This window comes from Mustela nigripes, chromosome 1 (assembly GCF_022355385.1).
Source record: "Mustela nigripes isolate SB6536 chromosome 1, MUSNIG.SB6536, whole genome shotgun sequence".
NCBI classification, from domain to species: Eukaryota; Metazoa; Chordata; class Mammalia; order Carnivora; family Mustelidae; genus Mustela; species Mustela nigripes.
In genome coordinates, this window is record NC_081557.1 from 18,155,831 (window position 1) to 18,218,826 (window position 62,996).

The 62,996-nt window shown below is 48.0% G+C and overlaps 2 protein-coding genes and 1 long non-coding RNA gene across 6 annotated transcripts in view; 2 read left to right on the plus strand and 1 right to left on the minus strand.

Moving 5' to 3' along the window:
• Window positions 1-27,574, minus strand: part of PRR5L (proline rich 5 like) — a 144,161-nt gene extending 116,587 nt beyond the window's left edge. Inside the window, exon 1 of the mRNA XM_059405566.1 lies at window positions 27,391-27,574. The gene's annotated coding sequence lies outside the window, so the exon portion shown is untranslated. The remainder of the gene's footprint in view (window positions 1-27,390) is intronic.
• Window positions 27,575-32,575: 5,001 nt separating this feature from the next.
• On the plus strand, window positions 32,576-44,926 carry COMMD9 (COMM domain containing 9). Of its 2 annotated transcripts, XM_059405611.1 has the most exons (6): window positions 32,576-32,654; window positions 39,544-39,669; window positions 41,402-41,541; window positions 42,598-42,632; window positions 42,996-43,099; window positions 44,111-44,926. In XM_059405611.1, exons 1-6 carry the CDS (start codon window positions 32,604-32,606, stop codon window positions 44,249-44,251), a joined length of 597 nt encoding a protein of 198 aa, XP_059261594.1. In that variant the 5' UTR covers window positions 32,576-32,603; the 3' UTR covers window positions 44,252-44,926. The 2 variants fall into 2 exon arrangements, with proteins under 2 accessions (XP_059261594.1, XP_059261602.1); XM_059405619.1 differs by lacking the exon at window positions 39,544-39,669 and having other exon boundaries at window positions 32,602-32,654.
• A 1,985-nt stretch (window positions 44,927-46,911) lies between these two features.
• On the plus strand, window positions 46,912-51,324 carry LOC132021365 (uncharacterized). Of its 3 annotated transcripts, none has more exons than XR_009405314.1 (3): window positions 46,912-48,688; window positions 49,085-49,192; window positions 49,658-51,324. It is a non-coding gene; the product is annotated as an uncharacterized LOC132021365 (long non-coding RNA). The 3 variants fall into 3 exon arrangements; XR_009405313.1 differs by having other exon boundaries at window positions 46,915-48,688; window positions 49,547-51,324; XR_009405316.1 differs by having other exon boundaries at window positions 46,915-48,688; window positions 49,676-51,324.
• The last annotated feature ends 11,672 nt before the right edge of the window (window positions 51,325-62,996 follow it).

Here is a 62,996-nt window from a genome sequence, read left to right on the forward strand (position 1 = left end):
CATGTTTTACCTTTACAATTTTAGGGAAGTAACTAAAAGCAATCGACAGCACCAAAACTCAAAGAATTTCTTTTGAAAAATTGCATAATAAGAACAGTAAAAAGAAAAACAACAGGAGGAACTTATTAGCAGGAACCTATTTCTAAAAACCAAATAAAACGGTTATAAGCAATTAGAATTATTAAAATAAAATAAGCAAATATAACAAATAATAAAACTATATTAAATGTAAATTATAATAAATAAAATAAATTACACTTTCCAGATTATCTATTATGTACTAAGCATACTGTATGCAGTATCTCAATGAATCTACACAACAATCTCATGAAGGTCATATAAGAATCCCCATTTTACAGAAAACAACACAAAGTTTCCAAAAGTTTAAATAATCTGCTCAATGTTATAGCAAGAAAAAGGCTATGCAAGGATTGAGTCCTGCTAATCTATAACTCCAAACCCCAACTCTAAAAGGACACACATACCACTTCTCTAAGCATAATCCTAATCCTCACACCCTTTCCAGGGTAGAGTCAATAACAAATGAGGAAATTCGTACTCACATAAATTCAGTAATATGAAGGAGCTCCTGCAGCTAGTGACTATGCAAACAGGTGAACCACAGGGCAAGGAGTATTAAATCTTAGAGGCCAACAAGCCAGGTAATTGGTACATGAAGGAACAACCAAAACTTGGCACTCAAAGGGGCCTTAAAGATCCACATTTCATCACCTTCTTTTTGTACTTAAATTAAGGCCCAGAGAAGTTTCGTATCTCGCCCAAGGCAACACAGCATGTTAGTGACAGAAGTACAACTAGGACCTGGGTCTTCTGTCAAGGAGAGTTTTTTTGTAGCACACAAAACTGCCTGTGATGAGCTTCATGTATGGGGTGCTTGCTGGGTATACTTGATTTTGGAATCTTTTCCTGTCTCTCTCTCTCTCTCTCTTTTTAAAGATTTTTATTTATTTGAGAGGAAGAGAGATAGAGAGAGAGTGAGCAGGGGGAGGGACAGAGGGAGAGGGAGAAGCGGACTCCCTGCTCACCAGGGAGCCCTATGTGGGATTCCATCCCAGGACCCTGGGATCATGACCTGAGCCGAAGGCAGATGTTTAACCGACTGAGCCACCCAAGAGCCCCCTTTTCCTGTCTTAATGGAGTAGATCAACCCCCAGTTCTGGTTGTTCTGATAATAGCCCCCTAATTTTCCCTACAGAAACACCTCCTTCTCTGCTGCATGTGGCCTTGGAAGGATAGGTAAACTGCCTTCCTGTGATCATGTGACCTGAACAATGGGAATCTTTCTTCTGGGAATTTGAATTTTGCTATACTCTTTTGATAATAAATTTGTTTTTCCTTAAGGAGTTCAGAGTCAATTTCTAGTGTCCACAACCCATGAACCTGGGTCAGTTAAGGTTTTTTGAGTTACATTAATTAGAAAACCTAACCCAAATATGCTTAAGCAAAGAAGGGGATTTTGTGACTTAGATGAGAGATCTGCAAACTTTCGATCTTGGGCCAAATTCTGCCCACCACCTGCCTTTGTAATAGTTTAATTGGGACACAGCTATGCCCACTGGTTTGTTGTTGTCTTTGGCTTTTATGCTGCAACACCAACGATGAATAGCTATGACCAAAACAAAGCCCCAAACCCTTATTGTCCACCCTCTTCCAGGAAAAGTCTGCAAATCCCTGACTTAGAAGTGAATCAGGTGTAGCTTGATCCAGGGGCTCAATGAAATTTTCAAAACCCAGGCCTTCCATCGCAACGTCCAGCTGCTTTCCTCCACGTGAGAGCAGGATTCTCGGACTGGCTCTCCCCTTATGGTTACAGGCCACCAGCTTCATCCCTTCCACACCCAAATAAAAGTCTTCAAGCAGACACTCATCAGCCGGTATCAGCCTTTCACTGTCTTCAGAGACATGATTGGTTTAAGTTAATCAGGGTTCATCCCCTGGAGCTGAGAGTGGGGGTAAACCAGGATCTGGGGGAATGTGCCCTGATGTGCTACACTAGCTGAGTTCCCTAGTGTAAATTCTCCTACCGTGGCTGACTTCGAGCTCTCGTATGTCCCAGAATGCAACGCTGGAAAGAGCGGGTAGCACACTGTTATGTATTTTCCACCATAGATACAATAGACTCCTGTTCTCAAGGGCAGAGATAATAAAAAATGTAGCAAAATAATTAGGAAGTGATAAACTTGGAGTGTTTATTACTTTTGCTCTTTGTATGCTATTTAACTGCATGTTTATGTAATTTAAGTTTTACTAATGGCCACGTTTGACAACTGGCTGATCCTTAACAGTCAGCTCTAATTCACCAGCTCAGACCCAGCACTGGGCTACACGCACCCAAACCATAATGAGGACTTCTTCTACTAGAATAAAAATAAATCGGTAATCGATGGTAAGTAAGACAAATGAACAAAACCCCACACAATTATTCACTATGGAACACTAACTGATAAACCAGGTAAAATGGGAAATAGTATGGGGGTTTAAGGAAACAAAGTATTTATACCAGTAGGAAAAACATTTGTGGTGCTAAGCAGAAGATGCTAGAGATCTGTGTGTTTATACAGGCTGCCCATTATCCCTCAAGGACCTCCATAAAGCAATGGTTTACACTGACTTCAGGTGAGTCCCCAAGGTAGGTAAAGTAACACATTACATCATACCAATGGCTGATTCTGACAGCTCCATAGAAAGAAATCAGGCCACTTAGGAGGGCCAGACTCCAAGGAAACTTAAAAGCACAATACCATGGAAAAACAGATAAGTATTAATGCTGTTTCCATGGGACACAATTCGTTAATTGCACAAGTGGTCTCTGGAAGCATGTTTTTAAAAATATTTTATTTATTTACTTGACAAACAGAGATCACAAGTAGGCATAGTGGCAGGCAGAGAGATAGAGGGGAAAGCAGGTTGCCCACGGAGCAGAGAGCCCGATGCGGGGCTCCATCCTAGGACCCTGAGACCATGACCCAAGCCAAAGGCAGAGGCTTAACCCACTGAGCCACCCAAGTGCCCCTGGAAGCATTATTAATAAGAAAAGTAGGGGCGCCTGGGTGGCTCAGTGGGTTAAGCCTCTGCCTTCGGCTCAGGTCATGATCTCAGGGTCCTGGGATGGAGCCCCGAACAGGGCTCTCTGCCCAGCAGGGAGCCTGCTTCCCCACTCTCTCTGTGCCTGCCTCTCTTGGGATCTCTCTCTCTGTGTCAAAAAAATAAATAAAATCTTTAAAAAAAGAAAAGTAATAAATGTCTTAAGTATAATGCTTGACAGCTTTCAAAGGACAGTTCTATGCACTGCCTGATTTTGGCCCCATGCTCACTCTCTGGAGTGATCTCTACTTTATAAAAGAGAAAATAAGAAATGTGAAGTGGTTATAGCTGGAAACTGAGCTATGCTGGTCATTCTAGTCTTTTAATTCCAAACTCTTTCTACTCTACAAGCTGTAATCCCTCAAATAACATGCTTTTGCTATGGCATGTGTCCACACACATGCAGGTCAAAGGTTAAGCAGCAAGTCACTACCAAAAAAACCCCATATACTAACTACTTCTATTTAAGTTTTACTTTCACAGGCTAATGAGTCTCGTAATGTATTTTGTACTAACTAGCTATGTTAGTGCACAGAAAGGTGTTGGTAAATTTGGCTCCACTAAGCGGTAGATTTCAACACCCTTCGTTGTGGATAAAATAGTGGTTTGGAATTCAGATTTCAGGAACATGGTCCTGGATCTCAACCCCACCAGCTACCTGGGAATGATGGGCAAGGTGCTAACCTCTCTGCAGCTTCTTTTCCTTATCTGTAAAGTGGGATAATAATGGCGCTTAACTCATAAGGTTATTTGAAGATTAAGTGAAATAATACATGAAAGGTGCGTAGGGACACCTGGGTGGGTGATTCCATTAAGCACCTGCCTTGGGCTCAGGTCATGATCTCAGGGTCCCAGGATCTAGACCCCTGTCCGGCTCCCTGTTCAGTGGAGAGCCTACTTCTCCCTCTCCCTCTGCTGCTCCCCCTACTTGTGTGCTATTTCTCTCTTTCTGTCAAATAAATAAATAAAATCTTAAAAAAAAAATGCTTAGAACAGTGGCTGGCCCGTGGAAAGCCCCAATAGATGTTGGTGATTGGTACTTTCATCATAATCAGCACAATGATCCTGATCATTATTAATGATGGCCCAACAGGAATTTTACACTGTAGGAATATTAGCTTCACAAGTCAAATTTTAAGTAGAAACTCTGCACTTGGGAGTTGTTTATTCCTGCGAGGATCTTTTATTAGTAAAAACCCCGTACATTCATACCCACGTGTTTTGTCTTATACTGTTCAAAGCCTTTCGGAAAATATTCTCTCCTTTTTCTTCTCCAACAAGAGGACTGGAATCCTTTTCACGCTGGACTGATATGGAATCTGAGACTCAGAAACCCAATTATTAAGCAGAGAGATAGAGGGGGAAGCAGGTTGCCCACGGTTTCTGAGACTCAGAAACCCAATTATTAAGCTTCGGAGTCACGATCCAGCCAGGTCTCACGACTCGGGCAGCAATTTCAGGAAGGTGCGCTTTGTTTGCTTTTTGGTTCCTAAGTCACAGGTCACGAAGCTTTCCCGATGCTCCAACCTCCCTTGCTAGGTCTAACGGGCCCTCCCCCTCCCTGGCACCAGCTTCCTTCTGGTTACTGGCGAATTCACTTGTCCCGGGGGCTCAACCGGGCAGCTTGGGCGGGACCAGGTCCACACCCAACAACAGGCTGGAGCCTGTCTAATAAAGAGAGCCCGTGATTGGGTGAGGCGAGGGCACGTGACCCGGTGTGGGCCAATGAGAGGTTGTGAATCCCAGGTCTGCGGTGGAGACCTTAGACAACCTTCCTTGTCTTTCGGTGTTAGGTGTAGGGTGAGGGCTCCAGCTGCTGTAGCTGTTTTGCTCTTGCGACGAGGGAGTGAGGAGGGTACCCCGGGGTGGGAGTGACCATGCATAACAGCAACGGATGAAGTCAGCAGTGGTGAACGCAGAGCAAAATTATGGAGAAAATCCAAGCCCCCGGTGATGTCCCTGGAGTGGCTGGATAAAGCCACGCTCCAGGCCCAGCATCCACTCTAGACTCTGCCGATCTGAGAGTCAGCATTTCCCTTTTACCGTTGAAGCCTTCAGGTTGGATTTCAGTCACTTAGTAGCAATCGAGAGTTCTTTGGGATAGACAGGGGCTCCCAATACGGTCTACACGGAACCCTCAAAGACAAGGAAGGATTTATTTTAGGCTGGACTAATTGTATAATCTTGACATGGGATATATATTCTACACGGTGCTGGCTTCCACTTCTAAAGTTCCTTTACAACTTTTATGTTATACAGCACCTATTCAAAAGTTAATAACCCATTTTATTTCCCATCAGGGAAAAAAAAATGGTGGGTATGAAGTGCCTCCAGTATAAAGAAAGGGCGTGGGGAGAAAGAAAGAAAAAGAAAAGAAAAGTCATTACTATGTGATTTGTTCTTTTAGGACCTCCTACTAAAAAATTTGGGAAAATTTAAGAAAACCCTGAACACCTTTTGTTTTATTTGAGTCTCTGATGTTTGCTACCAAATTTCTGTCTTTTCCTTTCATCTCTCTTCCCTCCCATCTATCCTGGGACACCCCCCCATCTCAATTTCTTTTCAGTTTTCCAGATATCCAGGACATTCCCCAGGCTACACTGCAGGGATGCCCAAACTCTCACCCCTGACATCCTGCCCTAGTTCAGGCTTCCCATTCCCCTTGTACATCATGGTTCGGAGCTGACAGTAGTCCTTGCATCTATATCCATCCTTCTCAAGTGTGTTGAAGATGAAACCAAATGAATACCAACTGGCTGAGTCTCATGGATTCATTAAATCTCAGGATTAAAAAGAAATTAGTTCATCCAATGGTTCTAACTGGTGTGCCTTGATCAGCCGTGTGAAGTAACAAGCAAGGGCAAATAAATAGTACCCAGTAATTTACTTAAGTCATTGAACCTTAAGACATCACAACAAAGGTCGATAAATAGCCAACTATATTAAAATCAGAGATTTCTGTTTGTCAGAAAACAGCTGACATTCTCAGATCCAGACTACAGAAAGAACTGCAACAAATCAATAAGAAGACTAGGCCCTCCAACAGGCACTTCACAAAAGAGGATATTCAAATGACTAATGTCAAGTGCACAAACACATTACTTACTGGAGGACACCAGTGAAAACCACCAGAAACCAGAATCATAAACAATGGGAGCTCTTATAACAAGGCTCATGGAAATATAAATAAATATAGCCATTTGGGAAAATTATTTCACATCAACTAAGCAGTTTGATGTCTAGTAAAACTGAGCATGTATAACCTGCGACCCAACAGTTCCAGTCCTGGGCATATCATGGGACTAATAAAATAACTGAACATAGACCAAACTCAGGGGGTGGGGGTTGTATTCTAAAGTTTGTATGAAAGGTGGGGGGAAAATCCCCCAAAGGCAAAATTACTCTCAAAGCTTCCTTAAGTTGCTCGTAGAAGACAATATTCAGACCCACTATGTCTGCCATTTCATGTGTGCTAAACTTTATAAAACATGGTTCATTTAATTCCCATCACTCCATGACACAAGTTCTAACACTCCCAATTTTACAGATGGGCTCAGAGGGGTAAAATAACTTGCCCAAGGTCACACAGCAAAATAAGGACAGTGCCAAGGTTTAAACCCGATCCCAGTCCGTCCCCACATTCTGACCCATACTGTACCACCTTTCTAGGTGGCTGCCTTCCTTAGGATAGGCAAGCCCTGTAAAGGAGGGGAAGAGAAGTTTCCCTCCACCCCAACTTTCCACACCCCTATGTCATCCATCAACCCAGATGCTAGCCTGCCTCAGGAAAGTGTTGGTTTGGATTGTCTTCTCCAGTTCCCCACTGGGAGTCTTACCCTAGACCAGGAGTCCAGAAATACAACCTATGGGCTCAATCCAGCCCATCATCTTTCTTTCTTTCTCCTTTCCTTCCTTCCTTCCTCCCTCCATCCCTTCCTTCCTTTCCAAGATTTTATTTATTTATTTTAGAAAGAGAGAGAATGCAAGAGAGGGGAGGAGCAGAGGGGGTGGGACAAGCAGATTCCATGCTGAACACAGAGCCCAAAGCAGGGCTCGATCTCATGACCCTGAGATCATGACCTGAGCAGAAACCAAGAGTGGAGGCTTTAACAACTGAACCACCCAGGCTCCCCCACCTGTTTCTTTATGGTTTTATTGAAATACAGCCAGATCCATGAGTCTACGTATAGACTATGGCTATTTCTGACATACAATGGCAGAGTTGAGTCATTGCAACCCTATGGCCTCATGTGTGTTTATTATCCGGCCCTTTTCAGAAAAAGTTTACTGACTCCTGGCCTACCCTAATCCACTTTCCTTGTAGTCAAACCCCTCCAAGGACCAGGATGAGGTTGTTTTCATCATCTCTTGGTTCCAAACAACAAGTTTCCTGGTCACCCAGGCCCTATCCCAAAGGAGAGACATCAGGATGCTCTGAGGGTCCCCAAAGTTGCTTTCTGCTCCAAAATCCCCCACCCCTCTTCCTCTGGTAGCTAATCCTGGAAGGACTTCTCTGGGAGCAAGGAAACTACAGTCATCTGTGTGAACTGCATTTATGTCTAATTACCCCACAGATTTTGCATCTCCTTTACAACATCACATTAAGTTTGTTGCAAGCCTTATTTGATCTCAGCACTAAACTCTGCTCATGCATATTCCATCTTCATAACTAGTTGCTCATGGAATATGGCCAATTGCTCACAGTTTACACAAAATCAAAGGGAACACTGGTCAGAAGTGCTGAGCTATTAGCTTGTACCTCAAATTAATTCTTGACGTGTAGCTGATGAAAGGAAGCTACTACAGAGCTAACAGACCACAAAGAATTTAAGATTTCCAAAATGAAATATCAAGAGAGAGCCATTAGTAAGTTTATGAATTGTGTAGTGATTTAAAATTTCTAAAGCCGAAGCTATCAGCTTAAATTAATCAATTTCTGTCTTGACTACAGCAGTCAGTAAAATAGCATTGGGATTTCCTAAATGCATCTGAACTTTGCAAATTTGAATTTTATACCCAAAAAAGAGGCAAATACATTTCCCTATCCTAGCAGTTCAGTTCAAGGCATAAGCTTTTAATAATAATAGCTACAGTCTTCTAAACTTTCACATTGGACCAAGGCTCTGTTTTTATATGCATTATCTCATTTAATCCTCCCCACAGCCAAATAAATAGGTACTATTATTATCCCCATTTTACAATGGAGGAGGCTAATGTTCAGAGTGATTAAGTAACCTGCAAAAGTTCCCAGCATCATCTAAATAGACCTAAGTATTCATTCTTTTATGTCCCATAGTGCCTTGTACACATCTCATAAAAAGTTATGGATGCCCGTTTTTCTGCTGGGAGAAATCCTATTTATGTTTCGTGAGAGATGAGGCTATTATTTACTCAAAAAGCATAGATTGCATTGCTGTGCAATACCGGGAAGTGCTCTGGGTTTCACTTTGGGTCCACAACAGCCCCTCCAGGCCTAGCCTCACCTTCGTTTTTCAGATGAGCAACGTGGGGGCTCAGAGGGGTTGAGTAACTTGCCCACCAACACAGAGTTAGTAAATAACAGAACAGTAGGGACTCAATCTGAGTCTGGGCTTTGGGATGTCTGCAAAGTGCTTCGATGCACCATCTTGATACGTCAACTGAATCAAGGTGGAGATGTTGGCCATCGTGTGTTTGATAGGGTAAGTGCGCGCTGGACCTGGGACAGGGTCAGACAGCCCTGCTTACTACAGAGAGCAAGGAATTTACAGTTCCCAAGAGGCAGAGAGAGAACATTGGAGGCTGGTGTGGGGAAAAGGGCAACAAGGGAAACCACCCAAGTGCAGCCAAGTTTTAGAGGGAAGAAATCCTAAAGGAGGTGTGAAAGTCATTTGCGGTGGTGTGCACACACACGTGTGTGTGGGACTGTGCACTGCGATATCCCTCCAATCAGCACCTCCTCACACCTCATGGGGATGCTATTAGTAAAATTCGCCTTGCTCACTGACTTGTAAGGAGGCTCTTCTAAGGTAACTCGGTGAGGCACCGAGATCTGGAATGCTGCAAGGCCAAGACAGAGACCACTCCTGTGGACGCAAACACCCAAGTCCAAGGGACTCACTGACATCCATCTAGAAGTCATTTATGGGGAGCTTTTTATAGTTCCTTTTTGCCAACTACATGATTCAAATGAATGGAGTGTTCTTTAGTGGGGTGGGGTGGGGGCGACTCATCACAGGGTGTCCGAGACCACAACTTTATATCACTTACCATGAAACAGCCACTTGATCTATATTAACTCATTTACCCTCACTGCAGCCCTATGAAGGGGACGCTATTATGATTGCCATTTTGCAGAAAAGAAATCGAAGCACAGAGAAGTGACTGGATCAAAACCACTCAGCTGCTGGTAGGCAGTACAGCTGGGACTTGAACTCAGGCAGACCATTTTCATAGCTCATGGTCTGGACCCCTAACACTAAACCGTCCAGCACATGCTCCCTGAAGGTTGGGCACTGAGGAGAATGGCTGCAATGGTGGGGTGCTAACATCCGGTGTCTGGTTGCTGAGTTGGCAGTGTCCGTACTCTCTCTAGTATTCTTCCTCCATGTAGAGTTAATTGGCATTGTACATATGGTCAGTGGCCCTTGGCTGCTGCTGGGCCCCTTTACTGATGTGTTTGACTTTGTCCTACAGGAAAGACACTGGGGCTGAGGTGCGACTGACATGCCAGATATCTGGTCCCCAAGTCCCGCTGCTCTGAGCACAGCTTACTCTGCCCAGTTACATCCAAGGGCAGACTTGTCTGTCATCGGCTCACCTGCTGCTTCAACAAGAGACAGTATTGAGCAACGCAACAAAGCAAAGCTTATCTCTGACCAGAACATGGGGACCAGGACAAAACTATCTTCGATGTATTAAATGGTTTTAAAACTTGAAACACACTTAACTTTTTGAACCTTGGACATTGCGTGGCTTAAAACTTCTTTTACAAGATGGAGTAAAAAACAACAGAATTAATCAAGGGAGCTCTCTAATGACACCTGTTTACTTTTTCTTCACCACAACTAAGATCAGATCATCACCAGCAGAGTTCCAAGTGAATTTCTCACTCAGGGTGTCATCAGGTCCATGGCTCCTTTCCATGAGACAGGAAAAAGGCTGAGAACTAAGAACCTGGTGCCATTGGGTGGAGGGAGGAGGGAAGAGGGAGGAGGGTGCGGGGTTCTCCTATTAGAGGAACCATTAACTTTTAGAGTCATTTCCACAATAACATTAAGCCATTTACTTTGCAATTATGCAGGGGATAAACATTGATAGGGTGTTCTGTGAGCACAGCTGCATGCCAACATCTGGCATCACCTCTGGAATCCTAGAGGACACATCTGTCAGCAGAGTTGCTCCTCCGGTGAGACCCACCCCAGGACCTTAGATGCTGGAAGGGCATCTAAGGCAGGCAGATGCTACATGAGCCAGCAATGTCAGGAAGGGTCAGCTGCCCTGCCCAGGCAAGAAACTAGACTCTGTTCTGTCTTCCGTGAAGAGTCGAGATCTGTGCTACCAACCACAGCAATAAATGATGAAACTGGCAAAAATGAATACCAGATTCTCTGGAGCATCTCTAATGGGCCAGGTGCTGTCCCATGTACTCTTGTGTGACTCTTCATGATGGTGAGGTAGGTGCTAGTATTTCTCTTGTTTTCCACGTGAGGAGAAGATGAATTAGACACTCACACCTACACATCTGGTTAGTGGTGGAGTCAGGAGCATAGTTTTAGTTTGCTGCCGGGTGCTGTGCTCTTAACCATCACCCCATACTGCCTCCCAAGTGGGTAGCAGCCAAGAGCTGTGCCAACAGGTTATTCAGAATCCTGGTGCACTCAGACCCCGGCAGTTATATTTCTGGGCACCTCCTCCATGTAAGGTACACCCAGTGAACGGAGATGGGAGCACAGCAATGGCACAGGCAGCAGGTGCACATGGTAATACTCTGCCTTCATGAAGTTCTTCACTTGTACCTTCTCATATTTTCCCACCCACCACTCTTTCCGTCTCCTTTCCTGAAATCATGACAAGAGATAACCGGGTGACTTTTGAGGAGGGGCAATAACTATTTTAATCCATCCCATCTATGTCTCCTCCCACGCCTGAGTCATTTTCTAGGTGTCTAGCCATATAGGTAATGATTTACGTGTTTCCCCAAAATGGTATTCCATGAAAAGTCTCCCTCCCACCCAGGCCCCTACCTACCATGTGCCCACTGCCAAGCTCTACCTATTAGTATTTTCTTGTGATTCCCTCTAAACGTTAGGTTCACCTAGGATGCTACACACTTATGTTGCCCGCCCTCTTTCCTTCCCATTCTTTGTAGGGCTCTTCCCCTGTCAATACCCAGAGCATCTTCATCCCTTTTTTTTTTAGCTGCATAGTATTCCATTTTCTGGTCATTCCATATTTATTTACCCTTCCACCTATTAATGAACATTCAAGATTGTCTCCAATGGTTTGCTAGTCATCAATTGGTACTTTGCTTCCTTGTGTCTGTATATCAGTTGGTTCGAATTCAGGAAGGAGACAGATTGATGGTTATCCCCAAATCCCAACGCTATCCACCACTGCACTCTAACAGAACAAAGAAGAAAACCACACTCAGCAAAAGCCCCACCGTAAGAAGATCTTTCTACACCAGGAGAGGCTGCCATGTCTATATTTTTCCAAATATTCCATTTCTCTTTACCCCAAAGAAAAAGTGACATCTTGAACTAGGTGATCTATACAGAGAGCATTTTTTAAAACTACAACTTCAAGGGGTTCATTAAGATAATAGACAATTCAACCCAGCCTTGCCTACCAATTCAAGTGAAGGCCAAGTTTGGGGCCTTTGCCTCCCTGACACAGCCCATGAGGGGCTAAGAGATAGTCCTCTCCACTAAGACCTTCGCTTCCCCAGACCTCCCCCATCTGAGCCCGAGATGCATGCCTGCAGTTGGACAATGAAGTGCTGGACTTGTCACCAAGGGATGTTGCGTGTTTCTTTTTCTATTCCTTTATAGTTGTTTTGGGGGGGGGTGTTTGTTTTTGTTTTGTTTTGGTTTGTTTGTTTTGTTTTTTTGCTAAAAACAGCTGTGCCAAGCAGCCCCTCCTTAGAATGGGACCAGCCCTCAAAAATGAGAATTAGGACAATTTGGATGCTCTTTGATTAGTCCTAACATCTCTGCCTTCCCTAAACTCAGTCAGTGTGTTCTCAAACTATCTCCCCCGTCTCCCCCAACCTGCAGTTGTTGGTGTTGGTGGCTCTCTCACATTCCCATGGGTGGTAACATTTCAGGACGTGTGGGTCTGATTTTCCATGACCAGAATCTGCATCTTTTGCCTAAGGGCTCTGTCTGGCTACCAGGGTCTGTTTTATTCATGCATGAGACAGGCTGCAAGGGGTCAGTGATTAATAAGACCACCATGCCTGCCTGGCAGCGTTCAACCCATTACTCCCTCAAGCTGGTATACGTAAATATGCCAGCTCCCTTGCCACTCAGGGGAGATAAGTCTAAGGATTGCATTCTATGTGTTTTTTTCCCCCAATACCCACCCCCCCCCCAGCAGGTTTAAGCTCATTGTGGTAACTTGCTTGATAATGTGCCATTTACCAGCCTTCCCTTGGTGACTTCCTCCCTCCCTGCTAGTGCTTCCTTCATTTTCCAAATGAACTGCTGGTTCTGGAATCCTTGTCTCCAGGTCTTCTTGGTACCAGAAGTTTTCTTAAGAAGCAGTATCTAAGGATGGGACTCTGGAAGATGGAAGGTGGCAACAAAGACCGGTTGCTGATGGCAAGTGAGGTGTTGTCAGTAGCATCACATGAACCAAGACTATAGGAGGTGAATTGGGATGGGTCATAGGTGAAAAACAATGGGGTATCCAGGGGCACCTGGGTGGCTCAGTCAAACATCTGCCTTTGGCTCAGGTCGTGATCCCACAGTCCTGGGATTGAGCCCCACATCGGGCTCTCTGCTCAGTGGGGGAGTCTGCTTCTCCCTTTACCCTTCCCGCTTGCTCATGGTCTCTCTCACTCTCTTTCTCTCTCAAATAAATAAAATCTTTTTAAAAAATGCATATCCAGCATTGGAGAGATGCGGGATCAAGGATAATTGTAAGGACTGCAGGGCTGCTTGGTTGCTCAGAAGTGAAGTAGAATAGGAGCACTGAAAGAGAATGACAGGCTCCAACCACCCAGCTAGCAGCCCAAGTTATGGCTAAGAAGCCAGATAGCCCCTCTTAAAGCCCTTGAAAACAGCCTCATGTCCTACAGTCAGACAGCAGATATGCCTAACGTCAAGCACAGGATCTAATCATGTGAACAGCAAAGTTGCGAAGCCTGATGAAGTCATAACCCCAGAATAGGAGAAGCCTGATGAGTTCATAGCCCCAGCAAGTCTCCTATGACCAAGTGGAAGTCCTGATAGGGCGGCGAGACTGGGATGGACCACGTATTCCAGGTTTGCCTTTCCTGCCTTCAGTGCCTCGGTTAGCACTACTGTCTGAGGGCTCACAGAAGGTCTGATTTGTTAGAACATGGGGTCTGCATAGCATTGCCTCACCAAAGGACTCATTTTTAGCCAAGAAGGGATGATAACCACAAAATCTACTGGTCCCACTTCATATCACATCGCTCAGAAGCTGTTTGTCTAAGGTAAGATTAGAATGACTTCATAAAAATGCAGGTAAGATAAGATGCAACTTTGGTTGGATGCAGGTAAGAGGACACTTTGTGGAGTGAGGTGCTTTGAGACATCGTGTAGACTTTTAACCATTGGTCCCTGTATGGTGCTGTGTCTCCAATGGCTGGACCACATGGGTTTGGATACCAAGGAGTTTAAATAGGAATGGCTTCTCTTGCCATCATTCCCAGTGACCCACTTAGAGAATTTGTACTTCTCCATTCTCCCATCTTCAGTATCTGCCAAGTCCTAATGCACAGGGAAGACAATGTTTCTAACAGAGACATGATAAGAACCACACAAAACCTAAAACTCTAACTGATGCCTCACTATTTTGGGTCCCTAATTGCTAGTAAACTGGGGTGCAAAGGAAGGAATTACTATCCAGGCAAAGATGTCAGCCTTGATTATTTAAGGAACCTAATGAAGGCAGGGAGGAGTATGTCTGCAATTCAGAGAATCTCTGGGGGTACTGGTACGTGTTCCCATGTGCAGTGATAACTGTGAATGGTCGGCCACACTAACCATGGGTTGCCAGAGACACAGTAATCCAAGGCTCAGATCCTTCAAGGATGGAGGTCTGGGTGGCCTCGGTGTATAAGGCACTCGAAGCAATGGGGTTAGGGGAATTAAAATGGGGTAGAAGGTTAGGAGGGCAAACCCCAGTTCCCTTAGCATGTGAATGTGCCCCCACAAGTTTTCTGCTTTCAGCCTTTTAGTTTACTTTAAAGGAAGTATTATGTGTGTTGTGATGAGCACTGGGTGTTACACGCAACTAATGAATCCTTTAATCCTACATCAAAAACTAACGAAGTACTATATGTTAGCTAACTGAATATAATAAAAAAATAAAGGAAGTATGATTGGTCATCATCTTGAAGACTCAGTGACAGAACAGAAAGAATTTGAAAGAGGACAAGGGGAGATCTGAATGGTACAAGGGGTGGATTGTAGCGGGTACTTTCAGTGTTCAAGCCTTGCCATCTAGATGCGTCTCTTTACCTAAGGTCATTCTCTGGCCACCAGGGTTCACTCTACTTATGCACATGGCTAGAAAAGTCAGGAAATGAATGTGCTGGGAGCACACTTACCCTGTGGCTAAGGAATTTGGTGTAAATACCCCAGATCCCTTTCCCCTTGGGTGGGATAACTGTACGATGTGTTTCCCATGCTAGTTCCCAGGGTTTCTTAGGATTTGTCTTCAGTTACCCACATAGTAGTTTGATTGACAACATACCCATAATTGGTTACTTTCCCTTGCATACATCAATTCCCTACTGCTATAGTACTGCTTCCCTACCTTCCAAGTAAACAATTTACATGTGAATCTTTGTCTCAGGATCTGCTTCTAGGGGAACCCAAACTTAGACACTCTATCCTATTCTCATCTAATGTTCTTAAAAGAGACTCTGAGGAACTATTTCTGATTAAAGTGTGAATGACTGATAGGGCCCAGAGAGGAGAGTTTAAAAGAAGAAATATCCTTAAGCAGTGATTCTAAAGCAGTAGGCTTGGACACACAGGAAGCTTCTACAGGCATGCTGACAAATTATGACCTACAGGTAAAATCCATCTTTTGTAACAATTGATTGCACTTATTATTACACACTGTCAGACAGACTTGTAAGTTGAGAATGTCCTTGAAGACAGAGTAACACGGGGCCCAATTTGTAGCATGCAAGAATAAAGAAGCCCTGTGTTATATGGAGACACAGAATGATCATATGTTCTTTTGAGAGGATGCAAAGTTTTCCAGGTCAGAGTGGTACATTACTTTGCTCAAATAGTGACCTAGGGTGGACCAACAACTGTGTGACTAGAGGGATAACCACAGACGACTGCACATACACGGAGTCACTGTAGCAGTGACTTTGTTGTAATTATGGTTGACTTGTTGAAGTTGATTGAGTCTCTTCAAGCTTCAGAGTGTGTCAAAACACACATACACACACTTAAATCTTTATATTTGGTTTTCAGATTCCTGTCAGTGGGAGAAATCTGGGAAGAAGAGAGGGCAGGGAAACATTTTTGGAGAACATACACCAGCACCGCCATCCCCAGTACCACCACCAAGGCCATTTGTAGAGTGGTTTTACTCTACAAATTTAATCTGTAAGTTGTTTTCAAACAGGTGTTAGGGAACTCTAACATCCCTGTGAACCTGGCAGGTTCTGCCAACAATAAAAAACTTCGTGCCAAATAAATATTTAAGCAAACTATGTATCCAGTTATTAGTCTTATATATTGATTTTGTTAGGAGAAAAACCTCACCCACTAGAAGTACAATTTGGAAACCATAGATACGCATGATTATTTTATTCTTGTAACCACCCCCTGCCGACACCAGCTTGCATAGAAGGAAAATGAGGTTCATAGGAATTAAATGACTTAGCCAATATTACAGACAAGACCTGAGCTGAACTGTGGTACAGAACCACACCACATCCAGCGCTCTTTCCCCTACATTCTACTACACTTGAACACTGGTGATGAAACACGTGGTTTAGCAATTTATTGGTCAGTAAGTCTGTTTTGTTGAGAAGGGGTCAGAGAACAGTTTATAAAAAGTTCTTAGAACTTGGGTCATTCCAAGAAAATACCAAAACATCTCCAGTTCATTCCCTCCCTGAACTATGTTCAGCATGTGGTATTCCAGCGGTTGTTTTGATGGGACATGTTCTCATAGCTGGTCCTATGGGTCTTCCACACCAACCAGACCCTTTGGGCATCACTCAGAAACATCCCTTGTAGCAGTCAACTTTGCTGCAACACTGCTGCAGAAGAAAGACTTGGCGACTTATGAAAACAAGGCATTATTTTTCTTGCACACAATTCTACAGGTTGGGCAGGGGAACTCTGCTTCAGCTGGGAGTTTGGTCTGCTTCATGTGGTTAATCCTTGGAGGCCAGAGAGAAGGGACAGTGGCTCCCTAAGGTGTTCTCTTCTCATGGTGGTCACAAGAGCACAAGGGTAGCCAAACGGTGCACACCCTACTTAAAGCCGCTGCTAGAGTCCTATCCATTCATATTCCATTGGCTATGTCATGTCAATGGCCAAGCCCAAAGTCACTGTGGGCAAGAAATATACTATGTCCTAAGCCGCAAGGGAGGTGAATGAAAATTTGTTGACTGATACTCCAATTTATCACGATGAGCTAAAAAAGTGATTCTCATGAAGGGAAGCCAAATACCTCTTTCTGAAATCTTCTAAATCCGTAAACTGATATTGTCCTATTAATAAAGTCGGTCCTATAAGCTGCCAAGAGGAGATCATCCCAAAGGGGCCTTTCCTGAGAGACCCCAGGGGAGTGTGAAATGGCAGCTCTCCAGACTAGCAATCCCAAGATGGAAATTACCTAGTTGCCACTGGGATATTTTTAAAACGCACTACTTCACTTGCAGTGATCTGCTGTAAATCAAGCTTCCAAGCCTCCCTTCATAGAGGATGGGACCTGCAGACAGAGAGAAGGGGTGGATGTGTGTGATTTATAAGCTCCACCTTAAAAAATCAATTTCCTTCAATGGAAGTCTTGGCCACAATGCAGAACAGTGCAGTAACTAGAAAGAAACACTCCCAACTTTGACAATATAAGTCTCCCCTTATGTTGGATAATATTGCTTTGTCCGCTCAACTCCTCAAAACATGCATTTCCTCTTCCTCTTCCAAATACACTCAGTTTTGCTCAGGGAACTCCCTTTCCTCAAGGAACAGTGACCCATCCCCAGTACAAACCCTGGGGACAGGACAAATTTGTCGAGAGGTAATTCCATTCACTTTGCCCATGGTTGGTTCAAGAATAGGTAAAGGACCTAGAAGCAGCCCAGAAGACAAATTGTGCCTATGGGAAAAGTTTGCTAGAAGGATGCAGGCAGGGCTTCTAGAAAAAGTTATTTCACTTTAAGGAGAAAGCCCCAGAAATAAACTGACCTTCTGTCTTTCTCTGAACCCTGCTCTGTCTAGATAGTCCTGCTAGAGCCCTATTTCTTTCTGAAGATGGAAACAGGAAGATGGCAAAGCAAAGAGTTGAAAAGGTTGGGTGTCCTGAAGATATCACCAAGCCACTGAATCAGCCTCTTCCCTGAAGTTTGCTCTAACTTTGTCCTTACTTTTATTTTATTTTTTAGAAGATTTTGTTTATTTGATAGAGAGGGTGATGACAAGTAGGCAGAGAGGCAGGCAGAGAGAGAGGGAGAAGCAGGCTCCCTGCTGAGCAGAGAGCCCAATGTGGGGCTCGATCCCAAGACCCCGAGATCATGACCTGAGCCAAAGACAGAGGCTTAACCCACTGAGCCACCCAGGTGCCCCTTGTCCTTACTTTTAAGTGAGATAATAAATGATCCTGGTGTGTGACTCCTGACTCACAGCTAAAGGCCTCTTCAGCCATATCTATCTCAGTCACCTCCTAACCGCGCATTTGGGCAATCGCTTGATTTTTCCAGCTCCTGTTTTGCACCCGTAACTATGTCACAGAATCCTTGTGGAGGCTAAATGACGATGCCCACGAAGTATTTGTGAACTTGCAAGATCTGGTGTCTGGCAACGGTGCAAATGGTGCGCAGGTATGATTTTTTGGTAACACTGAGTGAGAAAGCCTGGCTCATAATTGCCATCTCTGCACTTCCCTATGTTATTGTCCTCTGGCTATTGCAATAAAAGCTTCATAATGGGAAGGACCTGTGTCTTGGTAGGGTGGACTGATAGGTGTAAAGTCTCCCATTCTAACCACTAAAGCCGGCAAGGGTTAAAGTCCCATGGTGTAAATTAGATGGGGGATACTTTCACTCATAAGTATTATGTAATTATGTGTTCTGGGTTTTTTTTTAATTAAGAGAATTCTTATTCAAGTGTAATTAGTATACAGTGTTACAGTCGTTTCAGGTTTATGATAAAATGATTCAACGGTTCTACCATTTCTCAGTATTCCTCATGATTAGTGTACTCTTAATTCCCTTTATCTGTTTCACCCAGCCCCCTACCACCTCCCCTCTAGCAACCATCCATCTGCTATATTTAAGAGTCTGTGGAGTTTGGTTTTGGGTTTTTTTTTTTTTTTGCCTCCTTTTAAATTTTGTTTGTTCACTTGTTTTGTTTCTTAAGTTCCACATAAAAGTGAAATCTTATGGTATTTTCTGATTGATTTATTTCACTTAGCATTACATACCCTCTAGGTCCATCCATGAAAAGATCACTAATCATCAGGTAAATGCAAATTAAAACCACAATGAGATCTCACTTAACACCTGTCAAAATAGCTAAAATAAAAAACACAAGAATAACAGTGTTGGCAAGGATATGGAGAAAAAGGAACCTCCGAGCACCGTTGGTGGGAACGCAAACTGGTGCAGCCACTATGGAAGACAGTATGGAAAGTCTTCAAAAAAGTAAAAACAGAATTAACGTGTGACCCAGTAATTCCACTACTGAGTATTTACCCACGGATAATGAAAACATGAATATGAAAAGACAGATGCACCCCTGTGTTTATTGCAGGATTATTAACAATAGACAAGGTGAAGAAGCAACCCAAGTATCCACCTGTAGATGAATGGAAAGAAGGTGTGATATAGATAGATAGATAGATAGATAGATAGATGGATGATAGATAGATAAATAGATAATTTCACTGGCATATCAATCAATCAATGGAATATTGCTCAGCCATGAAAAAGAATGAACTCATGCCATTTACAACCACATGTTTTGTTTTTGAAAATATGAAAAAAATTCAGATAAACACTATGAGAGAAGAAAAGATAATCCACACATGATCCCATCACCTGAAGGAAAACCACAGTGAACAGTGATCTAGATTTTTTTCTAGTTCTTCTAGATTTTTTGTGGTGGTTACTTCTTTGAAAAGAAGAAAGGAGAAAAACAGACATCCTGTGCACTACTTTTGAGAGTGAGATGGTGAAGATGGTTTTGGAGGGGAACTTTGCAGTCTTTGAAATTTAAAATATTAAAATTTTTTTAAATGCACCTGCCCTTTGGTTCACCATTTCTACTTCTGGGAATCTCTGTTCCAGAGCGACACCAGGAATAGTGGATACTTAGAGCTTCCAGATGCCCGGGACTGTTCTCTGCATCAATATGCCATCTCAGTTCATCCTCACAACACAGGAGGGTGGTCTTACTATTATTGTTAAATAATAGCTCTGCTGAGATACAATTCACATGCCATACAATTTACCCATTTTAAGGTATACAGTTCAATATTTTTTTAGTATATTTGCAGAGTTGTGCTATCATCATCACAATTTTAGGACATTTTCATCACCCCAAAAAGAAGCCCTGTACTTATTAGGAGTCAATCCCCATTATCTCAACCCCTCAGTCCCCTGAGAACTACCAACCTACTTTCTGTTCCTGTGGATCTGCCTATTTTGGACTTTTCACATCAGTGAAATACACAATATGTTGTCCCTGGTGACCGGCCACTTTCTGCTAGCTTAATGTTTTCAAGACTCATTTATGTTGTAACATATATCAATACTTCCTGTCTTTTTAATGCCAAATAATATTCATTGCATGGACATACCACATTTTGTTTATCCATTCCTCACTTGTTGGACATCTGGATTGTTTCTAGCTTTTGCCTAATAGGAAGAAGGCTGCTATGATCATTTGCATACATGTTTTTGTGTGGCCATGTGTTTTCATTTATCCTGGGCCTCTACATCAAAGTGAGAGTTGTTGGGCCATTTGCTGTAATTCTCTGCATTACCTTTTCAGGAGCTGCCAAACTTTCTCCCCAAGTGGTTGCACCATTTTATATTCCCACCAGCGGTATACGAGGACTCCAATTTCTTCATAGCCTTGCCAGCCAACACTAGTTAATACCTGTCTTTTTTATTATAGACATCCTAGCAGGAATAAAGCAGCATCTCGTTGTCATTTGTTTGCATTTCCTTCATGAATAGAGGGAGGTACCATTATTACCTTCAGTTTACACATGAAGCAACTGGGGCACAGAGAGGTTCATTAACTTACCCATGGTCACTCAGTACATGTATGGACTCCCATGTGTACAGCAGTATATGTAGAAGAAAGTTGGCTGCAGCTCTGTGGGTGGCAAATATTAGAAGAACCCATATGTCTACCTGCAAGGATTTATCCTGCAGAAGACCATCACACAACTATCAAAGACGGGGCAGGTCCGTTTAGGCTGACATGGAATGGGTTCCAAGACACGGTTAGTGAAGAAGCGACTCACAGAATCGTGTGTACAACGTGAACCTAGAGACCCAGGCCTAGAGACAGATGTGATACAGGCATAGACAGGTTACCCACAAAGCTCCTCACAATGTTCCCTGGGAGGTAGGCTCCCAGGAGGGCACTGCTATATCGCCAGCACCTAGAACTGGACGTAGCCCATAGTAGCAACTAAATAAATATTTGCTGTTAAATGAACGATTTCCTTGGAGAGAGAGAGAGAGAGCAGTATATACAGAAGAGCTCATGCTGTGCTCTGAAGCCCCACACCCTTTGCATATAGAGAAGTGGCTTCACTGTCTTCCCAGATGCCAAGGGGTCCCTCTCGGGCCACAGTGCCCCTTGCTTGAAGCGAGTAGTCTCTAGCCCCCACCCCGCCTCAGCCCCACCACGCTCCATCGCTGGAGCTGACGACCCAGACAGGAGACAGGCCCATACCCGCCTTGCCGGGCACCCCACCCTGATCGATGAGCCACTCTTCCAGCTAACAGGAATCCAATGTCAAGATGACGGCAGTGAATCTCGTTTTCATGCCTGGGAAGATCTTAAAAATCAATAAGCATTAGAAGGACACCGCCAAGTGTTTTTCTTTTTATCGTTTTTCAATATTTGTTTAATTCGTCATCCGGGCTGAGCCCAGGGAAGGGGGCCCGAGGATACAGGGCTCCTGGCAGAGCAGCACAGGCCTCCCCTTGGCAGCATTTTTGGCTTACGGTGCGCTGGGTGAGCTGGGAGACAATTAGGAAAACAACTGGGGGCTGTGGCCTCCCAGAGCCAGAAAACTTAGGGTGCAGAAATGACAAGGGCTGTAGGTGATGAAATTCTAACAGTGAAGATAGCAAATGGCACCAGAAATGATGGTTAGCAGAGGCCAGGATGAGAGATGTGAGTCGGCTGTACGATAGGCTGGTCCTCGCAGATGGAGGTGATGTTAGGGATCTGCGCATGCCCTCACTGTGTGTCATGAGGAGAACTGCTCCAGGTCCCCTTTCTCCTGCAAAAGTGGGGCAGGTTCTCAGTGGGATGTTTGACTCCCCACCCCACCACTCCATGCCCTGCCAACACACACACAACCATTTGATCACCAAGTCCCGCGCTTTCCCTCTGAAATAACTCTGTCCTGTCCATTTTCCGCATCTCCGCTCTTACTAGGTTAGTTCGAGTCACCTTCCCCACTCACCAGGGCTCTTGCAACTGCCTCCTGAGTGGTCTTCCTGCCTCGAGTCCTGTTTGCTCCCAGATCTTTTTCCACCGAGAACAGCCTGGCCCTGAGAGGTGGGTGGCCTTGTGGGTTAAAAGCATGACTCTGGAGCCAGGCTGCCTGGGTTCCGACCTGCCTCCTCCAGACCTGTTTTGAGCCACTTGAGCCACTACTTCCATGTTCTGGGCCTCAGTTTGCCTCATCTGTAAAACAGCGGTGCTGATCACTAGGTGCTGGGAAGCCAGTGAGGGTTAAGTGGACTACTACAGACGGAGCCCTTACAGCAGCGGCTGCCAGACCCAACAGCTCAATACACAGTAGCCTCCTCTTTCTGAAACACACCCCCCTGCTTATATTCACGACGGGACAAAGTCCAAACTTATCCACAGCACCCGTGCCTTCTCTTCTCACCTCCTGGTAACCCCTTGATTGACATTCAACACTCCCATTAAATGTCTTTGTGTGTGTTTTTATGTGGTTCCTCTAACAAAACAGGCTACCAAGCATTCACACACGTTGCCTGTTATATTCTCCCCAAGGCACTTCCCCATTCCCCTGTCCATCGTCCATTCATCTCTCCGCTCTTAGATGTTATTTTCTTTGGAAGGCTTCTCTCACTCATCAAATTCCAATTAGGTGCCCTCTTTTGTGTTCCCACTGCACCCTTACTTCCCATTGAGGCACTTGCTACCTTGTATTTTTAAATCTTTATAATGAAAGTTTTCACATGGAAAAACCCAAAGCCCAAAGAATCGTAGAACAGTACAATGAGCTCTCATAGACTCCCAGCAACTGGTAACATTTTACCGTATTTGCTCTCTCTTTGTGTGTGTATTCATTTTGTTGCCAAGTCAATTACTGACATCATGCTCTTTTAACTTGCATCTCCAAAAAAGGAAGCAAACTGAGGAGTATTCTCCCACCTAAAATACAATGCCATAATCACACTTTTAGAAATGAATCATTCTCTAATGTCGCTGAATACTTGGCCCTTAACCAATTTTCCCCAGCCCTTCCCCAATTCCCTTTTACAGTCTTTCTGCTACATTTCATTTGAATTGCTCCTTCACTTGGGCTGTAAGCTCTGAGAGGAATGGAATGTGTCCCCTTGGTTTCCCTCTCCCCAGCACTCAGCTTATGGCAAACCCTCAGTACCTATTTGTTACAAGAAAGAACAACCTCTATGCCCCAATTCTTTCTGCAGAAAAGGGTCGTCAGCCAGTTCCAATCCCAGCACAGTTGCGCCCCCCCACACACACACACATGTACACACTCACCCTTTGGTAATGCCATAGCATCACTTCCGTGGGCCAAGTCAGAAACCAGAGGAGCATTCTAGATGCTTCCGTCGTTTGACCCCACTTAGCTCCCACACTGTCTCCTGTCTAACCCATTCCCCTCTCCATTCTGGAGGCCAGGACTGTGGTCTTGCCCAGCTCTGGGAGTCTTGACGCTTCTGATTCTCCAGTGGTCCAGTCTTGCCTCCTCCAAGCCCTGTCCTGCCCCACAGGTCACTTTTCCCAGGGACCATTCATGACCCGTCGCTTCCTGGCAGAGGACCTATAAAGGCCCTGAGCGTAATAGGTATTCACTAAATGACTGCTGAGTGCTTAAAGAGAAATACTATCCTCTCTTTCTTCCCTGGTCTAAGGGTCTAAGTTAGCGGCAACCGCATGCATCCCTGTCCTATTCCCTGGGCCCCAGACTCCAGGCCAGGCCAGGCCAGTCCAGCGCTGCCTCTGGACAGATCCTGGATATAGCCTCGGCACACAGCTTCCAAACAGCCGCCAGACCCATTTGTCCTTCTTCCTTCCCTGGGAAGTTGTGCAAGGATGCGCAACGGTAGGCCCGAACTTATATTTAAAGAAAACAGTTAAAAATCTAAACAGAAAAAGTCAGCTTAAAAATCAAGGTCTTTCTATTTTGAAGTTTTCTTTAGGTCAAGTACATCTTAGGAGATACAGGGGGAGACCATACAGCCCCTTCTGCCTCAAATAAGATTTTCAGGATGCAATTTTGCTTTTGTGCGCTTCTGCAAAGAAAGCTGTTCCACCGCCCGCCATTACTGCTCTGAAGGAGTTACTCTGGGGCAGGGGCAGAAGGTTCCAGCAGAGATCCCTTGGGGACACAGAGCCCCATCTGACCCTGGACCCACCACCCCAGCACCAGCCCCTGCATTCCAAATGCAGCATTCAGACTAGGCGGGGACTCCAGCTTTTTTACCGTGGTGACATTCTGCTAAGAAGGAACTTATTTCCAGCCCAGAACAAAAAAGGGCAGCAGTCTGAAGCTCTCAGAAGCCTGGTGGGGAAGGCCGAGGGGAGTGACCGAAGTGGGTCAAAGAGGATCTCTGCTCCCCGCTCCCCAAGGTCTCTACCATCTACCTTGGGGGACGTTCCTGAACCGGTCTGAGCTCCAGCTTCCCCTCCTTCAGCTTGACGAGGACACCGTCCTCTTCCTCATGGGGCTCCTCATGAAAATTAAGTGCGGCATCAGAGGGATAGCAGAGTGGGAAGGCTACCTGAATCTCAGCGTGTGCTGAAGACACAAGCCATTCGGGGACACATCCCAAGGGAGCTGTGACGCCGTCATGCAGGACTTGCAAATGATACCAGTTTCCCCCTTTTTGGACCATCCCCAGCCCTGAAAGGAGGGCTGGAAGAGGAAACAGTGGGAGCACGGAGGGAGAATTTTGGAGTGAACAACAGAGGTGCTCCCAGTCCCAGCTGCCCACTCCCCACCTCCTGGGACTGAGCCGCATCTCTGTAGCTCGAGTATCCCTAAGGACTTTTGTCTGCATCACACCTTAGAAGCCCAAGGTGAAGAGAGACGGAGCACCCAGCAGGAGAGAGGGGGCCGGGAGGCTTTGGATTTTCTGGGTAAAGAGGAGCTGAGTATTTCTGATAAGCCAGAGGTGTGCAACAAGGGACCCTGGGAGTCGCGTAGATCCTCTGGAAGAGGGCCTCCAGGAGAGCACGAACCCTTCCCCAGACAGAAGCTGACGGTACCTGGCCTGGCTGAACTGTGCCCCCCTACCCCAACCCCTTCCAGACTCATATGTTCAAGCCCTGACTCCCAGTACCTCAGAACGTAACTGTATTTGGAGTTAGGGTTTTAAACGAGGTGACTGGGTTAAAATGAGGCCTTTAGAGTGGACCTTCATCCAATCTGACTGGTATCTTCAGAAGAAGACAAGATGTGGGAATGCACATAGGCAAAGGGAAGATGGTGTGAAAAACAAGATGAAAACGGCCAACCCCAAGCCAACAAGAGAGGCCTCAGAAGAAACCAAGCTTGCTGGGTGCCTGGGTAGCTCAGTCAGTTAAATAGCTGCTTTGGGTTCAGGTCATGATATCCGGGTCCTGGGATCGAGCCCTGCAGTGGACTTCCTGCTCAGTGATGAGTCTCCTTCTCCCTCTCCCTCTGATTGCTTTTGCTGTCTCTAAAATAAATAAAATTAAAAAAAAAAAAAAAAGACACCAAGCCTGCCAACGCCTTAGTCTCTGTTAAGACACTCAGCCTGTGGTATTTGTGTTGGCAACCCCACCAAACTAGTAAGCACGGCTCAGACTTGGAAGAAGGAGTCTTAGGCAGCCAGCTTCAAAGGATCGGGAGTTTAGAAATCCCCAAAAATGAGGAAGGAGGGTATTCTCTGAAGTATTTATAAAATTGTGCCAAGAGATAAAGAATCAGGTGTGAACACCCACCAGGCCCAGCCAGCTAACCGCAGTGTTAACCAAGTTAAGAACTTCCCTGCTCTTCTGGGTCCTCCTCTCCCCATCTCCTGCCCCTGCTGGGGGTCAGAAGCCTCAGTGAGCCAGCTGGCAGCATAGGCGGGAAGCGGGAAACCAACCACAGACTCCCTTTCTTTGCTCCAGGCCCCAGCTGGAGGTGGGAGAGAGGCTCCATGTGGAACAGCCTTTGAAGGTCTGAACTGAGACTGCTTTGGAGCTAGAAAGGTAGTCAGCATGGGCCCACCCTAATTTCCATCCTGGGACAAGGAAAGAAGGGGACCGTGTAGGAAAAAATTGAGGTGCGGTAATAGACAAAAGTAAAGTTGGCTTCCTGAATGCCCCCCCCATGAGTCCTGTTTATTTACCATATGTCCTCCTGCCCAGGCGGCGGCTCAGCCCAGGCTCTGGCCAAGAAGGAGACAGGTTATTTGTGAAGCAATTATCATCCCTGCAAATTTTTTCTGGCCGCTGTCGGGCAGGTCCATCTTCATCGAGCAAGGCGAAAAGCGAACAACGGACAAACCATTTCAGACCTTCTGCACTCCTCAAGCCAGGAACGTTAAGCGATGTTCTGCAAAGCCAGGGACAGAACGCCACCCTCTCTATCTCGTGACCCAGAGGAGGCCACTTAACTCCAAACCGGCCATGGGGCTGGGCAGGCTTTAGAGTCACACAACACTCTAGAAAGAACCGAGCTCAAAGCCTGCCTCTGCCACGTGACTGCGGTGTGACCCTGGGAGAGTTACTTAGCTTCCCTGAAATTGCCTCCTCAATAAAATGGAGACCATAAAAGTATCCTTCCAATAAAGTTATTATCCAGAATAAATGAGGACATAGATGCTAAACCCTTGGAACATTGCCTGCCACAGGGCAAAGGTCTCAGTACACATACTTATCGTAGCTATCATTATACATCACTGCCTTTCAAGGTGCAACCTTGGAGTGACCTTGATTTATTGTGCAAAACATTATGTAAGAAGCATGTGATGAAAAGCACAGACTCTAGGACCAGACTGCCTGTTTTCCATTCTCTGCCAAGCGAGAATGGAAAACACATTGTTTAAGTGTTTGCTGTAATTGCTATCAGTACCGTAAGATACATATAGTGATCTGCACACAAATACAGGAAGTTCAAGAAGAGCTTAATAATGACAGCAATGATTAAGGGAGTAGTCATTTCCATAAATCCACGCAGACCCTGAAGTTTCTTGTTACCCGGACATCAGAGGCACTAACGGTCAGACAGGCAGAGTGTGTCCCTAATCAGGAGGCTGCTGAACTTGACCTCAGTTGCTTTTGCTTATTCATTTGTTTGCCAGCGGACCGTCACTCTCCAGCAAGCAGGGTATCTAGAAAACAGAAACCCATCCTCCTCGGGCTGGACCCTCAGCCACCGCCTCCAGGCCCTGCTCCCCACCAGCAGCTCTCAGCCTGTCTCTCGTGTTACCTGGTCTGGTTCCTTCCTCCAGGACAGGTGCCATCTCGCAGGGGAGAGGTGAGGTGCCACTGCATTCCAGCCTCCTGAGAAGGTAACATTCTGATGGGCTCCGCTGTCTTTAGGCCTAGCTCTCCATCAGTTCCCACCGACCCGGGGCCTGAGCACTGCCAGAGAAGCAGACAGGAAAGATGTAAAGCTGATACCTCCTGCAGGAAATAATTGTCTAGCTGATTCCAGAACTGAAAAACACAAGTATAACATTGGAGAAAGGAGAGCAAAGTGCCATTCAAGGCCATTGTTACAGCCTCCTCTCTGTGTATCAGGGAAACAAAGAGGCCCTGTGTGTGAGGACAATGCCGTGGCTTACCAGCCACTTCTGTGTTACTCCTGGGGACGGGAGGGTGAGAAACGAGGCCACAGTGCCCTCCCAGCCCGATGCGCCCTGAACTCCACTAATCACAACCTCCAGGCTAGCCAGCTCCGGGGGAGGAAATCTGGACTCCCAGCTCATGGGGTTCTGAATTGGGGAGACAGGAGACGCCCCCTCAGGAGGGACCAGATGGGTATCCACTAGTCTTCCAGGCATCACGTGGTGACAAATGCCCCCTCTCCTCTCCCTCCCCTCTTCTCTTGCTACCTTTCAGAGACTCACCACAAGTTAGGGCTAGAAAGAATGGCAGACATCATCTCTCCAAGCACATATGTCATCTACTCCAACCCCTGGCTTTAGTGAGGGGCACCTGACCAGGACGAGTGCCTGGCTGTGCAGCATGTTAGCAGGGTCTGCGAACCCAGGTGAATCCTTATGCAGCAGCCTCCACTGAACCACCCCCCTGCCCCACCCCCGCCATGGACCAAGCGCTCTATTATGAGCAAACTCGCAAAATGACCTCATTTGCTCCTGGCTTCAAATCCTTGGTCTGCCACTAATTATCCATGGATTATGGGTTCATTTTCTGACCCTTCGTTTTCCCACTTGTAAACTGGGAATATTCATGGGTGACTGTGAGAACTGAATGAGTTTAAACATGGCAAAGCAATTAGGACCATGCTTGAGCTGTACATGTCACTTGAGAAGCATGAATGGGAAATTAGATGTCCACCTGAAACTTGCTTAAGCTCATGGTGAGACGCAAGGCAGATAACTAGAAACCCAGGATCTTAAATACAAACTTGGCCTGGCCATCGACTATGGCCTCACTTTACCCCCATAGGTCCCTGCCGAAAGCTAGGCCCTAACGAATAACCCCCCCAGCAGGGATAAGGCAGGTGACGTGTGGGGAGGACCAACTGTGACATAACACAGAGCATTAGGGACAGCGGGGATTTGGAGAGTCTGTGCCTGTCTCCAGGGTGGCAGCCAGGACTCAGCTCCAGCCAACTGCTGCAAGGTGCACGGTGGGAACAGCATGGCTAGGCCTGTCAGTTTCTAGAGAAAAGCCAGGAATCTAGATTTTTAGGTCACATTTCCCAATTTTAAAATACTGCATTAGTGAAGACATTGTTCGTACAAAGTGAGTCCTGGATCATGCCTGATCTGGACAGAGACAGCGTGTGCAAGCCAGGGCGCACCTGTCATTTTCAGGTCTCCTGTCCCCAGTTTGCCTGCAGTCTCCCAGGGAGCCGATCGGTTCACTTCAAAACCAGTCTTTGACTTAGAGCAGGTGGTATAATACCAAAAAGGTGAAGCAGCCCCTTTCTCTGTGGACACCCGCATCTCCGCCCGTGAAATGAGGGTGAGAAGGAAAAATGGGGAAATGAGGTTCTCTCCCTAAAGGACCGCAGGCCCCTCGGCCTCATCCAGCTCGTGCAGGTGTTCCTCTGATAAAGAAGGCAGCCCAGACTTAGTGGCAGGACCCAGGCGGACTGAGGTCTTAAGCCCCCATAATCTCCAGCAGTCACCTTAAACGAACGTCAGTGGCCTCGATGACAACATGGGCTGGCTACGCAAATTTCAACCCTGAAGCAAGCTTGCCGGCAACCAGACACCACATCACACCCACCGAGACGGCTATAATCAGACAGATGGATAATAACAAGTGTTGGCGGAGGATGTGGGGCAATGGGACTCCTCAGACATTGCTGATGGGAAGGTAAATGGTGCAACCACTCTGGAAAACAGACTGGCAGGTCCTCAGAAAGTTAAACACAGAGTTAGCCTGTAGCTCCTGGGTATATACACCAAGAGAAATGAAAATACCAATCGACACAAAAGCTTGTTCAAGAGTGTTCACGGCAGGGACGCCTGGGTGGCTCAGTTGGTTGAGCAGCTGCCTTCGGCTCAGGTCATGATCCCAGCGTCCTGGGATCGAGTCCCACATCGGGCTCCTTGCCCCGCAGGGAGCCTGCCTCTCCCTCTGACTCTGCCTGCCACTCTGCCTGTGCTCTCTCTCTCTCTGACAAATAAAATAAGTAAATGTCTTTAAAAAAAAAAGAGTGTTCACGGCAGCATTACTCATGAGAGCCAAAAGGCAGAAATGACCCAAATATCCATCATCTGATGAATGGATAAACCAAATGTGATCTAGCCATACAATGAAAATTACTCAGCCATCAAAAGGAATGACGTCCCGATACAGGATACGCAGCATGGATGACCCTTGAAAACATCAGGCTAAGTGGAAGAAATTGATGAAAACAAGTGCATCTTGTCTGCCATGTTGGGAACACGTAAATCAAGAAGAGAGAAAGGAGATTCGTGGGGGCCTGGGACCAGAGTGTGATGGAAAGAGAAGGGGGGACGACAGCTAAAGGGCATGTTTTTCTTTTCAGTGGTGAATATGTTCTTGAATTGTGGATGTACCAAAATCCACTGAATTATACACTTTCAATGGGTACATTGTAAATGTGAATTACCTCTCAATAAAATTGTTGGTAACAACAACAACAACAACAAGAGCTCTTGAACTAAGATTGCTGCCCCTAATAACCTTCTATTTAAAAATTCTCTCTCCTTGCTGCTCCCTTCACATCAGGCCCCCTGGAGAAGACAGGACAAGTGGCTCAGGGCTCACATGAGGGGGACTGGCTAGACCTGCTTTGCCCAGGACTGTCCCAGTGTTATCACTGCAAGAGTTGTGTCCCTAGAAATCCCTCCTTCTTAAACTGAGATGGTTGATCATGCTACTGGCAACCCTTTCTCATAGCACAGGAATGCTCTGCCCTTTCGGGGCTCAAATGGAATCACCAAATAAATAACCCTTCTCTCTCTGGGGTATAAATCACCCTTGAACTCCCCATGATGGTCAAAAGGTATTTTAATTGTTGTTTCCATTTTACAGATGAGGAGACTGAGGTTCAGAGAGATGAAGGAACTTGCCAGAAGAACACAGGAGCCAGGAAATGAACCTGAGTCTTTTTCCAAGGCACCCCCTCCATTCATGACCTTGTCTCTCATCACACCACTGGGCTGATTATCCAGGAAGACCTTCAGATTGTTCTGCTGCCTTGGGAAGGGAGTCAGACATCCAGACAGAAGAAGTATGAGTTTTCAGCTATGGAAGACAATGAGATATATATAGCGTGGCAATTAACAACACAGATTCTGGAACCCAAACTGCTCAAGTCCGAATCTGGCTCTGCCACTACTTAGCTGTGTGACCGTGGACAAGTTACTTAACTTCTCTGTATCTCAATTTCCTTGTATGTAAAATGGAGAAAATAATAGTAGTGTGTGTATCACATAGGTTTGTTATAGGAAGTAAGTAAATCAGTAAGTGTGAGAAGCTTAGAAAGAAGCCTGACACATGGCAGGCTTATCACATAAATGGAAGTAAGCACAAATTAATAGACCCAGAATTGGAAAGAAATCAGATGAGGCCTAATGAAAACCAGGCAGTGGGACCAAATTCTGGAAATAAATCCTGCCACTCTATTCTGTTCCTGTCTGTGAAAACATTTATGGTTTAGAAATTGCTGTAAGCTCCCCAGACCACAGACAAACCTTTAAATGCATCATGGTGGTGGCAGTCTGGAAAGCCCCACCAAAATGGGATGACATAGTGCAGGGTTGCACACCCTACCCATCGCTGACTGGAGCCCAGAGGAACCCCTGGTAACACACCTGCCCACAGGGCCAGGAGAGCTGGATATCCTCCCTGGGGGAAGCACCTATCACTCAGCTCTGCTCTCTGCAGTAGGTGTGATAGACCTCATTTTACATATGTGGAAACCGAGGCTCAGAGAAGTTTGAGAACTTGCTCAAGATACAGTTAATAACATGTAGAGTTGGGATTCAAGCTTAGGTGGAATTCTAAAGCCTTTATGCTGTATTGCCCCCATGTATTAGTTATTATTGCTGTGTAACAAATTATCAAGCTTAGTGGTTTAAAACACAAACACTTATAATCATACAATTCTTGAAGACCAGAAATTCAGGAGCAGCTTAGCTGGGTGGCTCTGGTTCTGAAAGTCTTATGAGATTGAGATGAAGGCCACCCATCTCAAAGCTCGGCCAAGGCTACAGAATCTGCTTCTAAACTCAGTAAGGGGGTAGTTGGCAGGCTTTAGTTTCTCACTGGCTATGGGCCAGAGGCTTCAGTTCTTTGCCACATGGACGTCCAGGAGGGCTGGAGACAAAAGAGAATACCCCAAAACTGCAGTCTTTTTTTTTTTTTTTTAAGATTTTATTTATTTATTTGACAGACAGAAATCACAAGCAGGCAGAGAGGCAGGCAGGGGCGGGGTGGGCTGAGCAGAGAGCCCAATGCCGGGCTGGATCCCAGGACCCTGGGATCATGACCTGAGCCGAAGGCAGAGGCTCAACCCACTGAGTCACCCAGGGGCCCCTGCAGTCTTCCATAAATAATTTTAGAATTAACATACCATCACTCTGCACATGATATTGGCAGCACAGACCAACCGTGGTACAGTGCGGGAGGGGGCTCTATAAGGGTGTGTCTATCACCTGTAGGTACATTCCCCAAATCAACCAGCCCGCCCATACAGGTCAAGGAAAATCAGTTTTTCCTGTCTTGGTATGTAGACAAGCCAAGCCAATTTCCACCCGGGTAAATCACCTCAGGTGCGTCCTCCAAATTCCACTGTCCTATAGTCCCCAGAGTGAGCCATCATCCGGTGATCGCGTCCTATGGGCCCCTCCCCATCCCACAGCGCCAAACCCGGGCAGCCGTCGCCATCCCGAAGGACTACAGCCCCCAGCATGCCCTGCGGCGGCCTCAGAGCCACGTGACGGCGTGTCGCCGTCAGGTGACTTGGGGAAAATGGCCGCGTTGACAGCGGAGAATTTCGCCGCGCTCCAGAGCCTGCTGAAGGTAAATTGGAGGAGTGGGGACAGCGTGAGGCGGGCTTTTGTCCCTAGGCCTTGGGACAGAATAGGAATTGGGACCAAATGGAACCTGATTCAGAGCCATGAGTCTAACCACTACCTTTCTGGGTGACTCCGTTGTTGCGCCTTTCCGAGCTTTTAGAAAGCGGGCTCGAAATTAATACTGTCCTGACAGGATGGCGGGGGCACAAATAAGATAACGGACTTGAAGGTGCTGTGCAAAGGCCCCCTACTAGAAGTCTCTGGGGCTGGTGTTTAGGACTGGTGTGTTGAGGTGGTAAGTGCTAGACCCACGTTGCCAGTTCCCCATTTCCTCCCGCAGCCCCTCTTCGTTCCGCGGGTGAGAAATCTCTCTCTCTCCCTGCGTCCTCATGGCCTCCCCTTGGTGAAGTGGGCGTTCTGTTCTCCTGAGTTCCTGGTTTTCTGTACTTGCTTTGACCTGTGTAAGGGCCTCAAAACTCTGCTGATAATCTTTTGGAAGATTGTGAGGCTTCTTAAAGCCAAATGAAATGATGGGTTGGAATTACTTGCTTGATTTCTGATTTTCCTTATGGAAGAAGGGGAGGCTTTATCTTCCTTTGTAGACCTTATGCGACTATTTACCTGTTTTCTGCCTTTCTTGCAGAATGTAAGATCCAGTTGGAACTTTTTTTTGTTTGTTTTAACTCCAGATGAAAAGGGTTGAGTTCATAGCACTAAGCAGTTCATGGCACAGCATCATCATTCATTGGTTCATGCAACGGTCTCTCCTTTGTTTTAAAAATCTCTGCAGTGCTCACTTGTATGTGCCATCCCTAAAAGCAACTACTCTATGATATCCACAAATGTATCCCCAGCCAGTGTATCCCCAGCTTCTGGCACACAGCATGTTGTTAATACATAATTGTTATATGAATTAATGAATGAAGTAACAAAGTTGAGATTGGAAACCTAGGGCTCTCAGCTCACAGCCCTGGTCCTTTACACCCTCGTCGTGGCTGTTCTGCTTACTCCCCACCTAATGCCTGTTCATTGTATGGACTTTTTGTTGTTGTTGTTAATAAACTTTAAAATAAAGTATTATTAATGTGTAACACAGAAAAATACACAAATTGTAAATGCATAGCTCAGTGATTTATTACACACCCATGTAACCATCACTCTGGTCAAAACCAAAATATTACCAGTACTGCCGGAGTCTCTCTGTTCCTTCGGTACTTCCCTCACCTCCCCAGGAGTAACCACTATCCTTGCTTTTAAAATCAACTTAATATTGCCATGTTTGAACTTCCACATAAATGGTGTAATACAGCATATACTTTTTTATTCCTGGCTTTTTTTTTGCTTGCCAATATGTAGCAATAGTTGGGGCGTCTGGGTGGCTCAGTGGGTTAAAGCCTCTGCCTTCACCTCAGGTCATGATCCCAGGGTCCTGGGATGGAGCCCCACATCGGGCTCTCTGTTCAGCAGGGAGCCTGCTTCCTCCTCTCTTTCTCTCTGCCTGCCTCTCTGCCTACTTGTGTTCTGTCTGTCAGATAAATAAAATCTTTTAAAAAATGTAGCAATAGTTAATTCATTCTTATTCCTATCCTCCTATGTGTTTTCTTTTTTAAAAAAATTATTTAGGGGTGCTTGGGTGGCCCAGTTGGTTATGCGTCTGCCTTCAGCTCAGGTCATGATCTTGGGGTCCTGGATTGAGCCCCATATCAGGCTCCCTGCTCAGCGGGGAGTTTGCTTCTGCCCTTCCCCCCACTCTTGCTGGTGCTCTCTCTCTCTCAAAAAAAAATCTTGAAAAAAATTACTTAACGTTTTTATTTTGACGTAACTATAGATTTACATACAGTTGTAAAAAGGAATACAGAAAGGTCCCATTTACCCCCCTATAGAAACATCTTGCAAAACTATAGTATGATATCCCAACCAGGATATTGACTTTGATACACTCAAGATACAGATCGTGGCCATCACTACAGGATCTTTCCTGTTGCTCTTCTATAGCCACATACACTTGCCCCCTGCCCTCACCCTCTCCTAACCCTTTGGGGGATGAGGCTGGTGAGAAGAGGATAGGCAGAGGGAGACAGAGAGAGAATCACAAGCACGTTCCACGAGCACAGAGCCTGGCATGGGGCTCAATCCCATGACCAGAGATCACCGCCTGGCTGAAATCAAGAGTCCAACACCCAGCTGACTGGGCCATTCAGGCACCCCTTTACTCCCCCCCGTTTTTTTTTTTTTTAGATTTTATTTATTTGACAGACAGAGATCACAAGTAGGCAGAGAGGCAGGCAGAGAGAGAGGGGAAGGGAAGCAGGCTCCCTGCCAAGCAGAGAGCCGGATGTGGGGCTCCATCCCAGGACGCTGGGATCATGACCTGAGCCAAAGGCAGAGGTTTTAACCCACTGAGCCACCCAGGCGCCCCTTACTTTTCCCTTTTTAATAAGCACACTGTCCTCTTGGATTAAGGTCCACCCTATGACTTCATCATAACTAATCACATCTGCAACAATTCTCTTTCTAAATGAGATCACATTTTTGAGGTACTGGGAATTGGGTCTTTAATGTATGAATTTTAGGCAGACACCATTCAACCCCTAACAGGAGCTTTTGCAGAGCAAAAGTTTTAATTTTGATGAAGTATAATTTACCAACAGTTTTTCCTTCTATGAATTGTACTTCTGGTGTCATGTTTAAGAACTCTTTGCCGAGCCATAGATCTCCAAATTTTTTCTTTTTTCTAAAAGTTTTATGTTTATGTTATATTTTACATTTAAGTACATGATCAATTTGGAGTTAATTTTGTATATATATTTTTTCTGCCTGTGAATGTCCAGTTGTTCCAGAACCATTTGTTGAAAATGCTGTCTTTCCTCCACTGTATTGTCTTTGCAACTTTGCAACTTTGTCAAGAATCAGTTGGGCAAATTTCTGGATTCTCTGGGGTTTTTTCCCATTGATTTTTGTTTTTTTCTATGATAATACCTCACAGTCTTAATTACTGTAGCTATGCAATAAGTCTTAAAATCAGATTGGCTGATTTTTCCTACTTCATTCTTTATCCAATTTGTTTTAGCTCTTCTAGTTTCTTTGGCTTCTTATATAAACTTTGGAATGATTTTGTCTGTGTTTTAAAAAAACCTGATGAGATTTTTATAGGAGTTGTGTTAAACCTGTATATCAATTAGGGGAGAATTGACATGTCGGGGTAATATTAGCTTTATGAATATGAAATGAATCGGAAAGTGTTCTATCCTTTTTTGTTTCCTAAAGAAAGATTGTGTAGAATTAGTTAATTCTTTCCTTAAACATTAGAATTCTTCAGCAAAACCATCTGGGCCTGGAGATTTCTTCTTGGGAGTTTTAAATTACAAATTCAACTTCCGTAATCATTATTGGGCTATTCAAATTATCAGTTGCATATTTGGGGAACTGTGGTAGTTTGTGTTTGTTGAGGGATTTATCCATGTTGTCCAAGCTCCGAAATTGTGTGTATAGAGTTGTTTGTGGTTATTCTTATTTTCCTTTTGAAGTCTTTAGGGTCTGTAGCGATATGACCGGTTTCATTCCTGATATTGGTGATTTGTGTTTCCTCTTTGTTTAACTTCGCTGGTCTTGCTAAAAGTTTGTCCATTTCATTGATATTTTCAGAGAACTAGTTCTTTGTTTCATTGATTTCTCTCTTTTTCTTTTTTTCTATTTTCAGTTTCATTGCTTTCTACTCTTTGTTGTTTCCTTCCTTCTTCCTTTGGGTTTATTATGCTTTTCTTTTTCTATGTTCTTGAGGTGGGAACTTAAATTATTGCTTTGAGAACTTTTATCTTTTCTAATATATGTGTTTAATGCTGTACATTTCCCTGTCAACGCTGTCAAGCCTGTGTCCCCAAAATTTTGTGGGTATTTTTTTCACTTTTATGCATTTAGTGTAATTTTTATAGTATAATTTTTAAAATTTCCCTTGAGGCTCCTCTTTAATCTGTGGATTATTTAGAAGTGTGTTTAAGTTTTCCAATGTTTGGATATTTTCTTGTCATCTTTTTGTTAGTGATTTCTAGTTTGATTCCATTGTAGTCATCAAGAATATATTCAATATGATTTCAGTTCTTTCGAATTTGTTCAGGTTTGTTTTACAGCCCAGAATATGTTCTGTCTTGGTATATGTTCAGTGGACACTTGAAAAGAATGTATATTCTGTTGCTACTGGGTTGTGCTCCATAAGCGTTGAGTAGATTGATCAATGGTGTTGTTGAAATCTTCTGTGTTCTTGTTGAATATCTGTTTAGTTGATTCTATCAATTGTTGAAAGATGGATGTTGAAGTCTCCAACTGTATTTGTGGACTTGTCTGTCTCTCCTTTAGGTTCTCTTTACTTCTCATGTTTTCTAGCTCTCTTGCTGGGTGCATACATATTTAGGATGTTTTCTTAGATATAGAACCTTTTATCATTATATAATGTCCCTTTCTGCCTCTGGTAATTTTCTTCGCTGTGGAGTCTATTTTGTCTGCTATTATTGTAGCCACTCTTGATTTTATTTCATTAATATTTGCACGATGTATTTTTTTCTATCCTTTTACTTTTAATCTGTCTCTATCATTATATTTGAAGAGCGTTTTTAATAGACATCATTTAATTGAGTCATATTTGCAGCTTGTATTTAATTTCCCACTTACAGCTAATGTAATTATTGAATATTAGAGCTTAAGTCTGCCATGTAATTTTTTTGTTTTTATCTGCTCTTTTACATTTTTTGTTTCTTTTTACTTTTTCTTGCCTTCCGGTGGGTTATTTAAACCTATTTTTGGAATTCCCTTTTGACTTATCTGTAGCATTTTAAAATGCATTTCTTTTTATAACATTTTTAGTAATTGATCTGGTTACTACATTTATAAATATAACATCACAATCTATCAGTGTCATCATTTTACCAGTTAGATCTGAAGTATAGAGACCTTACTTCCCTTTCTTCCCTTACTCATTTGTAATATAATTATCTTAAATATTTCCTCTACATACGTTTAGAGCCGCATTGGACAGTGGTATAATTTTTACTTCAACCTTTAAACAGACTTTAGAAATTCAAGAGAAAGAAAGTCTATTGTATTAACCCATATTTTTGTTTGTTGTGTTCTATCTGTCTTCCTGATATTCCAAGGTTCCTTTTATTAATTCCTTTCTATTAAGAGAATGTCTTTTGTCTTGTGACAAATTTTCATAGTGTTTTTTTCATCTGAGAATGCCTTGATTTCCTCTTTACTTTCTGAAGGATATTTTTTGCTGGGTGTAGAATTCTGGGTTGACAGTTCTTTTCTTCCAACACTTGAGAAATATTGTGCCACTTCCTTCTTGCTTCCGTGAGTTCTGATTTGATGAGTTCTCATGAGTTCTAATGATCCCTTATAGATAAGATATTGTTTCTCACTGCTTTCAAGATTTTTTTCTTTGCCTTTAGTTTCCGGGAGGTTAATTATTGTGTGTCTTGGTATGGATTTCTTTGGGTTTATCCTGTTGAGAATATGCTTGGGTTTTTTAATGCACACAGTTATGTCTGTAGCTATACTTGGAGAGTTTTCAGCCATTATTTCTTTAAGTACTTCTTTAGCATTGCCCTCTTTTATCCTCCTTTTCTAGGACTCCAATGACACGAATGTTAGATTTTTTGGTATAGTGCCACAGATCCCTGAGGCTCTGTTCATTATTTTCAGTCTGTTTTCTGTGTGCACACTGGGTGATTTCTAGTGGCTCAGTCTTCCAGTTTACGTGATTCTTTCCCCTGTCTCTTTCATTCTGCTGCTGAGCCCACCTACCAAACTTTGTTTTGGTTATTGTATTTTTTCAGTTCTAAAATTTCCATTTTGTTCTTCTTTATTTATTTTCTGCTCCTTTGTTGGGACATTCTGGTATTTGTTTCAAAAGTGTGTATTTAGGTGTTGAAGCATTTTTGTCATGGCTACTTTAAAATCTTTGCCAGATAATTTTAACATCTGTTATCTTGATGTTGGCATCTTATGATTGTCCTTTTTCATTCAGTTTGAGATCTTTCTGGCTCTTGGTATGATGAATGATTTTCTGTTGAAACCTGGCATTCTCGTGTTATATTCTGAGATTCTGGAGGGTTTCTGCCCTTGGCTCCTACTGACACCCAGAAGTGGGGGTTCCTTGTTACTACTGAGCAGAAGTGGATGTTCTGGCCCCCACATAGTTACCATTAATAACAAGGCATGGTGGGACTAGCTGCTGGTTGATGGGGATTATGGTCCCAGCTCCCTACTTAGCCTTCTCTGATACCACACTGGTGGGGGTGTTGGGACACCTCATTGTAGCCTCAGAAGGGTGGAAGTCTACATTCCCCACTCAGTCTGCTAACATAGGTGGGAGTGGGGCTACAGGTTTTTCTGTGGCATTTGGCTCAGTAGAGCAGTTATCACGTAACCGTTTTCTGTCTTGCTAAGCTTTCTTGGTCCTTTGGCTGGAGAGAGCAGATATTTGTTGGGAGTTCTTTGTTTTGTTTCTCTGTACCCATTGGCATTCTGGGTTGTCCTGTTCCTTAGCCTGAAGTCTGGGATATATGAACAACAAGAATATCCAGGAAACTCAGCACTATGTTGTTTCTTGGTCTGGAGCAGGGAGGCCCACAGCAGGTCTGTCTTCTCCACGCTCCCTCTTGAGTGCTCTTACATTCCTTTCCCACATCGTGCCCAGCACTTTCGGTTTGCTAAGAAGGGAGAATAAGAACAACTACATCTACTTCACTGCCCTGGAAATGGAGCTATCGTCTGCACCTTTAAGTCTTGAGTTTCAAAGGTATCATACCATGACTGAGACAATATTATGTTCTGAAACATGTATTTTCAGAGTCTGAGTGGTTTTCTTTTCTCCCCATCTGTGAATTAATTCACAGGCCTCCTCAAAAGATGTTGTCAGACAGCTGTGCCAAGAGAGCTTTTCTAGTTCAGCCCTTGGCTCAAAGAAGCTCTTGGATATTACATGTTCCAGCTTGTCTGTGACCCAGGAGGAAGCAGAGCAAGTAAGTATGGTCAGAGACGACCTTTGACCACTGGCTTCTCAGCTCATTAGTTTCTTTCTTAATTTCCCAATCATTGCCACATCCAAGGAAAAATTTCCCCTGAAACGTCTGTTGACATTATAACAAACTTAAAGTGGATTTTCATTTTAATGTTAGTGAACTTAAAAGCTATTGTCTTTGAACCTTCACTTCCTTATGATAAATGAGGCAAGGATGGGAGAACTATACCCAGAATCGGAGGTCCCGGCCATTTCCTTTTCCAGACTTGTTCCCTAGACAGTGTGGCCAGAAGCCAACCATTCTGCAATTTTCTTTCCCTTTAACTTGCTGCTACTGATAGATTGTCAGCCAGATGGCTTAGACAGACTTCTTTGGGGGCCCTGGGCAGAAGCTCTGAGGCCTGAGTATGACTTGGGGAACATGCTGCTGGACCCCACCTGACCTCAGCTGGTGGCCAAGAGGAAGAGTGAGCGAGGTGGCTCAGTTTATGCAGTATTCACAGCCTTCTCTTTTTAGGGCAGATATGCTTCTAAAATAGGAGTTCATTCAAACAGGCCTGCATATTATTATTACTATTTTAAACCAGAATTCTGTTCATTGAAGTCAGCTGTAGCACAGTAAAAGGCAGCAGCCACATTTTGGAAGTGAGTTGAACACTTAGTTTGGCTTTCCCAAAAGTAGACCCTGAGGCTAAGAGTTGGTTGCAGGTAATTACCTGGGGGGGTGAGTCTAGAAAGCACAAAGGAGGGAGTGGGACAGAGGAACAGGGAAGCGAGACCAAGCCAATAAAGAATGTGTTGATGACCTGCAAGGGGCTCAAACTTGGGATCCTGGAAGCAACCCTGGGGACCGTACCGCAGAACTGTCACCCTGGAGACCAGGGCATAGATGCGCTGACCTCAGCCCGCAGCCGTGGAGGGGAACATCCCCTGGCCTCTTGGGTTGTGCCTCTGCCGCTGAGCCGCCTCCCAGGGCAGCAGAGAAAGCCCTCACTCAGGCAGTTCCCTCCAGAAGGTGCTCTGTCTTGTCTGTCTCCGTTTGGCTGAGCATTGTTGCAGTTTCGGGCCGGCTGCCACAGGCCGTTGGAAGGAACCCAGCAAACCCGCAGGGCTGTGTCAGGCCCTCCTCCTCGCCAAGGGAGTCAGCACAGCCCACCAGGATCCATGTGTTTTCTTCACCTTCCTTGGTGACAGCCTAGGGCCAAGGACAGCTTCGATTCAAAGCCCAAATGCCACTGGAGCCGGTACCCCGGGTAGCATGTCAGTGAGCACAGCTTCGGGGTTTGGCGGATGCAGCCCCGCTCAGGGGAGCCCATGGCCCTGTGCCCCCGGGGGATTCAGGGTTCGTGCAGACTTCCCAATCCAGGCCCAGGGGCCAGTACAGCGTTGCCTAGTAACACAGCTGACTTTTCACTTCTCTCACGTTACCAGGGAATGGGCTAGAAAGTGAACTGAAGGTCAGATTCTGTGCACAAGGAAAGAGGACGTACTAACCCTTTGCTCCCAAGTAGAAGTTTCTGGCACATTGACAGGCTCCTATGTTGGGCAGCTACACCTGTCTTCTAAAGTGACAGGGGAACTTAGAGGTGGGCTGGGGCATGTGGGCATCAGCATCTGGGACTGAGGTCTCAGGACCCCCGGGGGCTGTTGGGACGACTGTGGCAGGGTGTGGCGGGGCAGGGGTGGAGCCCTGTCCCCTGCCCGGCTCCTCACCATGCAGGCCTGTCCCACAGCTGCTCCAGGCTCTGCATCGCCTCACCAGGCTGGTGGTGTTCCGTGACCTGTCCTCTGCCGAGGCGATCCTGGCTCTCTTTCCTGAAAATTTCCACCAAAACCTCAAAAACCTGCTGACGAAAATCATCCTAGAACACGTGTAAGTGCTCATTTCTTGAGAGTTCCTGATAAGGCTTATATAACGATATTTTAGGTCAGTAAATACTTACCTTCAATATCCTTTTTAATGGTTAAATATATTCTTTACATGGAGAAATTATATAAAATTTAGTTAAGAAATTCCCTGGCGTTGTGTGTTTAGGCTCTTGGCAGTTTTCACTTCAGTTTAGTGTGGAAATGTTGCTCACGAGCTCGGTTATCTCCGTGCTGGTTAAAGGTGGTAGTGAGGCTTCTGCTGCCTATTCCCACGCTGACCGTCAGTCAGAAAGATTGCACCAGCTGGCATTCTGCCAGGAGGGCACGAGTGCGTCCCCCTCCTCACACCGTCACCGGCACCGAGGGAATTGTTTTTACATTTTCTCCCAGTTCACAAATGGTAAATGCACCTCACTTCAGTTTGTATATCTTTGATACTAGTGATGTCAGATATCTTTTTCATATGTTTAATTGGTCATTTTGTTTTTTTGTGAATTATCCAAATATTTTCTATTGCTATTGGCCAGCAGCAGGCTTGACCAGAATTCGCGGACAGTAATAACAGATAATGCTCGCTTGCCATGGGTTTTATTGTTTATTTAGAAAGTTCCTCACACGTGACCACATTTTATTCTGCCTCTGCTTAGCGTCTCACTACAGTGCTTTTTGCTGTAGCATTAGACAGGTCCGTTTGGGTGTGTTTTGCGTAAAATGCAATACTTTGTGGAGCAGATGCTCAATAAAAGAGAACCGGTCGACTTTTCCGGCTTCGTCTCTCAGAACGGTAGAACAGTAAGAACACAATGCATTAAGTTTCTTCTTTCTTTTTGCCCCCTAAGCTACAAAAACTAACAGCACTTATGGCTTTAACATCACTGAGCTATGCGGAACAATCCAGAAACTGCTTCTGCCACGCAGCAGACGTTTCTGTGGTCCTTTCCTGTCAGGGAGTGATGATAGGCTCAAAGATCCCAGAAGGGGTTAGAGGCCCCGGTCCTCTCTCATGATCAGTTCTCATCCTTTTTCTATTCTTTTTTCCTCATCTTTTCCTCTTAAACAGCTCTGCTTGGCGAACGGAAGCCCAGGCAAATCAGAGTGAGTACCAAGAAACCCGCCCCCTCACCTTTCCTTCCCGGACCCGGCTCAAACCGTGCCAAGTGGCCAGGGTTTGTCACTGAAACTCAGCCTGCATTAACCTCGTCCCAAACTCCTCTCTCATTCTGTGCCGACATCTGGAGGCTCAGATGTGCAGGCAGGAGCCTGGCCTTCCCCCACCCCGTGCTTCCGTGCCAAGTGCTGGTGGCATGGATCCGTGGCGAGGAAGGCCCCGACTTCCGTCTCCCTCGGAGACTTGTCCTTTGGCTCAGGAGCATGATCAGCCATCAGGGCTGTCTGTCCCAGAGCGAGGGCTTGGTAAAGTGAGCGGGTGGGCTCTGAGCTGGCCCGTCCCCTTCACAGTCTCTCTGCCGCGCCTGGTCGACCTGGACTGGAGAGTGGACATCAAGACCTCCTCCGACAGCATCAGCCGCATGGCTGTCCCCACCTGCCTGCTGCAGATGAAGGTGCGTCCACCGCCGCACTCCTGAGAGGGAAGGGAGAGGCCGCGGTGACCTGGCAGCCCTGCGCACCAGCGGAAGTGCCAGTGTCTGGAGCTCTGGGACCTCCGACCCCAGAGAAGACAATTCAGCACCCCCAGATGTGGTCTCTGTCTGTCAAGTACATGGTCACTACTGTCCTAACATATTATAGACATAATAAAACATACACCGAAAGTAGAAGTTTTAAAACGATAAGACAAATACCAAACAAGTTCTAAAAATGGCTCACTGCCCCCTAAAGTTTCCCTTCTACACTAATGGGAAAGCTTAGCTGTCGTGATGGGGGCGTGCCATCAGGTTTCAGATTGCCTTCTTGATAATTCTGGGGACCCTCAGGCCACCGCTTGTGACGCGGCTGAGCCAGAGCTCCCGCTGGAGGCTCGGGACGCTGCAGTGCTTCGTGCCCTTGTTCGCACGCTCCGGCCTCCCGGTGTTAGCTGCACGCTACAGATCTTTTTGGGACTCGTTTTAAACCACACATCTGTGGTTTGGGTTATTTAGTGATGCTGTGTTGACTTAACCGCAACCCCAGAAACGCAGCCCCTGTAAGAAAATGAAAAGGCATGGGTGCCTCTAACAACTAAGTTTTTAAACATTAGTACAGTTGACTTTTGTTTTTAAGGAAACAAATAAATATAACTAGGAGCTGTAGTGGTTTTTATGTGTGCCGGGAATCTCACTACTCCTAGAGCCCGCTGCGTAAAGTACCCGTATGGGCCCGTGCAGTGTCTCCTCACTCAAATGCCGAGAGTCAGGGGTCCGAGGGGTGAGTGGGCCTTGGCCTCTCCGATACCCACCCTGAGCGCTCCTCTCTCAAGCCTCTGGGAATCTCCTTCCGTGTCCTAATTGCTAGATGACGCCAGGGCTGGGACTCTGTAGCCTCAGCAAAGAGCCTGTGTTCAGAGGTTCACTGGAATGGGGGAGGGCTCCCAGGCCCAGGGCGGCTCTGACGTGCGGACCCTGTTCTCTTTCCAGATCCAAGAAGATCCTAGTCTGTGTGGAGACAAGCCCTCCATCTCGGCAGTCACTGTGGAGCTGAGTAAGGAAACGCTGGACACTATGCTAGACGGCCTGGGCCGCATCCGTGACCAGCTCTCCGCTGTGGCCAACAAATGACCCCAGGCAGCTGTCGGCCGCACGGCCAGGCCCCAGCTGCTGGCCGGTGGCGTGCGCCTCCCAGCCCCCGGGCCGCCCCCTGGAGCAGCAGCTGCCATCCGGAAGGCCAGGCCGTGGGGACGGGGCGGGGGCTGCCATCTGGAAGGCACAGCTGGACCGGGAGGAAGCGGCCATGTCCCCGCACTGTTCTCCCCCCCATCCTCGTCCCTCTTTCTGAAGCCGGTGAGCACAAGCCTCCGTGTCTGGAAGATTCCCTCGCCACTGTGGCGGTGTGAGGGGGCATCTGCTTCGTCGGCTGCCTCTGCGTGGCTGGCTAGAAAACTCAGGCCCACATTGTGGAGCTCATCTAGGAAGTTCCTTTCCAGCATTAGGTCTGAGTGGTTCTGCTCCAGCCCTGGAACTCAGAGGGGTTCATGCGCGTGAGGCCAGCAGTTCACACTCCTCCGTCCGAGAAGCCGGCCAAAGCCTGTAGAGCGGGGCCGCTGCAGTGGGGCCCACCCCCGGCCCAAGCCCACAGCTTCCCGAGCCCCCCTCAACCGCGCGGCCTGTCCTTCCAGCGTCGGGAGTCGGGAATGGGCGCTCACTTCCTCCCTCGTGGAACCAGAGGCCCTTCCTTGATATAACACGAGGGTAAAGAAGTGGCAGTGAGTGGAAATAAAAAGTTCTAAAAACTTCCCCACTCCAGTCACGTTTTTCGAAGCTTCTGCCCTTGACCTGAGTTGTTGCCTTTCGTTCATAAAGACAGTCGCAACTTCTCATTGCCAGCTAAGCTGGTGAGCATGGTGTGACCTGAAACCGGGCTTGTGACACTCACCGCCTTCCAGGTGTTCTTCTGGCCCATGGAGCCGAGGAAAGCCAGGCCGACAGTCTCCGTGCTTGTTGCAGGGGCTGGGGTGAAAACGCCGCACAGCCTGAGCTGTCCCTGTCACGTGTGCGCCACGTCAGCGGGGCGCGTGTGTAAGGCTGTCCCCCTGGGGTGACAGCACCTGGCCTGCTGTCAGGGCTCTGTTCTGGTGGCTGTGGGCAGTGTGTATGGATGCCCGGCAGGGCGGGTGGAAGAGGCAGAGCCCTTGGGCCAGAGGATGGGCTCCAGTCGGGCTGCCAGGGTTGGAAGCCAGCCCTGCCTCTCAGTGGCCAGGGCTTGACCCTGCCTCTCAATTCTCCCTCTCCCATTTTTATAAAAATTAAATGGGGATAATAATAGTACCCCCTCCATAGGGCTTTTGTGAGGATTAAATGATACCACGTCCCTGAAAGCACTTCTAGCACCATGAGGACATATAAGGCTCGATCGTGTTCACTTTGATTCTTAAAGGAAAGGAAGGTGGAAAGCTCTCCGCAGTCATTTACCGTCGCAGGGTTGGTGCGACAGTGAATGTCATTATCCTCTCTTTATCGATGAGGAAATCAGCTCATTGAGGTTAAGTTACCTGCTGGTAAATGGCCTCATTAGGACGCAGGCCCAGATTTCTTCGCTTTCTCTCTACCACACAGAGCTTGGTGAGGGACGTGGAGTTCTATGACTTGGGCTCCCTTTGGAAAATACTGGAACTGAAGTCGAGATGAGACAATCACTGCTAAGACACTAGGAATGTCGAGAAAAAAAATTCCACACCCCTCTCTGCTGTTTCTTGGAAGCCAAGCGACCTTCTGTTAACACGGCAGCTCTTAACATTTTGGGGGCTATAACCAGCGATGATCTGTGATAGCTGCAGATCCTTTCTGTAGGACGTGAACGTCCCATTTTTTATATCTGTGACAAGAGTTCGAAGACGCTGGGAGCCAGCCCACTGCTTCCAGATTGAGAGCCCCTGGTCTTACTCTCAGGTTGAGTTCAGCTTTGTAAATTCAACCCCTCTGTTTTCCTTCTAGTGCCAGTGACCCACCGTCCAATCTCCAAGTCCCTGTTCTCCAGACATCCCAGGGGCATCTGTAAGGCAGTAACCTGAAGCAGCATAGGGGTCTGGGCAGCTGGACATCATTCCTTTAGCGAGCTCGACCGGAACAGAACCATCTGGATGCATGACATACAGAGGGCATTTGACAAATAACTGGAAAATTCAACGATTATGAATGTCTGCTAATCCTCACCCCACGTGCTCACTTAAGAGGTTTTCTACTGTTAGGGAGGACAGGTGGTTTTTGCCTACCATATTTCTAGTTGGCCTGATTCTGGCTCAGAAAAATATCTTAGCTTCTATCTATTGTCCTCAAAGCTAGCTCCCTCATTCAGCGCTTGTCTCATTTTCCAGTAGTACTTTGTGAAAGGAGCAGCCATCTGCAGACCGCCCCTCCCTTAGGACATGGCAAGGTGCGGATGTTCAGATTCCATCCACAAAAGGGCAATGATAGATCTGTCACTGGTGCCTGGGCTCCTGGCTGCCCAGCACTTGCCACCCACCAGGCCTCAGTGGGGAGCGTATCTCTCAGTGCTAATCAATGCGCATGCCCCAACGATCGTCTCATGATTGTACATGACCCAGACTGGCTCGGTCTGAGTCTTTCCCTATGACTTTTTCTGTCAGAACCTGCAGCAAGAACCATGTCCTGCCTCTGGGCCCTGGCAATGAAGCCTGGATGCCTGGGTTCTTTCTGCCACATGCAGAAAGCCCATCTGCAGGGGGAGAGTCTGGCTCAGAGGAAGGCAGAACCCAGAGATTGGGAAGAGGATGGGAACATCTGGTGTGTCTGATACCAATCCCAATCTTCATCTTTTCTAGTGTAAAAACATACCTGGGATTTGTTTTTATTGGGAAAGATAAGATACGCATGAAAATGATTTGTCAGGAAGGAAGTTTATACACACGGATCCCTAAAATCGGGACGCATGGCACATCGCACAAGGTCATCTGGGGAAAGACCAGAGTTGGTCAGGAGGCAAGGAGAGCAAGGGGGAGCGTGGCCTGGAGTCTTTGCTGGGGTTTTCACAGGAAGGAACGGACAAGGCAGAATAGGTACATTGAGTAAGCTCAGCACTGGCCAGGTGAGAGTTTGATAAAAGACAGTCAGGGTGTGGCTGTGGATTGGTTGATCTTTGTATCAAAGCCACATTCTCAGGGGAGTGAGGAATTAGCCCTTCGAGGGAGAGTCTCCGGGATCAAGGCCCCAAATGCCACAGCATCAAGGATACATAAAATAAAATGTGGGCAGTGGGAGGTTATGCAGCAAATCACGAACAATTCCAAGGTTGCAGCGGCTTTTAGCTTCACGGATTTTCCTCCCAACCAGTGGAGAGTGGGGGCAGGGAGTAAGCGTTCGCCTCAGCATAGTCACCAAGAACGAGGGAGACTTTGTCCCAGCACATGTCTCCAAAGTCACTGATGATGTGGGGTGAGGGAACGTGGCAGGTGGCACGCTTGCTCTTAAAGCTTCTGCCCAGGAGTGACAAGCAAGTTACACGGTCACACCAAACTAAAAAGGGCAGGGAACGTCCATCCTACCACACACCAGGAAGAAAGGGAAGTGGGATCTTGGTGTTCAGCTCTGATGACGACTGTCCACCATCACCTGAACCAGAAGATGCCTTTTCTGTGCCAGCTGATTTGTACTTACAAACAAAACCTCGGTGAGCAAGAACACAGGTGCCCTCTCAGTATCCTTCCTCATGATCCACTCGTCACGGCGTTATCTGTGTGTTCTACTCAGAGGTCACCTTGTGAGGCCCAGGGTTGAGTCAGAACTTGAATCTGGATCTTTCCACTCCAAGGCCAGTAGTGTCCCCATCCCTGCTTCGACTTTGGGAAGAGGACACTTGGGTCCTTCACAGATGGCTGACCTTCCCCCTTAATCCGGCGACTCTCCCCTCCCTGCCTCTCCTGTCCTGACTTCCGACTTCAACCTGGAGCCCCCTTTGGCTCCCTTTCTGGTGATTTTTGGGTCCAAAGACCCTGACGTGAGGACCAGACATTTGAGTCTTTACCACACGAGCCAGTTCTCTAAACACACAGAGTGGGCACCGCGTCCAGTGACTGGTCACGCTCTGTGGTCTGGTATTTACGAATTTCTAGGAAGTGAGTCCAGGACCGTGTAGAAGACCGCTCATTATTTCGCTCAGTAAGCTGAGATCGCTATCAGAAGTGAAAGGGAGTTTTTATTCCTTTTCAAAAATACTTTCATCCAGAAACCACTGGCTACCTGGCATTTCGAAGGCTTTCCCGTGGTTGAACATTTACAAGAATGATTTTGAACCAGTAACCGCTGACTTCCAAATGCTAATCATTACTAAATATCCCCGACCTGCATGATACTGCCTTTTGTCCAACTTCCTGGTTTCTTTAGCACTCACATTTCAGTGGCTTAATTGTCCTTTTTACAACTGCTCTAAGAAAAGGGAAAAAAAGATTTCTTAATGGTATTCCCTGGTTTGTGCCAAAGGATCCTAATCTCCAAGGAGAGAGAACCATTCTTAGTTTGAGGAAATGTCAAGAGCTCTTCAAGGTAAGTCTGAGAATCTCAGTTTCCATTAACCCTGGGCTCTTGGGAAAGACTCTGCTGGGCTTTCTCGCGCCTGTAATTGGAGATAAGGTGACCTAGCTAAGGCATCTCGCGGATTTGCAGTGAACTGTGAAGCGGGCCCGTTGACTGGAGAATGGGGCTTTCTTGGCTATTGGTATCCATGTTGCTGTAGCCACACGACCTTAGACACCTGCCACACAATGGAGTATCACATTGTCCCAACAAGCGGGATGATGAATGAGCTGAGAGATGGTAGAGGATATCAGAGGGCACTGGGGTCCCCCTGCCGCCATCTTGCCACTTCACCAATCACCAGGTGTTGGCCCTCGTCCTGGGTGCAAAGCCTGCTCGCCACTATGCTCCATGCTTGCCTCCCAGCCTACAGGAACAGGGGACGAGGAAAAGGAGGGTGTACCCCAACTGTTACCCCATATTCCACTCCTGTTTAACTGGTCACAATCACGGGGCCTTACTCAGCTTCCTCAGGTAGGTGGGGAAGACACCATCAGGTGTCTGACCAGAGCTCAGGTGGAGGTGGCGGGAAGCGTGGGCCGGTGCTCGTTACTATAAAAGCAAGGAGAGAAAGGATAGTGAGAGAACCAGAGACACGGTTCCAAAAACAGCCCCTCACTTGCTCAGTGTGGCTACCTGGATCGGCTGTGCTCCCGGGAGCAGGCATCATGGAGGAGAAGAGCAGAGAAGGGCTACGTGGGGGTGCAGGCTGGCGGTGGGGGTGGGGGAGGGGCTTCCCAAGGATGAGCCGGGTCTCCTCGCGCTGGGATCCACCGCAGCTAGCCCAGTGCCCTGCACACCGCGGACGGTCCAATCGATCCCACACAGGATTTGACCTGTATTAGTCGATGATGGATGAGTTACAGCCAATTGATTAGAGTGACAGACCGATGGAATTCATGCCAGCTCGAATTGCTCTTCCGAAATCTACCTGGGCAGGGCTCCCTTTTACTTCAGATCGGTTCCTTCGTCTGCGTGGGACCTGCGGAGGCCAGGTCCTAATTCGCCAGCCAGGATTCTTCTCCCATCTTCCACCATGCTTTCCAGCCTCGGCCGGCTTCAGGTCTGTGAGCGGGTACATGCCTGCTCGGAGAAGTCTCCCAAGCACTGTTGTCTGGGGGGAAGGGAGAGCCCCACGGTGAGGGTAGGGGGCAATCCCCTGGCAAGGAGCAGCCATAGGCCCTCTGAGCTCCTGCCACTGTTTTCAGGGACCAGCATTTCGGGGGTGCCAGTGGAGCCAGGGTGCTGAGTCGTCCAACTGCTGCAGGGACAGGAAAGGAGCAGCGGGATGTGCAGGACTTTTCTGGAATGTCTTCCATTAACCCTGGTTTTTAACTCCTCTTCGTCCTCTGGATTCAGGAGCAGCCCCTAAAGGGACCTAGGGAGTCAACTCAACTGGTCTGCCTTCTCTGCCTGTATTTTTCCCCACCGTTCCTCTTACCTGAATGTAATTGTCTTTATATTCTACCCCCCACACTGTTCACCATTGTGTCCCCCATCCCCCAAGGGCAGAGATAATGGCATTGACAACTTCTGCCACCAGCTGAAATGGGCTTCTGTCCTCAAGCTTCTCCTACAGAAGATGTCCCTTGTTCCTTGTCACACCCACTTCGGGGACCCAAGACTCCTCTTACCCTAAAAGCCCCCACGGAAGGAAAGCTTCCCCCTCCCGCTCCCCTGGGCGTGGCTGGAGCTTCCCTGGACGGCCAGCAGATGGAGCAGTTGTCCTCCTCATCCTCTCTCCCTGGCCTCCCCTCCCAAACAAAGACCCGGAAAGAGTGGGGAAGGTGGGCTCCTGGGCAGGCCTCTCCCAGGACCCACAAGGGGAGAAACTTCCCACAAAGAAAGTCCCCAGGCCCCCTCCCCTACAGAACTGTCCCTCTTGGGCCAAGGGCCACCAAAGAGAGAAGGAATGTGGGGCTGTACCCAGCCCTCCAGGGAGCACGTCCATGTCCCAGGCCCAGTGTCAGAAGCCCCTGCTGTCTCCTCATTGCTTCTAGTGCAGGCGGGTGGATGCCAGAAATCCCCCCATCCGGGCCCGTTAGATATGACTGTAAGGTTTTGTCAGAGGCAACCGCACAGGGGCAGCGCGCGGCCCCCTGGGCCTTGTGTGCTGGAACTTTCTAGCTGCCAGCTCTGGGTTCGTGGCAGCAACTCAAATTCAGGGCGGCTGGAAGCCAAGTCTCAGTTTCTTCATCTCTAAGAAAGAGAGATGAAGTTTAATTTTTCCTGACAACACAGCTTGGAGGGGATTAATTATACACGAAGGTGTCTGAGAAGCGGAAGCTGCCTGATCCACGTTGGTTAAACTTCAAACACGCGCAGATGCCTCCGGGGGAGACGCCGAGCGAGGAGACCCGGCCGCTCTTCTCCGGCAGTGGGTTGGGTGGGATGCGCAGGGCAGGGCTGGCCAGGAGCCCAGGTCCTCTCTCATCCGGACTATCCCAAAGGCCCCCTCTGTGCTCTCCCCGCCTCCAGCCCTGCCAGCCTCTCTCCTTCCTCCTCCCTGCAGGTGTTTTCTCTATAGAAATCACACACCCTTCCTTGGCCTAAAATACGTATATGGCTTTTCAAATGCTCTCAGAATAAAAGCCAAACTCAGAAAAATGTCATTCCGTGTTCCTTGTTATTTTTTTAAAAGACTTTATATTATTAATTTGAGAGAGAGAAAGACTTCCACTGGAGAGAGACTTCCAGACTTCCACTGGAGGAAGGGGAAGCGGAGAGGGAGGGGCAGGCTCCGCGCTGAGCAAGGAGCCTGGTGCAGGGCTCGAGCCTAGGACACGCGGATCGTGACCCGAGCCGAAGGCAGCCGCTTAACCGACTGAGCCCCTCAGGCGCCGCTCAGCGCTCTTTACACCTGATTTCTGCCCCCCACCCCGTGTTAGCCTCACGAAACAAGATTAAATAAAGGGGCTTAACCCAGATGGACAGCATGAGGTCCGGGGGCTAGAGGGAGCGGGCCCTGCATGACAACTGGACGGGTCTGAGCACCCAGAATGGAAGTGGGACGGGCCGAGGAAGGAAGGAGAGAAGGGGTTGGCGGCTGGCACTGCCTTGTTCATCTGTCCCTTCTTGAGGACGGAGCCCGGCTCACGCTCACCATCTTGTCCCCAGCACCGGGGAGCCGGATGCCGCTGGAGACATGCCACCGGCCTCCGTCCAAGGGATGCAGGCACAAATGAATGAACGAGTGAGTGAGTGAGAATCCTGACGGGTCCGGGGTTGACTAGCCAGGTTCGGGGTCGGCTAGCTGCGGCCTTTCTCCTGCAAAAGGATACCCTCTTTCCCCCCCACCCCCCGTCTAACTGTCTGCCAACCTCTGAGGCTGGAAGGGGCAGCGCTACCGGACAGGAAGGCCAAGGAGAACGCGTGTCTGGGGGCACTAATCCTGGGATGGAGGGTGGAAATCCCAGAGCCTGGTCTACCCCATCTCTTTGAACGCCCTGACCGACGCCTCGCAAGGAGGTCACCCTGGCAGCAAAGGGTCTCCCTGAGTCTGTGCTCGTGGCCAGCCAGGTCCTGAGGGTGGATGCTGGCTCCTGGTTCCCCGGGCGGCCCCCTCCCTGGCGCAGCTGGTGCGCGGGCCCTGCTTCCTCTACTGCGTGGCCGTGGCCTCTGCCCCGTCGTTCCTATGACCCCATTCTCCACGCCCCCACCTCCGCTCTTGCCCATACGATGGCTTCCCTTCCGTGTTCTCCAGAAAGCACTTCTCCCTCTGGCTGGCTTGCTCAGCCGCCTCGCAGACAGAATCCCTAGCATTTGGAGAAGCAGAAAACTCTTTGCTCGTTCACAGGGACGTGGGAGTGCCCCCCCCCCACTTTGCACAGTCCTGGTCCTCTGTGGTTCTCATCATCGTTGTCACCTGGAACACTGGATCGGCCTCTAATTCACCTCCCTTACCCCAGGCCTATCTTCCCCTAATCCAGCCTCCACAGTGCTTTCTAGAAAGTACATTTGACCTTGTTTCATCCTGCGAACCTGATGTCCCTTTACGCAGCCTTCTCCATCTCAGCCAAGAACAGTTCCAACCAGAAATGTGGGAGACGTCACTGCCTCCTCCCTCCCCCGATGCTGCCCACACGCACCCCCCACCCCATTCCCTCCACTGGCAAGCCCTCGCTTCTTTCTCAAAATATATTCATGCTGATCGTTTTCTCTTCCCCTCTGCACCAGCTCCGTTCACGGCACGGTCACTCGGCAGAAGTCCCTGCCCACGAAGCCATGTCAGCCACTGTGTCTTGATCTCACGCCACTTCCCTAGTCGTACCAACCTCCCATCTGTACCAAGGGTCCTCTAAGCGCTTCCTGCTGTAGGTCTTAGCACTTACAGCTTCCCCCAACCCCTCCTGGAACACCCCTTCCCCTGGTTTCCATGAGACCAGCTCCTTCTCATCATTTAGGGTTCAGCCAGAAGCCCCTTCCTTACAGAGACTTTCCTGGGTTACTCTCTCTCAAAGGGATCCCTCCTTTTCATCTCCATCCCAGAATCCTGATTCTTTCCTTCCTCATCCCCAATACAAATTCCTTTTAATTGAATGAATTTGTCTACCTACTTATCTAACCTGTTGTCTGTCTCCCCATTCGACAGTACCACGAGGGCACGAAGCTTGTCTGTCTTGTCCAACACGAGATCCCCAGGGCCCACCACAGGCTTGCGTGGAGTATGTGCTCAATTAATATTTGTTAAATCAGCATCACAGGTGAACGGCAGATCCCCCGTGTCACTGCCCTGCGTTAGTCCATCATTGCTTCCCCCAACTCCCCAGGGCCCCACTGCAGTTTCTTCACCACCTGCTCGAGCTTACCTCTTCTGCTTCCCCACCAGGCTATGAGGAGTCAATCAAGTGGAAAGGTTAAGTCATGCTGCAAACGAGAGTGCTGTGCAAGGAGGTTTCAAAAAAAAATGTGGGGGAACATGGGACAAATGACCTTCATGATCTAGGCAGGGCTTCGCTTCTGTGATGTCTTTTTTTTTTTTTTTTTGTCATAGCAAGGATTAAACTCTGGACCAAGAAGCCAAGGGAGCAACTGGAGACCAGAGGGGGCAGCCCTCGCCATGGTGGGTGGCAGGCGGCTGGGACTCCCCAGTGCCCACTCAGGCCAGGCTGCGTCCGAATTCTTAAGAGAGCAAGTCCTCGGCAGGAGCAGGTCTGAAAGCAGGGACCGAGCCGCTCCAGCTCCTGCTTCCGCCCGGGGGTTGGCACTGTACTTAGCCCATCACGTGTCCTCAGAGGAGAGAGAAAGCATATGCTTGGGGGCCAGAAAGCCCCTCCCACTCACGTCCCAAGTGAGGAGCGGCCAGACCACAGGGAGCCCTCAGAGACGGGGGTCCCTCTAAACGAGATGCCTCTCTAGGTGGCAGGGGAGGGGGCTGTCTGCCCGCAGCCATCCCTGCCCCACCTGGGGTGAACCAGTCCCGGGGTTCTGCTTCTGTTCCGCTCCCCACGAGGAGACATTCATCAGGCAGGTCAAACCCATCTCGGCCATCTCCTTGCAGAGCTGCTCCGTGCCGAGATTTCTCCTCCGCTCTGCCCAGCCCGGCACCAGGCAGCCGCCAGGGGTGCAGAAGGTGTTCCCGGGGCTCGGGCTCAGCCCCTCTAGGAAGCCCTGCCTATGGGCCCGGGCTGCGGCTTTGGGTATGGCCCTAAGCACAGCTTTAGATCCAGCCTCCACCGGGGGAGGGGCTAGCGGGGAGGGGATGAAGTTTCCAGAAGGAACTGGGGGTATCTGTATGTCTTTCCACCAACCACAGTCCTTCCAAGCTGCAGAGCTTCTCCATAGCAAGGTCAGATACCGATTTGGATTTCTGGTCAACCCCTGAGATCCGTCTACCAGGAGGCCGGAGTATCTCCACTCTCAGCCTGGGCACCAGCAGTCATCACAGATAGCCACTGGCAGGCAAGTGACCTGGGTCGTCCCCCAGATCAGAAACTGGAGGCTCCGAGATGGACATAGTCAGCTGGAGGTCACGTAGCTACATAAGTAAGTAAGTAAGTAACTGCCTTCTGGTCCCAAGGCAAGTGGTGTCCTGTTTCTGGGGAAAATAATGAGACTCACCGGAAGTTACAGTGTGGAGAAACATCGTCCCCAGCAGGATAGAAGTAGTCAATGACAAGGAGCGGACACCCCCGGGAGTAAGGGCGATTGGGAGCTCTGAGCTCCAGGCTGCCTCCTGCTGAGAAGGAAGCCCCCCAAGATGGATCTATGGACAGAGGGACCTTGGGCCACAAAGAGCCAGTGGGAACAGAGGATGGAAACAAAGAAGAAAGCTGGAGGTGGGCTGGGGACCCCTGTGGCCGGGTGCTCTCCTGGAAGGGGGTAGACGGGATTCCAGGCAGCCAAGGGTAACGCTAGAGCCAGCTGGAGGGTGGGAAGAGCCAGGAGATGCTGCAGGCTCTGTGGGGGATGTTCTCTGGCTCTGGGGGGATAGTTGAAGCTGCTGATTTAATTTGGGGTACTTTGGGGGGTTTGGGGGGTTTCTTGGAAGCCTCCATCTGAGCATCCTAGTAGGTGCCCATCTCCTGCGGGCCCCAGCTGTCCTGGCTCACTCCTGGAGGGCATATCAGCCTCCAGGTACCCGGTCTGGCTGGCTCTCCCTCTTTCAGCCACGTGAGATGCAGAGGAGCTCGGGTGTTACAGTCCTGCTGTTGTCGCAGACGCCTGCTGCGGGCGTCATCACCATGCCCCAGACTGGCGGGCGTGTCACCATGGGGATGTATCTCTCACAGCCCTGGGGGCCCAGTGTCCAAGATCAAGCCACCGGCCGCTTCCGGGTCTGGGGAGGGTCGGCCTCCTGGCTCACAGGCAACCGTCTTCTGGCTGCGTCCTCACACAACGGAAGGGGGTCTTCAGGGAGGGCCCCGACCCCTATCCCAGGGATCGCAGAGGCCCCCCCTCCTGATGCCGCCCCGCCCCGGGCCTTCATTCTCAAGGTAGGAATCAGGGGACACAAGCGTTGGGTCTGTAGCCTGTGCCCCGTTCCCTTACCCACCCCCTTCCCACGCCCCCACCTTTTCCTCCTTCCCTCGTTTTTCCTCCTGGCTCTGGTGGGGGCATCTCAAAGGCTGTTGAGTGAGCGAGTGAGCGACTGGCTTGTGTCTGGGAGGGGAGGGTGCAGTTTGGAGACCGTTGCCCCGAGGAGAGCCAGGTCTCTGGTGGTCTCAGCATCAGGACTTGGGGCCCCTCCCCCTCCCCTTCCCCACCCTTGCTGCGGGCGCGGTGGTGCCTTCCCTCCCAGCACCTTCCTGTGGTCTCCAGGAGGCAGGCCAGCGAGAATGGTGATCCCCAGGTCACCGGCACTCCCTTCAGACTTCTTCCAGCCTCCTGTCCCCTCTGGACGGGGCTGCCAGTCACTACAGGCTCTGAGTCATCTCAGGGCTCCATCCAGGGCAGGAGCTGAAGCTGGGAGGGAAGCCTCCCCCGGGGCTGGGCCTGCCGGGGGCCCAGGGGCTACAGTGGCACAAAGCCACGGTCCCCAGACACACCAGATCCTGGCTTGAGCCGGCGCCTTTCCCCCATCCTCCCAAAGCTTCTCACTTTCCAAAGCTCCGCCTTAATGTTCTCATTATACCCGCCAGAAAGGCCAGCTGCCAGCTGCCCAAACCTGCTGTCTGCTGAGTCCCAGGATGCAGGGGATGGCTCGTGTTGGGGAAGGGGACGGAAGCAGGGACCCTCCCCAAAGCCTTTTCTGCTCTGGATGAGCAGGATGGGCCGGCCCCAGCCCCCTCTCCTCGGAGCTCTGCCTCACACCTCCCTTGAGCAAGGGCCTCTGCGGCCTGAGGCCTGGAGCGAGGTTCTCGTCTCTAGTTAGTTAACTGCTTGCTTAGCTCACAAGGCGGAGAACATTCCAGACACAGGCCCTCTGCAGATGGACAGTGCCTTGATCTCAAGCCCCGAAGCTCAAAATCTGACCGACTTGTCCTTTTCCTTGGCCCCGCCCACCCGGCCATGCCCCATGCAGGACCCAGCAAGGTCTGCAGGTCCCGAGGTCACAATATAGCCACCTGCCCCTGCCCTCAGTTCTACTGTCCACCCTGATTTGGGACAAAAGCACCTCTCCTCAGGACTCCTCAAGCAGAGATGGGGGTACAGGCAGGGGCCTGGGACGAGGTGTTGCTGGGGAGAGACCCGCGGCCAGCTGACGTGCAGGAGTGATGGCCCTGGTGGGTTTGGCGGGGTCACTTGACTACCGAGAAAGCGTGGACATCAGGGGGCAGCAGCAGAAGCAGGGAGACCCGCCAGGGGAGCCTGAGGAGTCCTGAAGAGAGCTGCCCCCTCTGTGCACCGGAGCTCATCCCGCTCCAGAACGTTCGCCCCAAGATCTACCTGACCTGCTCAGAGCTCAGCCCAAACCAACCTCCTTGTCCTGGGGCAGCTGGTCGAAAAGATCAGGGGTGGTGCCCTCTGTCTCCGCCCCATGGAAGTCACTCTCTGGGACAGTAGGAACCTAGAGTGTCGAGTTCACGGTGGTGCCCCCACCTTCAAGAATTTGCACTCCCTTCTCCGGTAGAGCTCCCCCAAAGCTGTATCTTGGTCACATCCCTGGAGCTTTTCAACAAACACCTGCATGGGGCAGGAGGTGCACCAGCCCCTTAGTTTTGGCTTCTGAAACTTAACTACAATTCACAAATTAGAGCACCGATCCAGTCTCAGAGGATGGGGAATCCTCCCGCTAGTCGGCCCCTCTCTCCTTTGATGTGGAGTCTTTGATTTCCTCCACCTGCCGGCCTCTCTCCTTCCGCCCGTGTTGCCCACCCCCAGCCCCAGCCCTGCCTGCTTTCCGCTCCCCCATCAAAGGAAGGCAGGGTCCACCGGGGAAGCCCTGAGCTTGCCAGAAATGAACAAAAGAAATGAGGGAAGAGAGACAAAGACAGTGAATGTGGAGGGAGGGCTAAGAGCACCCCCAGAGCCCCACCCACGGAAGAAGTCAGTCAAGAGTGTGCCAGGCGTCCCTGAGGGCACCTGGCCCTGGTCTGGGGGCTCAGAGCATCATGGACACAGGCTCAGGCAAGCTTGCCCCTGCACGGCTGGCACTCTCAACTGACCTAGCTGAGTCGAGGGCAAAGTCCCCGGAGGAAAGAGACATTTGAACACCAGCTTCGCCTTGGAACTGCTGAAGAGTCAGGGATGGGAGTCTGAGCTGATCACCCATCTCTTGATTTCCCTGTCTCTTTGTCTCATCCTTGACCTCCATCCCTGGATGATTTGAGAAGGAAGCATCACAGCTCATAATTTTGAGCCTGTGCTATCAGCCAGACACTATTCTGAGCCTTTTAAATGCTTAGGATCACACAAAAACCTTGTGAAGGAAGAACTATTCTTATTTTCATTTGGAACAGATGAGAAAAACGGAGATCCAAGGAAATGAAGTAACTTGCCCAAGTCACACAGCTAATAAAAATGAGAACTGGAGTTTGCTCCAGGCCATCTCATTCCAGAACCTGTGCTCGTCACCAGACCCCCTGCATGGCTCTCAAGCAAGATAACCGACACGAACGAGGCTTGTTAAATATGACAACCCCATATAATTCATCATTAAGCAAGCTCTTTGCTCATATCTTTTAACATCCTTCTGTGTCTCAACCTCAGAGAGACCAAGGGACCCAGATGGGAGTCCTCCCCTCTGGGAGCCCAAGCCTAGCACCAAGCCTGGCACAACAGCCACGCAGACGGGTATGCAGTTGGGTTCCACTCAGGAGGGCTGTTGAGGAAGAAGTGAAGAATGATAAGATACTACAGGAGCTGGAGGTGCACGTTATAGATTATTGATCATTCTTTTTGTAATAAAAAAAAATAGCTGATGTTTCTTTTCTGCTACTCACTTGGCAGGCATCATTTGGAGCCTTTCCGATATTAACTGAAATGCTTACCCTGTGCAGCCTTACAGATGGCCCCCAATGACCCTCACTTTGTGATATTCTTTACCTAGTTTAGTCCTGTCCCACGGTGAGTCAGGGTTGACCTGTGTGACCAGGAAATTATACGATGGAAGTGATAGCCTGTAAAGGCACTGCAGCTTCCTCTTTGACGTCCTGGATCACCATGTGGAAAGGAGCTGAGGCTTCTGGTCATCGGCTGCTTGAGGGCGCCATCTTGGAAATGGATCCTCTGGCCCCACTCAGGTCTCTGGATTTTTTAGTGCCAGCCCACATCTGACTGCACCCTCAGGAGAGGTCTTGAGCTAGAATTACCCAGTGAAAAAAACCCCTGAATTCCTGTGAGAACTGTGAGGAACTGTGAGAGATAATAAACGGTTGTTTCACTCTACTAAGTTTTGGGGTAATTCGTTATGTAGCAACAGATAACTAATACTCATAGAAGCATCATAACAACTCTGTGAAGTAGATACTTTAATTGCCCAAAGCTTATAGCAAGAAGGAGGAGGAGGCAGGATTTTACTCAGGCACACCCCTGTTCCCCCAAAACTAGCCTTCTAGATGCCTAATGGAGAATGGAGATTTACATTTCACCTAATGGAGAAATGTGGGAGATTTCCTGGGGGATGTTGAGCAGACTACCAGTGCCAGGCTCCCCCAGATGGCCAGTCCTCAGTGCCCCCTTATTAAAAATAAAGAACTCCCAGGACCTTTCCCCAAATATTTTGGCTCAGTAGGGTCTAGAATGAGACCTTCAGTTGATTTAACCCCTGAATATTTCAGGACTCACTAATATTCCCAGAACTCCTCAGCAGACAGCTATGGCTCTCCCATTTGACTAGTTAGGGGACACTAGATTATACAGCAGTGACCAGAAATTTCAGTGCTTTAATCCCCAGAGGTTCATCTCTCCCTGCCATCCCAGTCTGATACCAGTTGGGTGGTCCTCTGCCATCTTGAGCTATGCTACCTGGAGCACGTGACTTCCTCAATCACTACTGCAAGGCAAGAGGAAGAAACGAGTGATCATGGGACATGTTTGGAAGGGTCAAGCCTGGACGTAACTTATGTTAAATCCACCCAGATTCATTAGCCGGAACCACAAGGAAGGCTGGGAAAAGGGAAGAGCAGGTGATTGTCTGGTGGACCACAGAAACCCTCGGGGACACCCACTGTTCAGCCTCTACTTTTGTACTGTGTTGCATATTGATATGTTCCTCCTGATTCCTCGTTAGCTGTGAATTCTCTGAGGTCAAGAGCAACCTTGCCTTTCTTCCCTACAGGACTGAGCCTTTGGGCACTGCTTGATATATTCTTCTAGATGAATTGGTGATAAATGGCTCTGCATAGTGGCCGTGTGACAGGAGGGTCTGATAGGTCTGGGAACAAATTCTGTCTCCAACACTCCCTTGGCACATTTTCTGAGCCTCAATTATTTTTCCTGTAAAATAGGAATGACGACTGCCTTGCAAAGTGAATGGGGGACCAAATGAAATGATTTAGGATATAAATTACCTGCCACGCTTCATGGAACATAGTGAGATTCAAAAGCTGGAGGCTGTTATACCCTGTTGCCCTGGGGGCACTATGGAGGTGGAGCTTCCTGGGGTCTGTGAGCCCCTGGAAATCATATGCAAACATGCATGTGCATAATACACAGGGACCTTCCCTTCCTCACCTTCTCTTGATTCACAAAAGCACACATGGAGTAGTTCTCGGGATAAAATCTTTAGACATCACAGATCACAAGAGCTTGCCTTTTTTTTTTTTTTTTAAAGATTTTATTTATTTAATTATTTATTTGACAGAGAGAGATCACAAGTAGGCGGAGAAACAGGCAGAGAGAGAGAGAGAGGAGGAAGCAGGCTCCGCACTGAGCAGAGAGCCTGACGTGGGGCTCGATCCCAGGACCCTGGGACTGTGACCTGAGCCGAAGGCACAGGTTTTAACCCACTGAGCCACCCAGGTGCCCCAAGAGCTTACATGTTAATGGCTTCCTGCAGGCCAGGTGGCTCTGAATGCATGACTTGTTCAGCCTTTGCAGGAACCCCGTGAGGGGGCTACTGTCATTACCATCCCTAGGTCACATTGTACAGACGAGGAAACCAATTCCGAAGTCATTGATGGTCCTGCAGCTGCTAAGTAGATACGTTGGTTTCAACTCAAACCCACGCGGCATGACTCCAAGACTCTTACCCACCAGGTGTGGGTACCTGGTCTGGCAGCCACGGCACCTGGGAACATGTTAGAAACACAAATTCTTGGGGCCCCTTCAGACCTGCAGAATCGGAGCTCTCCAGGTGATTCTGGGACTCCTTGAGGTTCGAAAACCCTTCACTGTGCTCTTATGCGGCTCCTCCGTGCCCCACCCCACCCCTGGCAATTCGTCCTTCTGGGGCCCAGGGGGGTGCCCCCCCCCCCCTGGCAATTCGTCCTTCTGGAGCTCAGAGGAGTGCCGCCCACTTACTGGATGAATGAATGAACGCTGTCCCCCGCTCATAACTCCCATTCACAGTCCTCCTTCCTGCCGCTGAGGTTGGAAGCACCAGAAGGAAACCACACACCGCCCGTGGAAATGCCCTTCCTTCCTCCTCTTGGGGCACCTGCCACTGAGTTCTCCTCGAACTGGACAACTTGACCATCAGATTCCCTCACTGGTCAAAACCGGGCCCGTGCCCCCTGCTCCCTGCACGCCAAGGAGAGCGTCAGACAGTGTCTGGCTGGATCCTGAGACGCTCTTTTGTTCCCAGCCCCAAACTGGGCATCTCCCACGACGGCACAGCAAACAGACGGCAGCCCCGGCCTCTCCGGGCCCTCCGCCCCAGCTGTTCCTGCCTTGGCAGCCGGCTCTGCTCTGCTCTCCCTGTCGTATCCAGATGGAAGCAGACTCAGCGGGCGATGCACCCCCGGCAGGCAGCTGCGATCGATTAACAAGAGAGCCCAGCAGACCGGCCTATCTGGAGGGCTCACAAAGGCAGCGCAGACGCAGCCGTGAAAATGCCAGCGCGTCTCAGCCCCGGACCAGCCAGCCAGGGGGGATTCTGATGTCTGTTGAAGTGACATCATGACAACCGCTCGGACTGAGCGCTTCCTGGGGGTTAGGCGGCCTGTATTACAGCAGCCCTTCTGCGGAGATAGTGTTAGAGTCTTCCCCCTTTCACACGTGAGGGAAATGGATCCCAGCTCTCAGAGCAGAAACCTACTGAAGACAGGACTCACGCCTCTATGTCTAACCACGGCTCTCGACAGAGGAAACCAGCATGGCACACTTGACCTTGGGCCTAAGCTGGCCAACGGGGGCTCTTCATGGGGCTATGACCCTCTTTACCAGCCTCCTGGGAGCATCTCTCAAAGGCTGCCAGTGTTCTTGCCTATTTACTGAGACCATTTACCCATTTACCTGTTTTTGTTTAGAATTATGACATCTTGTTTCTCATAAATATACAGTCCATGGGAACAAGGATGGGGGGGTCCCTGATGGATTTCCAGCAGACAGACTAGTACCTGGCACACAGTAGGCACACAATAAACACCTGTTACATGTATGAGTGGCCCTGATCTCCAGATCTTGTCCTGTTGAAGCCATAGGGAGGATGTAGTTCTCCATTTGCATTATTTTTAAAAAATCCATTACCACCTGGAAGGACTGGATCTAACCACGGTAAGTGCTTCTGCACTGGGGGGCGAGTAGTGAACTATGGGACGAAGCTCAGTGTGCGGTGTGCCCACTGACTCCCTAGAGTACATTCTAACAGCACTGAGGCTGTTCCTGCTGCAGACTTGGGATGACAGTGGCATTATTGGGATCAGTGATCTCGGAACATTCCTCCTCTGGCTTTTGCAGTCCCTGGAGACACGCTGCCTTTTGGTGTTCTGGTCTGGGAAAGTGAATTCTGGGAGGTGGTAAGGCAGAGGGACACAAGCGTTGGCTCTCTGTAGTGCTATGACTTCGAGACAGGCCATGCACTTTCTCCAAGTCTCATTCTTCTCCTCTGTGAAATGGGATAATAACAGAACTTCCTTCCTATGGTTCTTTTTATCCCCACCACCTCCATCCATCATGACCACCATGCTTTGAGTCTCTAGGGAGCTCTCTGTGTCCAGCCCTGGACTGTCAGGTTCCTGGTTTCACCAGGGATGGACAGAGAGATCATGGGCTCTTCCAAAGGCAGTGGAAGCAGAGGTCAGAGTGAGGAAGCCATGAGACAATGTGGCAACCTCTAGAAGCTAGAAAAGGCCAGGAATGGGTCCTCCTCTGAAGTCCTGAGCAGAAATCCAGCCCTCACCTTGATTTAGTGAGGAAGCCATGAGACAATGTGGCAACCTCTAGAAGCTAGAAAAGGCCAGGAATGGGTCCTCCTCTGAAGTCCTGAGCAGAAATCCAGCCCTCACCTTGATTT

Coding starts and splice junctions, on each gene's coding strand:
- COMMD9 (XM_059405611.1), top strand. CDS start 32,604: ATGGCCGCGTTGACAGCGGAGAATTTCGCCGCGCTCCAGAGCCTGCTG. Junction 39,670..41,401: donor CCCAGGAGGAAGCAGAGCAA/GTAAGTATGGTC, acceptor CCTGTCCCACAG/CTGCTCCAGGCTCTGCATCG. Junction 41,542..42,597: donor AAAATCATCCTAGAACACGT/GTAAGTGCTCAT, acceptor CCTCTTAAACAG/CTCTGCTTGGCGAACGGAAG.